The sequence below is a fragment of the Diadema setosum genome, chromosome 1, assembly GCF_964275005.1.
Source record: "Diadema setosum chromosome 1, eeDiaSeto1, whole genome shotgun sequence".
Taxonomy (NCBI): domain Eukaryota; kingdom Metazoa; phylum Echinodermata; class Echinoidea; order Diadematoida; family Diadematidae; genus Diadema; species Diadema setosum.
This window is the reverse complement of record NC_092685.1, coordinates 27,622,017-27,694,105: the sequence shown is the minus strand read 5'-3', so window position 1 is coordinate 27,694,105 and position 72,089 is coordinate 27,622,017. Positions and strand designations below refer to the sequence as shown.

General features: G+C 37.3%; 3 protein-coding genes across 3 annotated transcripts in view; 2 read left to right on the top strand and 1 right to left on the bottom strand.

The window, feature by feature from the left end:
* LOC140228848 (high-affinity choline transporter 1-like) overlaps positions 1-23,014 on the top strand; it is a 29,042-nt gene extending 6,028 nt beyond the window's left edge. Inside the window, exons 2-8 of the mRNA XM_072309151.1 lie at positions 1,249-1,362; positions 1,925-2,080; positions 2,864-3,012; positions 3,867-3,992; positions 18,976-19,129; positions 21,034-21,251; positions 22,505-23,014. Coding sequence (XP_072165252.1) covers positions 1,249-1,362; positions 1,925-2,080; positions 2,864-3,012; positions 3,867-3,992; positions 18,976-19,129; positions 21,034-21,251; positions 22,505-23,014 — 1,427 coding nt within the window. The remainder of the gene's footprint in view (positions 1-1,248; positions 1,363-1,924; positions 2,081-2,863; positions 3,013-3,866; positions 3,993-18,975; positions 19,130-21,033; positions 21,252-22,504) is intronic.
* Positions 23,015-32,421: 9,407 nt separating this feature from the next.
* LOC140228751 (uncharacterized) lies at positions 32,422-32,937 on the top strand. The gene has a single exon (XM_072309055.1). It carries the CDS (start codon positions 32,422-32,424, stop codon positions 32,935-32,937), a length of 516 nt encoding a protein of 171 aa, XP_072165156.1.
* A 5,045-nt stretch (positions 32,938-37,982) lies between these two features.
* LOC140229228 (solute carrier organic anion transporter family member 3A1-like) lies at positions 37,983-67,844 on the bottom strand. Its single transcript, XM_072309505.1, has 12 exons — positions 67,757-67,844; positions 64,934-65,197; positions 64,253-64,435; positions 51,509-51,682; positions 50,549-50,962; positions 48,764-48,928; positions 47,227-47,440; positions 45,615-45,807; positions 45,039-45,238; positions 43,679-43,743; positions 42,411-42,634; positions 37,983-38,317 (listed from the first exon to the last, which is right to left on the bottom strand). The coding sequence occupies exons 1-12, from the start codon at positions 67,842-67,844 to the stop codon at positions 38,225-38,227; spliced, it is 2,277 nt and encodes a 758-aa protein (XP_072165606.1). The 3' UTR covers positions 37,983-38,224.
* Between the last annotated feature and the right edge of the window lie 4,245 nt (positions 67,845-72,089).

Sequence of the window (72,089 nt, the reverse complement as noted above, 5' to 3'; positions counted from 1 at the left end):
AAGTCTGTTTGCGTATCCGTATGACTACTAAAGTACCTTTAAGTTAATCAGAGCTTTGCAAGCGTGAAAAATTGACGTGCAATGCTCCATTGTAATGATACTTTTGATTCTAAGTTAATGAATCATGGAAGTCCTTACCTTCTCGTGCAGAATTAATGTTCAGTAGGTGCCACCGATGCATGGGGCCTCAAAAGAACATAATTTTCTGAGTCTCTTTTGAAAAGACAGGACGTAAAGACAGGAGTAAATTGAGACAGCAACAAAAAAAAAAAAGTCAGCCTGTAGAAAACTTGTAAAGACTACTCATGATAACTTCACGCTTCCGAATTTTCAGTCAGAAAATAGTAACCTTATCGGAAAACAACCCAATAGGTATACGAATTAGGATCAACCGAGGTGATCCAAATGCTGCACAACCACTGGGCGACTTTCAGTGGGTCTCGTGAAAGAGGGTTACGTATAGATGTATTTATGTGTATTAATTGAGCACCGTCAACTGTCAAGACTTTTAAGAAACCTCGCCAAATCCTCATCATCTGGGTATTTACGTATATTTCATGTGATTTAATTATGGAGGATAAGATTGCCAGGTGTGTGTTGGACACCGATACCAATTTTGTGGTCACGAGAGGGAGAGGAAAACAAAAGCCCTCAGTAATCACACACAAACCAACATACAAGTTGGTCCTGTGCAGTACAGTGATATTTTCATGAACATACAGGATCAGTTTACACCTTGAAGTAAAATATCAATCAAGGTTCAAGTTTTGATGCACAGTTCAAAAGAAATATACCAGAACACAAAACAACGTGACCAATATTACTGTGACGTGAAGAGTCCTCTTGGTTAAAAAAAAAAAAAAAAAAAAACTCTCTAAGGAAAAAAAAAACTTTATTTTTTTTCATGTTCGATGCTCATGACACTTCGATCTTAATAATCTTTTTAATTCTCTACCCTTATCAAGGTCCATAAACATGAGGTTGCTAAAAGCTATCCAATTGCCATGCAACGCCTCATTCGAGACGAAAAAACAATGATATGGCTTCAGTGCATGCTTCACAGTGGCTCGCATTCAAACACATTCATCATGTTTTCTGAGAAGGAAACAATGCCTGCATTTTCTTTTGTTGACGTATTTAGTATACACAGTAAAAAAAAAAAAAAAAAAAAAAAAAAAAACACCTGTTATCTGATACGCCGTCGAACTGTGTTCTTTCACTGATCTTCTTGTCTCGTCCTTTTCACAGCCACCTGGGTGGGAGGAGGGTACATCAACGGCACGGCAGAGGTAGTGTTCAAGGAGAGCAAAGGTCTCGTCTGGGCACAGGCGCCCTTGGGCTACAGTCTGAGTTTTTTCATCAGTAAGGAGGAAACTTCATGCATGTCAGTGATGAGTGTATTATGTGTGTGTATGTGTGTGTATCATCTGCATGTGTTTTTGTGTGTGCGGTGTTCTCTTCTCTCTCCATCTCCTTTTCTTCCTCCTCCTCCTTCCTCCTCTTCTTTATAACTATCAGAAGGAGCGCATTTGTAGTGCCTGATATTTTGTACACAGCTATAATATATTTTTTCACAGTTTTGCGGGGGTTTTTTGCCTTGGCGTTTCGGCATTATTTGTTGAAGGTGAAATTATTGTTAAGCAATGTTAACCAAAATAGGGCACTTCTACATAATTATGCTCCGGTTTTTGTGAAATAATGTCACTGGTTATTTAGAGTGGGGAACACTATGACGATGTTATTTAGTTGATGTAATTCAGAAATGTAATATATAGAGTTTCATTAAAGCATATGACATGCGTAGGTGAAATTTCTTGTTTTATTCACATTAAAGTACGGAACATTGTTTCCTGTATCCATCGATTATCGATTTTTTTCTTTTCAACCCCATCTATTTTACTCCCCCCCCCCCCCACCTTCGCAGATGGAATATTCTTCGCGGAAAAGATGCGAGCGGCAAATTACGTCACAATGATAGATCCTTTCCAAGTAAAATATGGCAATCGGATGGGTGGTTTCCTATTCCTTGCGGCTCTGATGGGCGAATTGCTTTGGTGTGCCGCCATCCTGGCAGCGCTCGGTAAGATTTGGTCTGATCACAATTAATCAATTACCCTATCCGAAATCATCCCCTTTGTCTTCCAGTAAACCAGTTTATAATCTCTATTATAGTTCTCTAATTGAGAGTCAAAGTCATCGATCAGAACCCCTCATCCAATTTCTTTGTCGAACATCATCGTTTAGAATGATTATTGATAATTGATTCGTCTACTTTCTTATGCACTTTGTTTTTCTCTCTTATTTCTGATTTTAACATTGATAATAGTAGTGTAATACATAATTATGGAGCGACTCCGTTATGCTGCATAAGCCATATGGGTTACAAATAGTAATTTAATTATCACTTAATAGCAGAATTACATAATAAATATATATGATATATCTTTTACTCTTTGTATCGTCATTATGATACATGCATGAATTCGCACGACTTTCCAGTGAAGTAATAAAGTAACCAGGACCCATACTTACACGGTGTACCTACAAAACGTTGTTACACTACTGAAAAATCGAGTGAAGTAAAGGAAACGCGTAGGAAATTCAAACATCCCGTGTCTTTTAAAGAGGATTCTGTTCGAAAAATCTTCCTGTCGTGTAAACGCTGACTTGCAATCAATAACAACGGTATGCAGTAGATACGGTTTATACCAAGCTATTAATTCAGGGAAACAATCACGGATGATCCAAAAGATTAAAAGGAAGATTCTGTGGCATCATTGTGCTATATTCTGAAAAAAAAAAAACCACACCATACAAACAGACGAAAAAAAAATTGTGATATTTTTCCTTTGTGTGCCTGCAGGATCAACAATCGCTGTGATTATAGACATAGACCAGAATCTTGCTGTGATCATATCGGCTTGCATTGCAGCCGTGTATACTGTGTTCGGGGGTCTATATTCTGTTGCCTACACTGACATAGTACAACTCTGTCTCATAGTGTTTGGTCTGGTAAGTCAAAGTAAGATAAACTTTGTACTATAATATTTATATATATATATTTTTTTTTTTATTGATTGTAACCCTCTGTACAAATGCATGGTAAAATGGCAAGTGGTGATCGACATTTTGACAAACATGATGAGACAAGGAACCAGCGTAAATTGAACCTGCCATCTATACTGCTTTCCGGGCCTGGGTATTTGCTCCAAGTTCATCGCGTCATTGCCTGCAACCAGGGATAGACCGGTTATATTGTCACAACCCGGAAAACAGTATTGTATAGATGACAGGTTCGATTCCCCCTGGTTCCTCTTTCCGAAATGTTTGTACATACAGTATTCACGATAGCACTTGTAATAATGATGACATCGACAACGGTGATCTCTTCATTAGCATTATCAGCGTCGCTTCTGTTTCAAAGTTAAAGGCGGTGGTAAAAATAGATAAATGAAATGATAACTGCAGTCATTCTATCTTCAGGTCAAATGACTTGATTTGGTTTGATTTGATTTGATTTGATTTGATTTGTGCACTTTTCTGAAATAGAAATGACATAGCAAACAAATTTTCCGAAACATATCAGACATTGAACAGAATTGAATATATATATATATATATATAATTATATATATACAGATAATTATATGCATGTACATGCAGACATACATACATACATGTACATACATAATGCGTGTACATGTACTAATCATAAAGTATGCGTTGCTCAATTCTCAATGATATATAAGGTAATAACGATAAGAGTCAAGCTCTTCAAAGAATCCATGACAGACAATCAATTATTCGTTGATTCAATAACTTGGTTTAATGAGACTGTCGTATATATCATGTTTCCCTATCACTAGTGGCTGTGCCTGCCATTTGCTCTAACGAATGACGCCGTGACCCCCCTGAACGAGACTAAGGAGCGATGGTTAGGTCACCTGAGCCCCAGCAAGGTTGGCGTGTGGCTGGACTACATCATGCAGCTGGTGAGCCGTAATCTTTTAATTATTGATATACATGTATATCAATTTTGCAGCCATTCATCTTCAGCATCGCAACAGAGATGGACAGTGTAGATTTTTCGTTTACATGAAGAATCCATTACAATTACTTATGAAATTCAAAGGATAAAAAGATAAAATAAACTTCGGAGCGTACATACTGGAGACAAATCAAGGAGTAGGGCCCATATCAATTCCATTACACTTAACAGTCATGAAATCTCGGTATAAAACAAACGTGTTAGTTCACATTCAATTCAATTCAATTCAAAGTTGGAGCAAAGTAGATTACGTAGTGTATGGCAGAGGCCGCCTAAGATACCGTCAATTCATTGTTCGCCTTTGTACTGTAACTTTTGGTGGGTTGGTGTATGGAGGGTGGATCGTTTCATTTCACTTCATTTTCATCAAAGAGTGTCAAAGATCAACGGGAGCAAAGGAAAGATATATATATATATATATATATATATATATATATAGGCTTTCTATCTTTTTTTTTCTTTTTTTTTTGGTAGCTCAGCAACTTTTTTGCATGGATGGGGATAGGTATTTCTGGCGCTTTTGCTTTTTGTCTTCCGTTCGCCACTCATTCAGCAGCTACTAGCCAAGTTCGAGTGTTTTGCCCCAGCACGCACTGCAAGCGTGGTGCATGAATAGAGAAGTAACAATGAAAGGAAGATAGCACTTGGATAGAGAAGTAACAATGAAAGGAAGGTAGCACTTGGTTCCATGCTCAGAAACTTTCCAAGAAAAAAAAAATCCATGTTTCGATTGGTCTAAAAAAAAAAGTTGAATGTGTAAAGTGACTTTTTATATTTTTCTCATCCAGAAAAGGGAAGAATAACTGCATGCATACACTTCAGTTATATAAATGCTTCGAAAGGGGTTGCCAGATCGCCGCTAGTCTTTACACCATAATATTTTTTTTTCATTGAGGCCAGAGTTCACGACCAAATTTTATAAATATATACAAACTGTAGACGTATGAATGTAGATGTTTGTACCCGTATGCTAAATATGATAATTTAATGAATATGCCGTGTGACGGAAAAATAAAAATAAAAGTCTATAACCCAATTCATTATACTTACAAATTAGACTTAGTGAAATAAGTCACAGTTCGAGGTATTTGAAGAACTTTATCATGCCTCCCAATTTCAACACAATTTTCATGATTTGTAGTTTTAACATTTTAACAAATTTTTCGTTTTCTAATGTCTTTCTTTCAACTATCTAGTCACATTACTTCGTATTTGAAGCCTTCTGTTACGCATGTCAATGTCAATTTTCAGATAAATATCATGATTTATAATTATTTTTCTGATGACTTATTTCAAAGACAGGATTTTTGATGTTTTTCTGTTTTTCGGACCACCAAGTTTCTTTGTCGAACCACCGAAAAAAATGAGCCCTGATTCTTTTTAAACAAATATTGCGTACAAGCACCACCCATGGTGTATATAATCCCTATATAGGGAGAGACTCCGTTATGAATAAGCCATATGAGTTACAAATAGTATTTTCAATCATCTTAGCAGAATTATATCATTGTTTCAAGTTTCAAGTTTATTTCATATTTCCACTTTCTCAGTGATGGGATTACAAAATGATTGACAATAAAACAAAAGTACAAAATATATACAACCATATCTTTTGCTGAAAAAAAAAGACAAACAAACATTACACACAAATATAAATGGTCATTATCATCTGAGGATATCACAAATCAGTGTCAGAAATATGATGGGGCCTACATAAAAGCAGTGATGCTTGTAAAAACTGTAGGTTCCCGAATTTATAGGCATGAAATTATACGGAGAACGGGCATGTTTATCTCGACCAACTTAAATTGTACCAGTGCAAAATCAGTATTAAGAACGAACTATCGAACCACATGAGTACTTTAATATCGCTTAAACGAGACTGTACATATTTCGCCGCGTTTACAAAAAAAAAAAAAAAAGTGCTATAACGGTATCGTTAAATGACTTGGAGCTGCGGACAAAGACAAAAGACTGGGGGTATTAAAAAAAATGTTGCTAAGAGCCGGGTAGTGTGTATCCACTAAGTAATAGCCGTTTTAGTTTGCGTTTGAAGGTGAATAAAGATAAGGAAGAAGTAATATCTTGAGGGAGGTCATTCCAGTATCTGGGTCCAGTAAACATAATTGTTTTCTTTGCAAAAATAGTGCGAGTACGGGGAAGGTGATAAGCGTCACTCTGACGAGTGGGGTAACAATGAATAGAGCGATTTCTTTTGAACATGTGGATAAAAACAGATGGTAATTCATTAGTTGTTAGTTTATACATGAAAATTCCAAGATTATAATAAAATAGGTCTGGAATTTTCAGAATTCTGTTTTGATGAAAAAAACAGTTGGTATGAGCAAAATATCCGGCGTGGTTTATAATTCTTATTGCACGCTTTTGAATACGAAGAAGGGAATCTAATAATAAATTAATTGCATTTCCCCATGCCAAAATTCAAATTCCATAATTAAAGTGTGGAGATATTAAAGAAGAATATATACTCTGCAAAATATAAACAGGGAACAAATGTTTAAGCTTATTTAAAATTCCAATATTTCTGGACAAAATTTTACTTACAAAATTAATATGAGTTTTCCAGGATAATTCTCGGTCAATCCAAAGCCCTAAAAACTTTGCGTTATTGACCTGCGTTAAACATATATCATTTATTTTGATCTCATGTGGAACAACATTCAAAGAATTACTGAATACCATATAATAAGTTTTTTCTATATTCAGGGATAATTTGTTTGCATACATCCAGGATTGCACAGACCTAAGCTCAGTATTCATCATATCAATTAATGTATTGGGGTCTCGATGAGAACAAAACAAACTTGTGTCATCAGCAAAACAAATAAATGATAAAATTGGCGATGATTTTTGAAGGTCGTTTATGTATAAGATAAATAAAAGTGATGATTATATACTTGTAATTATTATGTGTGTATTGCATGTGTGTTTGCCTGTCTGTGTCTGTGTCCGTGTTTTTGTGTCTGTGTCTATGTGTGTGTGTGTGTGTGTGTGTGTGTGTATGTGTTTGTGTGAGTAGTTGTTGTGATAGATGTCTACGATGTGAGCACGCTTCCCTTCCCCCAGGTGCAAACTATGCATTATTAACCCCCCCCCCCCAAAAAAAATAAATAAATAAATAAATAAATAAATAAATAAATAAAAAATAAATAAATAAATAAATAAAAATAAAAATAAAAATAAAAAATAAAAATAAAAAATAAATAAAAAATAAAGAATAGATAAATAAATAAATAAATAAATAAATAAACACCCGGGTTGATAAACCATCCTCTTGACTAGCATGCTGAACATTCTTGAATAATCCAGACCATAATCTATGTGAGAAATAATCTGGAACTGATAGAAAATTTCGTTGACTTTTTTCCCTTTCTTCCTGATCATGAAAACATAGATATCATGGTCCATATGTTCTGAATCAATGAAGTTCATTCCGTTTCAGCTATATACTATAGTATTTATCACTTGTCTATAATATATTTTCTTGCTAAGACCAATGGAGCTACAGACTGTGGTCATGTAAACTTCTTGAGGCCTTCTGAACACCATACTAATAGACAAAAAATTCTAGAAATATTAAAATTTGCCTAATATTAAGTTGCATATTATCAAAATTAGCACCTCTAATGAGAAAAAATCCGTAGATTACGGCTTTCCATAATCTGATTTGAAATATTTCAATGTATAAACTTATATTTTCTAGGTCAATGAACAAGATGGATGCCTTTTCAAATGGGTCATACAAATATAGTTTACATAAAATGCGAAACAATTGTAACTTTAAGAGGAAAGAATTGTTTCACTTATTTCCTTGATTTGTAAAGCAAGTGTCCGTCAGCATTGGACACTCTCAAGCGGTTGCCTTTGAATGCTTACTTTACAGTAGACTGCATTGTTGATATTCCAAAAACAAATTTTATTCGTTTCAATTAATGTACTTTTTTACAGATTGATTTAGTAATTATAGTGTAAGTATTAATGGATTGGCTTTAACTAAAGTGAATTTCACAAGTTTTGTAGAAATTACAATTGACACCAATTTTACTTGACATTCATAATATTCACACAGGGTCATCCCACCAGACCGACACCCACGAGTCATACAGCCCACGAGTTCGAAATTGAAAACAGGTCCATGAGTCACACAGTTTACATGAAGAATCCATTACAATTACTTATGAAATTCAAAGGATAAAAAGATAAAATGAACTTCGGAGCGTACATACTGGAGACAAATCAAGGAGTAGGGCCCATATCAATTCCATTACACTTAACAGTCATGAAATCTCGGTATAAAACAAACGTGTTAGTTCACATTCAATTCAATTCAATTCAAAGTTGGAGCAAAGTAGATTACGATAGTGTATGGCAGAGGCCGCCTAAGATACCGTCAATTCATTGTTCGCCTTTGTACTGTAACTTTTGGTGGGTTGGTGTATGGAGGGTGGATCGTTTCATTTCACTTCATTTTCATCAAAGAGTGTCAAAGATCAACGGGAGCAAAGGAAAGATATATATACATATATATATATATATATATATAGGCTTTCTATCTTTTTTTTTTTTTTTTTTTTTTTTTGGTAGCTCAGCAACTTTTTTGTATGGATGGGGATAGGTATTTCTGGCGCTTTTGCTTTTTGTCTTCCGTTCGCCACTCATTCAGCAGCTACTAGCCAAGTTCGAGTGTTTTGCCCCAGCACGCACTGCAAGCGTGGTGCATGAATAGAGAAGTAACAATGAAAGGAAGATAGCACTTGGATAGAGAAGTAACAATGAAAGGAAGGTAGCACTTGGTTCCATGCTCAGAAACTTTCCAAGAAAAAAAAAAATCCATGTTTCGATTGGTCTAAAAAAAAAAGTTGAATGTGTAAAGTGACTTTTTATATTTTTCTCATCCAGAAAAGGGAAGAATAACTGCATGCATACACTTCAGTTATATAAATGCTTCGAAAGGGGTTGCCAGATCGCCGCTAGTCTTTACACCATAATATTTTTTTTTTCATTGAGGCCAGAGTTCACGACCAAATTTTATAAATATATACAAACTGTAGACGTATGAATGTAGATGTTTGTACCCGTATGCTAAATATAATAATTTAATGAATATGCCGTGTGACGGAAAAATAAAAATAAAAGTCTATAACCCAATTCATTATACTTACAAATTAGACTTAGTGAAATAAGTCACAGTTCGAGGTATTTGAAGAACTTTATCATACCTCCCAATTTCAACACAATTTTCATGATTTGTAGTTTTAACATTTTAACAAATTTTTCGTTTTCTAATGTCTTTCTTTCAACTATCTAGTCACATTACTTCGTATTTGAAGCCTTCTGTTACGCATGTCAATGTCAATTTTCAGATAAATATCATGATTTATAATTATTTTTCTGATGACTTATTTCAAAGACAGGATTTTTGATGTTTTTCTGTTTTTCGGACCACCAAGTTTCTTTGTCGAACCACCGAAAAAAATGAGCCCTGATTCTTTTTAAACAAATATTGCGTACAAGCACCACCCATGGTGTATATAATCCCTATATAGGGAGAGACTCCGTTATGAATAAGCCATATGAGTTACAAATAGTATTTTCAATCATCTTAGCAGAATTATATCATTGTTTCAAGTTTCAAGTTTATTTCATATTTCCACTTTCTCAGTGATGGGATTACAAAATGATTGACAATAAAACAAAAGTACAAAATATATACAACCATATCTTTTGCTGAAAAAAAAAGACAAACAAACATTACACACAAATATAAATGGTCATTATCATCTGAGGATATCACAAATCAGTGTCAGAAATATGATGGGGCCTACATAAAAGCAGTGATGCTTGTAAAAACTGTAGGTTCCCGAATTTATAGGCATGAAATTATACGGAGAACGGGCATGTTTATCTCGACCAACTTAAATTGTACCAGTGCAAAATCAGTATTAAGAACGAACTATCGAACCACATGAGTACTTTAATATCGCTTAAACGAGACTGTACATATTTCGCCGCGTTTACAAAAAAAAAAAAAAAAAAAAGTGCTATAACGGTATCGTTAAATGACTTGGAGCTGCGGACAAAGACAAAAGACTGGGGGTATTAAAAAAAAATGTTGCTAAGAGCCGGGTAGTGTGTATCCACTAAGTAATAGCCGTTTTAGTTTGCGTTTGAAGGTGAATAAAGATAAGGAAGAAGTAATATCTTGAGGGAGGTCATTCCAGTATCTGGGTCCAGTAAACATAATTGTTTTCTTTGCAAAAATAGTGCGAGTACGGGGAAGGTGATAAGCGTCACTCTGACGAGTGGGGTAACAATGAATAGAGCGATTTCTTTTGAACATGTGGATAAAAACAGATGGTAATTCATTAGTTGTTAGTTTATACATGAAAATTCCAAGATTATAATAAAATAGGTCTGGAATTTTCAGAATTCTGTTTTGATGAAAAAAAACAGTTGGTATGAGCAAAATATCCGGCGTGGTTTATAATTCTTATTGCACGCTTTTGAATACGAAGAAGGGAATCTAATAATAAATTAATTGCATTTCCCCATGCCAAAATTCAAATTCCATAATTAAAGTGTGGAGATATTAAAGAAGAATATATACTCTGCAAAATATAAACAGGGAACAAATGTTTAAGCTTATTTAAAATTCCAATATTTCTGGACAAAATTTTACTTACAAAATTAATATGAGTTTTCCAGGATAATTCTCGGTCAATCCAAAGCCCTAAAAACTTTGCGTTATTGACCTGCGTTAAACATATATCATTTATTTTGATCTCATGTGGAACAACATTCAAAGAATTACTGAATACCATATAATAAGTTTTTTCTATATTCAGGGATAATTTGTTTGCATACATCCAGGATTGCACAGACCTAAGCTCAGTATTCATCATATCAATTAATGTATTGGGGTCTCGATGAGAACAAAACAAACTTGTGTCATCAGCAAAACAAATAAATGATAAAATTGGCGATGATTTTTGAAGGTCGTTTATGTATAAGATAAATAAAAGTGATGATTATATACTTGTAATTATTATGTGTGTATTGCATGTGTGTTTGCCTGTCTGTGTCTGTGTCCGTGTTTTTGTGTCTGTGTCTATGTGTGTGTGTGTGTGTGTGTGTGTGTGTGTATGTGTTTGTGTGAGTAGTTGTTGTGATAGATGTCTACGATGTGAGCACGCTTCCCTTCCCCCAGGTGCAAACTATGCATTATTAACCCCCCCCCCCCGCCAAAAAAAAATAAATAAATAAATAAATAAATAAATAAATAAAAAATAAATAAATAAATAAATAAAAATAAAAATAAAAATAAAAAATAAAAATAAAAAATAAATAAAAAATAAAGAATAGATAAATAAATAAATAAATAAATAAATAAACACCCGGGTTGATAAACCATCCTCTTGACTAGCATGCTGAACATTCTTGAATAATCCAGACCATAATCTATGTGAGAAATAATCTGGAACTGATAGAAAATTTCGTTGACTTTTTTCCCTTTCTTCCTGATCATGAAAACATAGATATCATGGTCCATATGTTCTGAATCAATGAAGTTCATTCCGTTTCAGCTATATACTATAGTATTTATCACTTGTCTATAATATATTTTCTTGCTAAGACCAATGGAGCTACAGACTGTGGTCATGTAAACTTCTTGAGGCCTTCTGAACACCATACTAATAGACAAAAAATTCTAGAAATATTAAAATTTGCCTAATATTAAGTTGCATATTATCAAAATTAGCACCTCTAATGAGAAAAAATCCGTAGATTACGGCTTTCCATAATCTGATTTGAAATATTTCAATGTATAAACTTATATTTTCTAGGTCAATGAACAAGATGGATGCCTTTTCAAATGGGTCATACAAATATAGTTTACATAAAATGCGAAACAATTGTAACTTTAAGAGGAAAGAATTGTTTCACTTATTTCCTTGATTTGTAAAGCAAGTGTCCGTCAGCATTGGACACTCTCAAGCGGTTGCCTTTGAATGCTTACTTTACAGTAGACTGCATTGTTGATATTCCAAAAACAAATTTTATTCGTTTCAATTAATGTACTTTTCTACAGATTGATTTAGTAATTATAGTGTAAGTATTAATGGATTGGCTTTAACTAAAGTGAATTTCACAAGTTTTGAAGAAATTACAATTGACACCAATTTTACTTGACATTCATAATATTCACACAGGGTCATCCCACCAGACCGACACCCACGAGTCATACAGCCCACGAGTTCGAAATTGAAAACAGGTCCATGAGTCACACAGTTTACATGAAGAATCCATTACAATTACTTATGAAATTCAAAGGATAAAAAGATAAAATGAACTTCGGAGCGTACATACTGGAGACAAATCAAGGAGTAGGGCCCATATCAATTCCATTACACTTAACAGTCATGAAATCTCGGTATAAAACAAACGTGTTAGTTCACATTCAATTCAATTCAATTCAAAGTTGGAGCAAAGTAGATTACGATAGTGTATGGCAGAGGCCGCCTAAGATACCGTCAATTCATTGTTCGCCTTTGTACTGTAACTTTTGGTGGGTTGGTGTATGGAGGGTGGATCGTTTCATTTCACTTCATTTTCATCAAAGAGTGTCAAAGATCAACGGGAGCAAAGGAAAGATATATATACATATATATATATATATATATATATAGGCTTTCTATCTTTTTTTTTTTTTTTTTTTTTTTTTTTGGTAGCTCAGCAACTTTTTTGTATGGATGGGGATAGGTATTTCTGGCGCTTTTGCTTTTTGTCTTCCGTTCGCCACTCATTCAGCAGCTACTAGCCAAGTTCGAGTGTTTTGCCCCAGCACGCACTGCAAGCGTGGTGCATGAATAGAGAAGTAACAATGAAAGGAAGATAGCACTTGGATAGAGAAGTAACAATGAAAGGAAGGTAGCACTTGGTTCCATGCTCAGAAACTTTCCAAGAAAAAAAAAATCCATGTTTCGATTGGTCTAAAAAAAAAAGTTGAATGTGTAAAGTGACTTTTTATATTTTTCTCATCCAGAAAAGGGAAGAATAACTGCATGCATACACTTCAGTTATATAAATGCTTCAAAAGGGGTTGCCAGATCGCCGCTAGTCTTTACACCATAATATTTTTTTTTCATTGAGGCCAGAGTTCACGACCAAATTTTATAAATATATACAAACTGTAGACGTATGAATGTAGATGTTTGTACCCGTATGCTAAATATAATAATTTAATGAATATGCCGTGTGACGGAAAAATAAAAATAAAAGTCTATAACCCAATTCATTATACTTACAAATTAGACTTAGTGAAATAAGTCACAGTTCGAGGTATTTGAAGAACTTTATCATACCTCCCAATTTCAACACAATTTTCATGATTTGTAGTTTTAACATTTTAACAAATTTTTCGTTTTCTAATGTCTTTCTTTCAACTATCTAGTCACATTACTTCGTATTTGAAGCCTTCTGTTACGCATGTCAATGTCAATTTTCAGATAAATATCATGATTTATAATTATTTTTCTGATGACTTATTTCAAAGACAGGATTTTTGATGTTTTTCTGTTTTTCGGACCACCAAGTTTCTTTGTCGAACCACCGAAAAAAATGAGCCCTGATTCTTTTTAAACAAATATTGCGTACAAGCACCACCCATGGTGTATATAATCCCTATATAGGGAGAGACTCCGTTATGAATAAGCCATATGAGTTACAAATAGTATTTTCAATCATCTTAGCAGAATTATATCATTGTTTCAAGTTTCAAGTTTATTTCATATTTCCACTTTCTCAGTGATGGGATTACAAAATGATTGACAATAAAACAAAAGTACAAAATATATACAACCATATCTTTTGCTGAAAAAAAAAGACAAACAAACATTACACACAAATATAAATGGTCATTATCATCTGAGGATATCACAAATCAGTGTCAGAAATATGATGGGGCCTACATAAAAGCAGTGATGCTTGTAAAAACTGTAGGTTCCCGAATTTATAGGCATGAAATTATACGGAGAACGGGCATGTTTATCTCGACCAACTTAAATTGTACCAGTGCAAAATCAGTATTAAGAACGAACTATCGAACCACATGAGTACTTTAATATCGCTTAAACGAGACTGTACATATTTCGCCGCGTTTACAAAAAAAAAAAAAAAAAAAGTGCTATAACGGTATCGTTAAATGACTTGGAGCTGCGGACAAAGACAAAAGACTGGGGGTATTAAAAAAAATGTTGCTAAGAGCCGGGTAGTGTGTATCCACTAAGTAATAGCCGTTTTAGTTTGCGTTTGAAGGTGAATAAAGATAAGGAAGAAGTAATATCTTGAGGGAGGTCATTCCAGTATCTGGGTCCAGTAAACATAATTGTTTTCTTTGCAAAAATAGTGCGAGTACGGGGAAGGTGATAAGCGTCACTCTGACGAGTGGGGTAACAATGAATAGAGCGATTTCTTTTGAACATGTGGATAAAAACAGATGGTAATTCATTAGTTGTTAGTTTATACATGAAAATTCCAAGATTATAATAAAATAGGTCTGGAATTTTCAGAATTCTGTTTTGATGAAAAAAAACAGTTGGTATGAGCAAAATATCCGGCGTGGTTTATAATTCTTATTGCACGCTTTTGAATACGAAGAAGGGAATCTAATAATAAATTAATTGCATTTCCCCATGCCAAAATTCAAATTCCATAATTAAAGTGTGGAGATATTAAAGAAGAATATATACTCTGCAAAATATAAACAGGGAACAAATGTTTAAGCTTATTTAAAATTCCAATATTTCTGGACAAAATTTTACTTACAAAATTAATATGAGTTTTCCAGGATAATTCTCGGTCAATCCAAAGCCCTAAAAACTTTGCGTTATTGACCTGCGTTAAACATATATCATTTATTTTGATCTCATGTGGAACAACATTCAAAGAATTACTGAATACCATATAATAAGTTTTTTCTATATTCAGGGATAATTTGTTTGCATACATCCAGGATTGCACAGACCTAAGCTCAGTATTCATCATATCAATTAATGTATTGGGGTCTCGATGAGAACAAAACAAACTTGTGTCATCAGCAAAACAAATAAATGATAAAATTGGCGATGATTTTTGAAGGTCGTTTATGTATAAGATAAATAAAAGTGATGATTATATACTTGTAATTATTATGTGTGTATTGCATGTGTGTTTGCCTGTCTGTGTCTGTGTCCGTGTTTTTGTGTCTGTGTCTATGTGTGTGTGTGTGTGTGTGTGTGTGTGTGTGTATGTGTTTGTGTGAGTAGTTGTTGTGATAGATGTCTACGATGTGAGCACGCTTCCCTTCCCCCAGGTGCAAACTATGCATTATTAACCCCCCCCCCAAAAAAAAAATAAAAATAAAAAATAAATAAATAAATAAATAAATAAAAAATAAATAAATAAATAAAAATAAAAATAAAAATAAAAAATAAAAATAAAAAATAAATAAAAAATAAAGAATAGATAAATAAATAAATAAATAAATAAACACCCGGGTTGATAAACCATCCTCTTGACTAGCATGCTGAACATTCTTGAATAATCCAGACCATAATCTATGTGAGAAATAATCTGGAACTGATAGAAAATTTCGTTGACTTTTTTCCCTTTCTTCCTGATCATGAAAACATAGATATCATGGTCCATATGTTCTGAATCAATGAAGTTCATTCCGTTTCAGCTATATACTATAGTATTTATCACTTGTCTATAATATATTTTCTTGCTAAGACCAATGGAGCTACAGACTGTGGTCATGTAAACTTCTTGAGGCCTTCTGAACACCATACTAATAGACAAAAAATTCTAGAAATATTAAAATTTGCCTAATATTAAGTTGCATATTATCAAAATTAGCACCTCTAATGAGAAAAAATCCGTAGATTACGGCTTTCCATAATCTGATTTGAAATATTTCAATGTATAAACTTATATTTTCTAGGTCAATGAACAAGATGGATGCCTTTTCAAATGGGTCATACAAATATAGTTTACATAAAATGCGAAACAATTGTAACTTTAAGAGGAAAGAATTGTTTCACTTATTTCCTTGATTTGTAAAGCAAGTGTCCGTCAGCATTGGACACTCTCAAGCGGTTGCCTTTGAATGCTTACTTTACAGTAGACTGCATTGTTGATATTCCAAAAACAAATTTTATTCGTTTCAATTAATGTACTTTTTTACAGATTGATTTAGTAATTATAGTGTAAGTATTAATGGATTGGCTTTAACTAAAGTGAATTTCACAAGTTTTGTAGAAATTACAATTGACACCAATTTTACTTGACATTCATAATATTCACACAGGGTCATCCCACCAGACCGACACCCACGAGTCATACAGCCCACGAGTTCGAAATTGAAAACAGGTCCATGAGTCACACAGCGCACTAGTCATACAGCCCGTGAGTTCGACACTAGGCAAATAAAGTCCATGGGTTCGACACTATAATAGGTAAAAACAGCCCACGAGTTCAACAGATGTATATACAACACGGGGCTTGATGTGTCTGTCTCGAGGGCCTTGTTAACTAAGTGTCGAACTAATGGAGTGTATCTATGAATCGTGAGCTGTACATGTTATGACTCGTGGGCTGTATGACTCGTAGGTGTCGGTCTCGTGACGAGCACCAATTTACACATCTATGTCTAAAGCTATGGGAATTTTATACCGTGAGAAAACTTATGATTTTTACTATATAAAACATACAGCAACATTTCGTGGGGAAAACTGGGGATTAAGGAGAATAAATTCGATTTTCATTCTTCAGAAACGTATTCTGCGATTGATAACTAATCCCCCCCCCCATTTAACCCCCTCTAATCTGTTATTTGAGCAATTGAATATAACGCAAGTCAATGATATACATACTTTTCAGACTACAATGTTTTTTTGAAAAAAAAAATACACATACGTGTATAATCGCCTTCCTAAAAATTTTGATGTTTTTTTTCACTGCAAACTCTGTATTCCATTCCTACCCAACGCGTCAACCATCAGCTGATTATCATTTCGAAAACGCTAGAATAATTTCTAGAAGCCCCGAATTCATTAAAACGTCACAGACCAGATATCTAGAATGCTTTGCTTCTAGACTTAAAACAGTGTTTATCAGAGAATAATTCTAAAAGAGAATTAAAAGCTTTCATTATATCTCAATATTCCACCTAGATTTCAATAAATTCATCTCATAAGTTTTGTTTTTTATTCATTCTAACATAATTGTCGATGTTCAATACGGGACAGAATTTTTGTGTATAATAACCAAGTTTCTGTATTTTCCCATTACTGAAAAATGAAAATTATTTAAAGAAGACAACAGTATATCAATAGAATCAAATTTGTCATTCATACTATTAGCATTTAAATGAAGCAGACTAAAATGATGTTTGACACTTTCAGTTCTGATACTCCTTTCATCTGAATCATTATGATTAAAACTAGAAATATTGTCAGCATTAGTCTTACATTTTTCATTAAATTCTTCAATCGTATGATGATTAGAGTGACATACAGCTCTGTCAATATCAAAATCAGTATCCATAATTAATGAAGTTCTTTTTTTTTTCAGTAGTAAGTTAGGATCTGTAAGGAACGGTTGCATGAGTTCGTTGTTCATTGATTTGATTTGATTTGATTAGATTTGATTTGGTTTGATTTGATTTGATTTCTGAATTTCTTTTTCATACATAAATGAAATACAAAGTCAACTGAACGAACTAATTGAACACGGTATAATTTGAATCTGACAGTTTAAGCAAATGAATGATTAATTCAAATATCCAACATTTTTTCCTGACACGATGCAAAATGAAAACAAACAGGCATTATCTTATGCATATATTCATGCAAACGTAGGATCCCGTATACCTGTCGTTCACACACAAATCAAGCAGATAGAGCGTGAGTGCCTGTAGCATATCGACGGCTCGGGACAATTTCAGAGACATGTACTCATGGAACATGCATGTGTATTCGCGGAGGTATATACTGCATATGTTTTTCATTGCCTTGGGAGTAGGGGTTATTTTGGGCACCTCCCACAAGGTTGTCTGTGAATATGAACCCTTTTGACTGTATAGATATTGTAGAGCAATGTCTTTTCTATCATATCCATGGTATCATACTATAATTTGAGTAACCTTTGTCTGTTTGTCTGTTTGTTCCTCTACTCCTCCCAGGTCCTTGGTCCGATCTCCATCAAACTTAGTGGGTGGATGCAGGTTGACCGCAAAATTGCCCTTGAGGGGTTCATTTTTGGAAAGGTCAAGGTCACTGGGGTCAAAGGTCAAATAACTGTTTTTCGCTACTCCTTCAATGGGGATCTCCCAGGTGTAGGTCTGCTAATATGGGGATCCCCCCAGAAATATCCTCAATGGGGATTTCCCAGGTGTAGGCCTACTTATGCTTCCAGCAAGTTTGGCCAAGATCGGACCAAGGAGTAGCGCAAAACAGTTATTTGACCCCCATTGACCAAGTGACCTTGACCATTTCCGGGGGAATCCCCATAGAGGATTTCTGGGCACTGGCTGAAGCCAAACAAGCATGATACATGTACATGTACTCTCTGATAGTAGATAATGTTGTATACAGAGAAGTTCTCACTACATACCAAACTACTGCGATAACTTCATCATAGCCCCCCCCCCCCCCCCCCATATGCCCCACTTCGGCTGATTCAGCACTCCACGGGTACATTGACTAGTTTTTTTTATAGAAATGAAAGTGTCTTGAAATGGAAGGGCACACGCACTTTAGGAACGACTGTAATAGCATCTCTGTCAAGTCGATGATGCATGTTCAAAGCTATGTAAGGTATAATTGTGACATGAAGGGACTGACGTGACTTTATGTCCATTTCTTCAGCTGTGTGGTGGCGTGCCGTGGCAGGTGTACTACCAGAGGGCTCTGTCAACGAAGACCCCTAAACAAGCTAAATACACGTCGTTCATGGCAGCCTTTGGATGTCTCGTACTCAGTGTACCTGCTTACATCATGGGTGCCGTGGGGGCCAGCACGGGTAAGTTATTCGTTGTTTCTTCAAACATCGACACATCTAGAGAATGGTCTTCAAGCAAGCTCCGCCTTGCCTGAACAAGCACGAAATGTTGTCAGTAAGGAGTTGAAACACTTTCTCTTTTATAGCGTTAATTGAAAAAAAAAGTAATATTTTTCCAATATAAAAAGAAAATATATTATGCAACATTTCCTATCAAAATTTCTGAAGTGCAATCATCATTGTTGTTACTTTTACCATATCTATCATGATTGCCTTTAAATTACTATAGGTTTTCCCGGCCAATTTCGCACTTTTGTCAGTCCATTTGATAAAAGGTTCATTCAATTTAGCGAAAATCCTCGTCACTGCACATTCTGTCATTCAAAATTACAACTTGTTCATTCAATTTAGCATTTCGATCAATGAAATTTGCACATGTGCCTTTCGAATTCGTAAAACGGGCATTCAAATTGGCACGTGCTCTTCAGTCATTCAAATTCGCCAGCACTGGCGGAAAATGGTATTTCAGTCATTCAATTTCGCGTATGGGCAGTCAAATTCCAAACACGTTCATTCAAATTGGCGTAATGTTATTTCTATTTTGAAAAGGCGAGAACCCTGATTTATACGCATTTAAATGTGAATTTTTGCTTCATCCACACACTGTTAAGTATGTAGCAAAGGTATCTTTGACCTCCTAATTCAAGTTTGTTGTTCTGTAACGCCCCTCTTCTTTTATACATGTCATCAGAACTATACATGTACCAGTACCATATATTCACTTCACTTTATGTCCAGTCATGGCAGTACGAGTTAAATACAGGCGTATCTCTGAAGAAGACAGGGAAAGAATCATAGAAGCATTTGAGGGTAATAACCTTGACGAATTGATGGCTAGAGCTGATCCAAGAACTTTATTCTCAATGATGATTAACGCAATATAGCACCCACCAAATGAAAATAATGAAACATGCAGATGAAATAAATAATCACGATGTAAATTGAAACCCCCTTCTCCCAATAATGTCAAAACAAACGAATGAAATAATGCTATCGAACATTATAAACACATTCACATATTTTGAAAGTACTGTTGCAAAGGTGATATCAGGATAAAGAATGAATACGAATTATGAAATGTTAAGATGTTTGCAAACAATACCTATGATGAATGGAAATGGAAAAAAGGAATAAACGCATTAACGTGTCTGCTAAATTGACTGCAGTAAATGCGAAATTGAATGCCCAAGAATGAATTCGAATGAACGAGCGCAGCGTATACGTGATCACGTGACTATATCATGCTATGATCATGCTATGAATGATCGATTTGCGAAATGGTGCTTGTCTTACGAATTTGAACTGAAAAAGTGCTGATTCGAATGATGTTAAAGGTAATTTGAATGCTCCAAAATGAATTTGAATGAAAAGGTTATAAAATTGAAATACCGAAAATGCCATCTGGCTAAATTGTGCTAAATTGAATGCACAAATTAGGAATTTGACTGAAAAAAGTGCGAAATTGGCCGGGAAAACCTATACTAAAGGCATTATTATCACTTATCAATTTCAGGCAAACAGTAGTTTTGTTATAGCTGTTGTTGCAATTACTGATTTTGTATATCTGACATACAGCAGCTTTTAATAACGTATTCTTCAAATTTTCTTTGCTCCATTGAGAAGTAGTTCATGCCATGATGTAATTTGATATGAAGCTTCAGGTATCTGTCACACTTGAGGAGCCATTTCGAGCTAATATGAACAGCCATTTTTCCCACAAAACCTTACTTTACCAGCCCGCCTTTCATATTTATAAAAACAACCCGTGCTTGTCATATAGGGCGCCACATGAAGGTCACGAATCTCTTTTTATCCTTTGATGTGTCGCGAATGACGTAATTCTCTTTCAATTATTCATTATACAGACTGGAATATGACGAGCATCAACCTCAACACCACCGACCCTTACGAGCAGCCGAACATCATTCTCCCAGCTGTCATTCAGTACCTGACCCCGCCCTTCGTGGCCTTTCTGGCCCTCGGCGCCATCTCGGCCGCCGTCATGTCGTCCACGGACTCGTCTGTTCTATCCACGAGCTCGATGTGGACGCGGAACGTCTATCGTAACATCCTGCGACCAAAGGTCAGTATGTATACAACAAGAATTAAGCCTATGAGAGGCGGCTAGTCACTAAACCAACATGATAATGTTATGAATATATAAATGCCATTATGATGTCATCGGCTGACAACTCACACATTGGTCTACACACATCTCGTCATCAAGTTTCTCTCTTATTTGAACATTCATTCATCAAGAAAAATTTGATGCTTTCGCATCAAATTATTATGCGCGAGTTGCAATGGCTAAGCACGGGAAAGGTATCCAAGAAATCCTATCCTAATAAAAGATAAACACTCACACACTCGAACACACACACACACACACACACACACACAAACACATCAACCAATGTAATCTTCTTACACACATTTATATTTGCACACCACTTGGAGACTTGTGATTTGGTAAACATGTGCTACTTGACAGTCGCTGTCTTACTTCATGAAAAAAATCTAGCATGTGGAGTAACTAAAATGTCTTGAGCATGGATAGGAACACTGAGGAATTTCTCATGAAGTACGATAACCTCGCCACTACAAAAAATAAAACAAAACAAAACAAAACAAAACAAAAACAAAACAGCTCAACGAAATAACAATTTGATCGCCGTTTAATCTTTCAAGGCTTGTGTTTCTACTAGTATATTGCTGATTCCTGTTCATGCTATTACATTGGCACATATTCCAAAGTAATTAATGCATGCTCCTTCCTGAAAACTGTTTTGTCTCTTGATCTGCCATTTTACCAGAGACGAATGACGGCGACGTTTTTGTGTGTGTATGTTTGATTGTTTGTTTGGGTGGTTCTTTTTTTTTTTTTTTTTTTTTCTTGACCGGATAGAATTTGCTCGATGACTATCGGATTTTAGTGATGCTTTCGGGCTGAGATAGCTACTCGGCTGTGAAGGAGCACACACACAAATGCCACAGTTATCAGTACTTTAGGGAAATGGTGAAATTACAATGCGGAAAAATCTGTTATCTGTAGAATGATCGTTAATTGAAATAATGATGACACGTGTAATAATGATGATAATACTAATAATAGTGGCTACTACTACTTGTATAGCGCACAGGTCCACCTTTCAGTGCTCATGACGCTTCAAAAATGGGTTATAGAGAAGTATCCGAGTGTGAGTTGTGAGTAAAAGACTATAAACATGCTTTCAACCAGAATCAGTTGTAACTCTGATGACAGAGTTTGCAGTTTTACATTATGTTTCACTTAGATAATGCGATATACATTTTTTTTTCCTTTCCATCTTTCTTCAGGCCTCTGAGAAGGAACTGGTGTGGCTGATGCGCATTTCCGTAATCGTCGTAACCACGATCGCTACCATCATGGCTCTGACCGTATCCTCCATCTATGCCCTCTTCGTGCTCTGCTCCGACTTCGTCTACGTCATTCTCTTCCCCCAGCTCGTGTGCGTCATCCACGTGGACAAGTCCAATACCTACGGGTCAGCAGTGGCGTTCGTAGTTGGCCTGTTTCTCCGGCTGGCTAGCGGCGTCTCAGCGCTCAGCTTGCCCCCACTCATCCGCTACCCGCTGTACGACGAGGAGTACGGGCAGCAGTTTCCGTTCCGCACGCTGTGTATGATTATTTCGTTGCTCACGTTGCTGATCGTGTCCTATGCCACAGCCTTTGTGTTTGAGAAGAAGTACCTCAGCAAACGGTGGGACGTCTTCAAGTGTTTTGGCAAGAGCAGCTCTGACAAGAATTATGCTACCATTAATCACGCTGACCAAGAACTCGATGAATTTCAGAAAGAGAAAATGTAAAAAGCTTAAAGCAAGTGATCGCAACACAGTGACCTTCCCGATAACACTGTTCTTTTCTTTTCTTTTCTGGGGAGGGGGGCGGGGCTGCTGTTTCAAAGCAGAGAAAGGTTTACACTCATGTAATTTTACTTATGTCCACGTCAAACATATGATTTATATGCATTAGGTCAAGCATACACATTTTAAGTTTGATCTTGACATTGACATCAAACACCACATAAACCGAGGTAACTGAGATACCTATTCATGTTTGCAACGAAATTCAATATCATTACACGCCACGAGGCTAGGACATGGTCAGTACCTGTACTGAAAGGAAAACTGAGAATCGTTCATGTCAGTAAAAAAAATATGAAAAAGGCTAACTTAGATATATACAATATGAAAGGAACAAGGAGTGTTGTTTCAAATGACATTTGAAAATAATTGGAAGACTATATTATGCTGCTGATAGGAAGCATAGACTTTCGTGATGTCTGACAATACAGAGGCTACGATTTTAATTTGGGGGGAGATTCTCGAATAAAAAAATAAAAAAAAAAATCATTCGACGGAAGTTGAAAGTTTTTCCATGATTTGTAAATGTACAAAATTGACTGAAAACGGATGCAAAATAAGGAAGTTATGAAACTTTAAAGTTTTGCTTATTTCTGCAAAACAGTTCTTGTACAGTGGATATGAACATGCAAATGAGTGAGCTGACCATGTCATAACCTCACAATTTTCCATTGATCGTGTACAAAAAAATGACGACAATTCGATGTTTCTGTCACTGAAGTCTGAAACATGATGTTATTCCTGCATAATTAATGCTTGAATAACTTCAGAATAGTGATCAGATATATCAGGATTTGAGTCTCGCGCATAATTGCGTTTGAATGAAAAACTGAAAATTTCAAAATTTCATGTACAAACTATAATTATGGCAAGTTGTGAGAGTATGATATGCCCACTGTGCCATTCGCATATTCATATTGACTGTTCAAGAGCCGTTTCCTCAAAAATTAGCGAAACTTCAACATGTCATAACTTCCTTATTTTTCATCCGATTTCGATCAAAATTTTACTGTTGAACTGACAATTTTACTCTTTCTTATCAGACTAACTTATGTTTGGACTGGATTTCTCCTTTAACCCTATAAAGCCCAAGCTATTTTGACCCCTTCCAGCCCCAAGGGGGGGGGGGCACATTGTGCCCCCTATATAACTTCTTTATTATATGATGTATGACCGTCATATTTGGCAGATGGGTAGAACAACTCGTACTCTACATGACCCAACATTTGAAACTTCTCAAGGTCATCCACTTTACCAAAAATAAAGAAATACATAGGAATTACGCTAAAATCATATTTTTCTGTTTATTTCTTTATCCCCAGTATATATATTTTTTTATTTTATATCAATCATTTTCATATTTACCACAAAGGAAAAGCAAGTCAACCTTCACTATTTGTTATGGTTGAAATTTCTCAAGGTCAACACATGGGGGCGCTATTTATTACAATATAAAGATATATATATAAAACCTATGATGTATTGCTTGGAATGAATATACATATATTGGTATCGCATTTCATATTACCAAAATATTGTAATTTTTAGTTTGCAGATAATATGATAAGCAAATGATATTACAGGCAAAGCGTGTGTGAAAATAACACAAAATAAAAGAGTAGTCTTTGGAAAATGCTGTATTTTCGATTATTTTTATTATATCTATTGTTTGATGCCTTTATGTTATATAGAAAATAAAGGAAATAATAAGAAAACCATTTCAGGGTAATTCACAACCATAATTCCCTCACCCTTTTTCATCCATTATTATATTGTTAATTGAAATTGGAACAGAAAATCATGCAAAATCTAACGAACATGGTTGTCAGTTTATGGTTGCCATGGCAACCAGCAATATCGGACATAACTAATAATACATCAAAATGTGCGCGATAAGATTTTAGGAAAAGTCACGAAATTTGGTTGAAATCGGGTGAAGGGTGTAGGAGCGGCACACGAAAATATGGTAGGGGTACAATGTGCCCCCCCCCCCCTTGGGCTTTATAGGGTTAAAGGGGATGGCTAGTAACTGATCATTTGGAATCAGTGGGAATGCTGGGTGATGATTGTTCCAATCCCTGTGGGATTCATTTAAGAGTACATTGTTGTGTGAAAATTATTTGCTTCAGAATGGTCTCATATTCAAGTTATGTGTAGTTCAACGTTTCAAGGTTAGCATGCCTGAACAGTGACGGGGCGATCGTTAACAGCCCGTTATCGATCGCCCCGTCACTGTACAGGCATGCTAACCTGGAAACATTAAACTGCTCATTACTTGAATATGAGACCATTCTGAAGCAAATAATTTTCACACAGCAATAGATATATAATGTACTCTTAAATGAATCCCACAAGGATTGGAACAATCATTCCCCAGCATTCCCACCGATTCCCACTGATCAGTTACTAGCCATCCCCTTTAAGTTGAGCGATGAAGGTAATTTGGACATTGTTCTGGCTAAACGAGTTGCAGGTGTCAAGCTTTCGAATAGAGGCCGTAAATGAAAGTTACACGAGGTGTGTGTGTTTTTTTTTTCTCGTGTGTAATCTGTGATTTTCTTTTCTTAAATTGTCTGTGTGGGACATTTGCTTTGAGCCCCACGCAGAGTTGCTGCAACATTATATAGTTTGGCAGAACAAGTACATTGTAAGACATATCATGAAGATCCCATTACAACGTGATATAATTACCATGCCGCCGAATGAGTAAAAAAAAAAAAAAAAAAAAAGAGAATCCGAAGACAAATATTTGCTCAAATGATATAGGAGCACTGTGATACGAAGGATAAGATAAGAAAAGAAAAAGAATATGACGTAATGTATCAATATTTCAGTTTCTCAATAATGCATCATGTGCAAGCTTCCAATTTCGTATTTTCCGGCTGAAATATGAAAATGAAAGTTGGAAGTTTAGTAGTAGTAGGGCCTGCAGTACTGTCAGATTGTTTGCTTGTTTGTGTGTGTGTATGTGTGTGTGTTTGCTTGTTTATTTGTTTTTGATTATTCAATGAATTAGCCGCCAGAGAAGTCACATTCATAAGTAAGACAATATCGGAAGCTCTTAATTCATCACTGTGTTGGATTACATAATCAGATAAATCCATTTGTGGAATGAACTCAGTGGAATGTTAGTCTACGAAAACATAATTTCTGAATGAGAATTGACTTTTGGATATCATGTGTAACATACCCATTTTATGTATGTCAGGCAAAACTTTCTTAAGAAAATATCCACCAGCAACAAAATCTGAAACCTCATTGTACGAATTTAGTATTCTGCGGGCTTTGTATTTTGTTGTTGTTGTTGTTCTTACTACAACATGCAATTTTCCGTCTTAATAGAAGCAATATTTATGATATATGATTTGACAATAATGATTATTATGACGAATTATTCAAATGGTACAAGTCAAATACATGAGTATAATGCTTAATTAAGTTATCAGAGAACTTTTGAGCTTAATTTCAGTTGTAAGCTTTGTACCTATACCCAAATATTATCATATTACAGGCTTTCAGAAAGTTTTGGTAAATATTGCGACGTATTATTAGTTACGTATTCTTCCACTTATATTCGCATTATCCGCATGCCCGTAATCTTTTCATTATAACTTTGCTTTTGGTAATGAAGGTAAAACTATAAATGCACACGAAAGAATTCATATAACGGAATGTTTAACCTGTGGCTGTATTTTTCACACATTCCCCAATATCCCGTGTACAATTATATTGGTATTTTCTTTACAGAGAGATCTTCTTTCTCATGAAAATCAAAGCTCAGAAGTGAAATATATGGTTTATTCATAATCTGTCACCACTCTGCATTTTGATTTTGTGCATATCACATAGTGAAATAATCCTGGAACTTTTATACATGTTTCGCGTACAAAGTATGGAGAAAAACAAAAACCGATGTATAAGACTACTCTATGTATATACTAGGTTCAAATCATAGTGCAAGGACTTTGAAATGTGAATTGCTATAAGGAACAGATTACCTCATACACTAGAGAAGTATAGCCCTGCATGTCCTCAACGATGGTCTTTCTATAAATATTCGGAATTAAACAGGATTCGAATGGCTCTCTGACCAAATTCATGTAAGGTATCATTTTTAGTCAACCTGGAAATGTTTGCAAATTATTTGATAGTTTGGAGGTACAGAATGACATACATGGTATATACGTCTGTAAACCGTGGCGTCTGGGATCTTGTTTGGATTTGGACGTTTTGAAATAAAATCTTTTCGTGCCGTATACTTGCGCGTTTGAATAATGCACAGAAATGCACAGAATCGACAGAAATGTGTGAGCCGGACGTGCAATGTAATGTTCAATCCTTTGCAGCTCTTTTCGTCCTGTTTTTTGGAAATGTTTTTGCAGTCCGAGGACTTGTCAAGGAAGAGTGTCTACGCGTTTGTTCCAGATTTCTAAATCACTGATAACAAGATTCGCATCCTGAATCTTGGATTTTTGGCGAGCAAAGTTAAGTCTGAACAGAGCGGATTCTTCAGATGGTGGGCGAAAGGAGTTAGTTACCACTATAGGGTATTTTTGTTTAGCTTCTGTTTGGAACAACGTGATCGGGGATCGCGGATTGATCCTACAATCATGCAGACCGGTCGTATTACCTTGAGACCAGAAGTGTGACGTTACCAGTCTTTCTAGTTTCCAGTCGTGCGACTGGGTCTTAGTGCCAGTCGTAGAGATTTGACATGTTGAATTTTCACGACCGGTCGTGGGCTTTCAGCCAATCACGGTACAGTATTATGCAGAGCGTATACCGTGTGTCTCAAAAAAACAAACAAACAAACAAACAAACAACAACTATACACTTTTGAAATGGCTGCCAAATAAGAAATATATGATTCTTGGGGAAAAGATTTATATGTATGAATAGCTTATGGACTCAACTTTCATATGACACCAAAAAGTCTAAAAATAATTCATGCTTGAATGAGCACTGCTCATTTTTGTAAAGGGTATGAAAATTAGGCTGCGCAGGAATTAGCCTTCCAATTTTGCGAGAGGGTAGTCCGTTGGAGCTTTCAAAACTGAAGTTGATATTATAGGTAGGGATTATGTAACACTGAATATTCAATAATGGATTGTCAAAAAAGAAAAGAATGTCAAAGATGTCAGCTATTTATTCTTCAGGTCAATGGGTAACCTGAATGATAAGTAGCCAGTAGCTGTGACATTCCTTTTTCAACAAAATGTATTTGAATAATGAATTTACATAATACCCATCTATGGTTATACAAATACATTTTGTTGAAAAAGGAATGTCACAGCTACTGGCTACTTATTATTGAATTATTTTTAGACTTTTTGGTGTCATACGAAAGTTGAGTCCATAAGCTATCCATACATATTCCCCCCAGAATCATGTATTTCTTATTCGGTTGCCATTTCAAAAGTGTCTAGGTTTGGGTTTTTTTTTTTCTTCTTTTCTTTTTTTTTTTAGACACACGGTAAAAGCGAACTGCGCGCATTTTTATACTCTTCTGTTTCATCCGGAAGGTGAGCCAGAAAGGTCGTAAGCCGAGCTGTGTAATCTGATAGTATACTAGTAGTGTGCAGTTTCGAGACGTGCGACTGGTTGCACGCCTCCCAGGCGAACAACCGGTCTGATCGTGTAGTGCTCGGCGGGCTTTAGAACTACTTCATTAAATTTTTGTAGTTTGGTTCGACTTCTTAAATTGTAACATCCGTACAGGTCGTGGACACTGAGATGGAGAAGATCTCTCATGGTCTGTCCTTGGTTTCTTGATACATGTACGTTTTATTGGGGCATTTTCTCACTAATGACCCGGATTTAAGAAATTTCAATGAGGTTATACACTGACTGCATTTATCATGGCGTCGACAAGGGGCGGAAAATGAAGTGCTCTTGCTACTCGGTGCATCCTGTATCTCGCGGTTCTCACTTTCGCATCAGCGTCATCTGAATGAGCTGACTATTTGCAAGTGCACTCTGTTTCGTCGCCCATTTCTATCACGTCATCTTACCTATACTGACAGCTTATTATCTTACGTCGCAGCCGTAGGGTGAGGCCCAACTTACCATAGAAGAAAAGGGGCTGTGCAAGAAATAAAGATTTTGCCATAATTTGTCTAAGATTGTAGCACACAAAAAAAAAAGAAAAAAGGGAATAAATAAGTGCAAAGCACGCAATATCCCTTACTGAGACCGTATTGCCGAAAACATTAGTCCTCTCCTCTAAAGTATGTATATTCGTGTATGAAGTAGTGAGGGTTAGATTAAAATGTAAAAGTTTGTTTCAGAGCAATTCTGCTTCTATAAAGGCCGTAACCTATATGGTTAACTACGGAAAATACAAAACAACAATTCCGCGCTTGCTTTTGTGCTGATGAAAGACAAAAGGTTGGTTGGTAATAGTCCCAAACTGATCGCGTCTATTTTTTTTTTTTTTTTTGAGGGGGAGGGGAGGGGGTATTACTTAATTTCCCTTCAAAGTCATTTCGATCAGATACGTTGCAGTCCTCAGACAGGAATCATGTTGAATGACTCTCAAATATAGTTCAATTTGCAAACTGACAAGGCTTTCTCCATTAACATTGATTAAAACCTATATGCACTCAATTATATACTCTGACTTCATCAATGAAGACTTCGGTGTAAACAGACAATTGTTTGGTTTGTTTCCTATCTACGACAGCCACTTTCAATGTACTAGTTAGGATGGTTCAACTCAACTCTTCTATAGATGAGTTGATTATAACCCAGTGGAATTGGTTACGGGGGGACGTTGAAAATAAACCCCTCAAAAATGTCCTGCAATTCCAATTTCATGTATCATATTTTTCTTTAAACTAATCATATTCATTCAAATGTGACATCATAAGAAAGCCTGATCAATTTTCTTTACAACAACAACTCACTTGTTTACATTATGCATGCCTGGAATGCACACTACGACTGAGTATGAGGAAAGGTCAAATGTGAAATGTTGCAAAATAGAGCAAACGTGTTATGTCAAACAAAATAATTCCCATTTGCTTTGTCGTTTCAGGGAAGGAATGTGCTCGAAAAGAATGCATTGTGAGATTATCATTAGATTCCAGGCTTCATCCATGAACAAAAAACTGCAGTAGTATCTGCAAATTAAAATTAAACATAAAGGTTGCCCAAACAGTCATCTAATGTCTAGGAAATGGGAGTTTTTGCAAGTGCTCTCATTTCAGGATTGCTTATTCAAGTAGCCCTTTTCATCAAAACTGTACATCATCAATAGCAGAATGATTGTTGCGACTCGGCTGTTTTGCACATTCCAAGAACACAACCATAGTAAGTGAGGTGTCATTTTAGATATAATTAATCAGGCTTTCTTATCATGATGTCATATTCAATGAAGGTAATGCGGGTATAAGAGAAATATGATATTTCAAACTTTAATTGCAGAACTTATTTTGAGGAGTGTAGATGTATTATACCATGAGAAATGAATCATTTTGTACATGATATAAATGCAATATTTTGATACATGTAAAGTTCTTTTCCATGGTGCTGTAAAGCTCAAAGTGCGTTCCAATATATCATTCATCAATTATGTTCGTCAGGTTGCTAACATACGGGTATAACGGTTATTAAAGGGGCATTCCAGACGATTTTCATAATTTCACATCATGTAGTACATAAATCAACAGCTCCATGTGTAGATTTGTAGAATTTATTGTGGTCCTTGAGCAGAGAAAAAAATACTTTGAAAAACCTTAAACAAATTACACTGAACAATGATGATGACATAGGAGCCTCACATATTTCAGAAATGTAGCAGTGTAATTTCCATTACAATATTGCCAGTTTACAAGTTCACCTGTGGATAATGTATGCATGCCTTCTTCTTTTGTTCTGCTTCCTTGAGCCCCAACTTGTGCATTCCTTTAGTGAGGCTGTCATGTCATCATCCTTGTTCATAGTGATTTGTTATAGATTTTGAAAACATTCTTTTTCCTCATCCCAATCACTATAAATTCTGAAACTCTGTACCCGGTATAACCAATTTATAGTTGTTCATATGTAAAAGTCTGAAAATCATCTGGAGGTCTCCTTTAATTACACAAGTCATTACGCCGCAGTGGGAAAATCAAATTAAACGAATTCAGGGGGAAAGATTTATATTGACTGTACCTGTAACAGAATAATAAGTGCCTCTTCAGTGCCATGTAAGTGTGCGAAATAAAAGCACTGGTGAAAGTCCAAAGCAGATATTGCATCAAGATGAATTTCGGATATCGTCGTAAAATGAGTGTGACGCGTAATATGATTTAAGTCGTTTTGGTTAAATTCTGCTACTCATGAATTGGCAATTGGGTCAGTGCTGCCTTAACTTTGAAGAATGTTTATATGTATAATAAACTCTGCGTGTGTATTTTATTACTCATCTTTTTTTTAAAAAAAAGTATGATTGTTTATGCTGGTTTGCAGTTGGTTTCTGCACAAATAATATTGGTTTTCGATAGGTTGAAATGCGTGTTTGTCCTATTAAAACACATGTTTAATCATACATTGACATTGTGTCAAGGGAAATGTTTATACTCAGTGTGTATAATTAATCACTGACAGATTATTTGCTGTATGGATTTGCATTTTGGCTGAATAAATGCATTATTTCATTTTGCAATTCCGTGTTTCAAGAGGAATCTTTCATTTCACGGGTGTCATACGCGTCCGTTTAAAGTGATGAACTCGCAGAATGTCCAACTTCACGTATCAAGGGTCATTCAAAAACTGGAAACAGAAATAAAAATGTTGCTTATTTCACATCCAATTCCACATCCGTATTTGCGTATCTGTTGACCATTGGCGGAATAACCATATTATGGAAAATGGTAATAAGTAGCACAATTACATTAGTTGTTGTTGTTTTTCCTTGCAATTTAAAGAAGAACACATAAAAAAGATCAGATTGATGGTCTCAACAGGAGAATGATAAGAGAACTCACTACTGGATTCTTAATATGTGACACACTTGTTTTTTCTTATAAATGAAATGAAAATGAGTAGTTTTTCAATATTTCCACTATCAAAAGCATACAAACTGGTAGCCAAAGGTTTAATCTTGCTAGACGGTTGTTTTACCACACATCTATATTGTTTCCTCAGTGCACAAAATCTCTCGCAAAAAGTAGAGGAGAAGGCATCGTTCTCTTGTTATCAATATCTTTACCTTGAAAATATTACTTTTTGGCTACCTGGAGCTGGGATGATGTTAAGTGTAGACCTTATCAGACCTACGTAGAACTGGAGACCCACTGCTAAGGGACTCTCATAATGGCTTCCGACAGATCCTAGCACTTGAAAGAATTCTTGAAGGAGTGAGAGATATGAGCCTTCCTGCAGTGATCACATTCATCGATTTCAAGAAGGCCTGTGACAGCATCCATCGAGGGAAGCATCCCGAGATCCCCAATGCTTATGGCATTCCCGAGAAACTATTTCATGCAATTAATGTCACTTACTGCAAGACGCATGCAAAGGTGTGCTCACCTGATGGAGAGACAGAGTACTTTGAAATACTGGCTGGGGTACTTCAAGGAGACACATTAGCACCCTTTCTGATTATCGTAGCCCTTGACTATGCTTTGAGGATTGCCGTCAATTGCAAGGAGGAGGAGCTTGAATTTACATTGGTCCCTCGTCAAAGCCGTTGCATTCCATCTGTAATGGTTACTGACCTTGAATTTGCTGACGATATTGCCTTAATATCAGATATGACTGAAAAGGCAAGGGAGCTGCTACTTGCAGTGGAAAAGGAGTGCAAGAAGATTGGTCTACGGCTCAATGCCAAGAAGACAAAGGTGATGGCATTTAATATCGACGACGTGTATTCACAACCTTAGGTGGTGCAGTACTCAATGTGAAGAACGACTTCAAGTATTTGGGGGGGGGGGGGGGGAGTATCTACAGGGGAATGAAAAACTGGCCCGTGATCATGACAGTTTCTATACCGCATATTCTTAGCTTCCCGTTGTCCTCTTTCATTTCCATCTGCATTTCGTCCAGATTCTAGTTGTCAACAAGATCAAATATTTGGAGGGATAAATCATTATGTAAGAACTATACTCCCATATAAGAGTTGAGGCGGAAAGTCTGCTGTTACTGCACATTACCTGACATATTATAATTTCGCTCAAATGGATTATATTATGAACGAACAGGGCTTGATGGAAGACATAGATTTGAAGTACGAGATTACTTAGATAGCTCCCTCTCACTATTGCAGGTGAACTCTGATGGAGGTATTCCAGGGTGTTTTTTTTTTCAATATTCAGGAATGCAGGTACTCCACCACCCGTTGTCAAATTTTCATTTAAACGTCTCATCGTGACGTCAAAATGTTATGCTCTATCTATCCTCTCCATAAAGTTTTGATATAAGTTTTTTTAATAGATTTGAGAGTACACATATTTCTTTTTATTTCATTGGCCTTATGTAATGCTTACAGCGAGAGAGAGAAAGAGAGAGAGAGAGAGAGAGAGAGAGATGTCGTGCTCGACATGCTACAGTATTTTCCTTTGATTTATTTTATATTTACATTTTTATGCAGGCATAAAAATCTAATTTGTCACAGACCTCACGAGATGATAGAAGACTAGTTTGGCAACATATCTGTACAAATTGTCCAAGGAGATTTGTAATACACATACAAAATAATTTTTTAAAAAATACGTGAGTAATACAGCATATAGAGACTGTGAAAAGAGAAAGAGATGTAAATATGCGGGGAGGATTAAAATGACACTTTACTGACACAAGGTTTAAAAAAACCCACACATTTTAAATACCTACAGTCTTAAGCTATTTCAGTGATGACTTATTAACAGAAATATATTTCGATGACAAAAAAAAAAAAAAAAAACAACCACACGTTTTCCCTCTCAGGTTTAAACATTTCTGCTTACACTTTACACAAAAAGTCAGCGCTTCTAAAATTAATGGAATTATTACGTATAGGTTGTATTGAACGACTTATGCATTACGTACGACAGATCATTATGAAAATGATATCAAATTAGTGTTCAGCGAAACGAGGGGCGAAGATATGGGGTATGAGTTTTCTTCCATTTGTCTCCCTCTGTATAAACGAAATTTGTCAGATCGCAACTCGTGATATGACATTTTTAATAAACATATCGGGGAAAAAAGGAACCAGCGGGATTCGAACCTGGATACTGCATTCTGAGCAGCGACACTATCACCAGGCTTTCCTTGGTTGCCGGCTGAGACATTATGAACATGGAACAAACAACCAAGCTCCGAAATTCCGACATTATTATGTTTAGTAGTCCAAGGTAGACAAGGCATATTAAACGGAAGCAAGGGGTTACAGGGGCGAAGATATGGGGTATGAGTTTTCTTCAGTTTGTCTCGTTCTTACAGTTCTTACAGACTGTTCCTTTTTTCCGACATATATGTTTGTTAAAAATGTAGGTCAGCAGTTGCGATCTTGCAAATTTCGTTTGTAAAGAGGGGGACAACTTGAAAGAAAACTCTTCACCCAGAACCATTCGTGTTACCAAATATGGCTGGTAAGGGAAGTAATTTTTCTCATTTTTCATACTACATGCATTTTGCACTGGACCGACTTCCAATAACATCTTCAAAGTTTGCGTATAGACTCTCAGACCAAGGTGATTCCTTCCAACAAGAATGGTAATAATATCAGTTTCACTTTAAATTTGTCTATTCATTCGCTTATACAAATAAAATTCATTACGACAAATCAACAACGTTCACATAAAAATACAGATAAGAGTCCTTAAAAGTTAATGAAAAGAAATAGATATGTTTACGTGTATACCCAAACAAACATTTCATAGTATCTTATGGTATATATATATATGGCGATAAGCAGGTTGCTGGAATGGGATTACGGCCTCTGGGAGGTATGATATCTTGTGATTCTCTCTCATTTTTTAACTGAAGGAGCGAAACACACATTTACCAAAATAAATAGGGTCCACAGAAGGACATGCCTGAACAGGGAGAAATTAGGAGAAGAGAAGAGAAAGTAACAGTGTATAGTTTATACATATATATATATATATATATATAGTAATAGTAATGTCAAGATAGAAGAATAATATTCAAAATCCATTTTTTTATTCGGGGGCCTCCCCCTTCGTCAGGGATTATATATAATGTATATATAATTTATGTATGCAATGCGTGAGCAACGTCCGCCTCAAACTTGATTTCTTCCATTTATGAATATATATATATATATATATATATATATATATATATATATATAATTATATTATATAAAACTGAATTTTTGTAAAAGTGAAGAATAATACCATATAGGCGAACAGCTATGATTAAAGCTGACAATGAATCTTTGAGCAAGATTACTAATTCCAGCGTTTTCATACTGGAATTATTTTCTTTTTTTGTTTTATTTCAAACATTGAAGAGAAGGACACTGCGTCTGAGATCATCAGACAATGAGTTCCATAGAAATCAAAGGTCCATGGTGTCTTATAATATTTTGTGCTATGATGGGTTTAGGATTTTCTAAATGATAATCTGTTGCGTGACGGGTAGGGTATAAATGGAATGCTAAAGACTGAAATAAACATGTCTTTAAACTGTACAGGGGACTGGTCATTAGTATAATATAGAATTGATTTCCCCACATACAATTACAATAGGCTGTAGTAGGTAGTAAGAAAGCATTCATAGGAATCTGCAGTGTGTTTATTGTAAGATATTCTCTAACTTTCCAGCAGATTCCGATGTTTATATAATATTGGATGGCCTTGAGGTTAATACAAGGAAATATTGGACGAGCTATGCACAAATATTGGACGAGTCGAAGACGAGTCCAATAATTTGCTTAGCGAGTCCAATATTTCCTTGTAATGACCAAAAATAGGACACCGATATCATTATTATCCTACAGAGGATTTTAGCAAAGAATAATATTTTCATTTACCCTTTCTGTCTCTGAGTGCTGTATGGTCTCCTACTGTACTTGATCCTGACATGGGGTATGGTACACTCTTCAGTGCAAGTTAATCCACTTCATTCCCAGATAAAACAGTGATCTATGTATTTTGATGTACATTCCAAAGGAAACTTAGATCAACGTCGAACTAGGCCAAAACAAATCTTCTGTTCTTGAAACAAGTCTAGTAACACAATATAAACACAGAATTTTAGAAAAAAAAAAACTATATCTTAGTTAATTTGTGATTGACCAATCACAGACGTTTTTACTTCATATTTCGGGTCATCTTGTATATCTCAACCAATCACGGTGCAGTTTATAAAAACTTTGGGGAATCCCCCTCTTTCCGTCCAATATTTTAAATATTGGTCGCCTCGGCAAAAAATATTGGTCGAGTTCAACAAACTTTCTAAGCGGGTCGGAGGTTATGAGGTGCGTCGACAAAATAACACTTGTATTTGGGCTCTGAAAATCCTCTGTATGGATAATGATTCCTGATATTGTTGAATGGACGTTGTGGATATGATCTGACCATGTTGAGTGTGAATCAATGATCACTCCCCAAAAATTAACACACGACTTAAAATCGCATCTTTTACCATCAATGTGAATAATAACATTTTGATTTGGTGTATTTTAGAAAGAACTTGATTCGTTTAACCAATATTTTAATTGTAACAGTTTATTACATTTGAACCATACTGAAACTTTTAATTATCATGGTTAGTGAATGTAAGCTTTTATGAGAAAAAAAGTGATTGTATCATCCGCAAACAAAAGAGAATTGAGCAACAGTAATACTAGTAATAACTAGATCATGTATACAATTCTATAAAAAAAAAATAAGGTCCTAAAACTGTAAACTAATTCAACACAACACAAGCTTAACTCGACACGACATAATATTTAAATCCAATTCATGAAAGGTATTTTATAGGCACAAGTAGACCAGTTAACATGAAATTGAATAGTAAATCAGCATATTAAAAAATGAATAGCAAATCAGCATCTTGAATAATTATCAGCGTATTCAAAAATATAAATCAGCATATTCAAAAATGTAAATCAGCATATTCAAAATTGGTCAGCATATTCAAAATTGGTCTATATTTGTCCAGACTTATTTGAGATAGGCCCAGAAATCTTCAAAATCTTCAAAATATTATGCAGGCCTACCAATCAAGCGGAGAACACAATGGTGCTATATAGAATAAGAAACTATTTCTTTCAAAGGCAATCGTCCTCATTTGCAAATCCTGTTGCAAACATCTGATATAGAACATGGCGTGTTGAATCCTCAAATAATGATAAGTACGATCAACGGAATGTAAAAAAAAAAACAACATATCGACTAGTGATTATAATATTGATGTTCTACATGTACATCTGGCAATTTAGCAAACAAAGTGCAAAATGAAACCGTGTCTTGAGTTGGTCAATGTGGCACGAAACATTAAAAGAAAGAGATTTACAAGTGTCACACCAGTCTGCAAACCAGCGTCTTGGTTTGACATTGAGATTTAGCATTATTTGAAATGTGAGTATATCATACACCTCAAAAAGCAATGATGAATTAAGGCTGGACTTACGTCATCATGCCTTTGCTTTACATATCTACAGAAATCGTTTCTGTTGGTTGAAACAATATTTCTTTGTCAACAGAACATTCAACTCCTGAGACCAATTCATGTCTTGCCATTCTGTCTCCCGGTCGAAATACAAATATCCTTGCACAAGATGACTTTTTTTTGTTAATCCTGCGACAGACACTGGGATATTACCGTCTTTGAATTATTATCCACCTTAGTTATCCTTCTGCCCTATATTTCAAACGTGGACGTCCTTTTCCTGGTGAAAAACTTTTGAAAGCCGAGTTTACTATGAGTCTTCGGAAGGAGAAACACCACAAGATAGACTGTTTTATTGTCTGCCTTTTAACTAAAAACTTAGTTGTTTTCAACGTGACACATCATACAAGCAGAGTAAAACGGTTTATTTGGTCCTCTTGGCGAAAGACACTGTAGAGTCTCAGCGATGATCGTCTTCAGTATTTATAATACTACCTTCCTTGTCGCTCTTCGAGACGAAATTGCTCTAAATATGCCACAACGTCGTGGCAAAGTTTCTTGAGAGCAGATATAAAATGGACCGAATTGTCGTCGAGATGGAGTTTTCTATATCGAGGTGTGTTTGAAGCTCGAACTGCCAGCACCACTCTCCATTTCGGACACGTACCTCGTCGATAGAGGATGGTTCGAAATGTAATCCTGTTTCCAAGGTTTGGATAGAAAGAAAGAAAAACAATACTCAGTAGTTTGAATCCAGTTGATACACTACGAAAGGTATAATAAAACGTAAATAAATCTAAACTTTTACGTCTTGTAACATAACTTGAATTAATCATAGCTTTCATGGTAACAGCCATAAAAAGGGCATAATACTCCCTATAATGCTTACTAAAAGGGGACTGATACCAAAATATACGTGTGGATTGAGTTTATAGAGCAATATTAGTAAAACACAACAGTGAAATTTTAAGGAAAATCGGACAATTCCTTCAAAAGTTATACATTTAAAATTAATGCTTAAAATTAGGGTCAGGTCAGGATAATCTGCTATATATTGGTACCCTGTAGCCCAGTACAACCTGTTTCAGGGTCGGATTGTCAGCGACTAAACCGGCACCCCACCAGTCTCCAAGTGGATAATGGTGAGGAGGGTGGCTGGACACCCTGGTGGAACTAAAAACAAGATCCATCTTAAGGGCGTCGACTCTGGAGAGTCAACGACGGCCATCCAGCAATGCAGAAGGACCCGGCCACCCACTGCATTTTTCTTGGCCACGATAGTTCGTATGAGAGTTCGTAAACATTGTGGAAAACCGGCATCTGATGGTGGGACCCGCAAGCCAGATGATGCGTCAATGGCTACTGGGGAAGAGGAGCGTTTTGCACCGACTAGGCACAGCTGTAAGGACGCAGAATATACTGCCGATAATCCTGCGCATGAAAGGAGCAGCACAAACCTGAGAAAATCTAGAATCATAGGGACGTGGAATGTTCACGGAATGAATGCTGGCATGATGGAGATCATCACAACCCGAATGGGAGAACAAAGTATCAGTGTGCTTGGTATTTCAGAGACTTGGTGGCTCAACCAAGGCCGCTTCACAACCGAAGATGGCTACACAGTAGTGTATTCAGGCAAAGACGGTGGAAAGAGGGAACACGTAGTAGGCTTCATCCTGGACAAAAACTCGGTCTAGTCTTTCTTGGGTTTCAACCCAATAAGCAATAGAATCATTACTCTCAGACTGAAAGGTCACCCATTTAACGTCTCAGTCATCCAGGTCTATGCACCAACATCTACTGCATCTGATGAAACCATGGAAGATTTTTATGGTCAGCTCCAATACACTCTTGACAAGATTCCAAACAAAGATGTTCTTGTGATAATGGAAGATTGGAATGCAAAAATTGGCAAATCAGAGACCAAGTCTAAGATCATCGGAAAATATGGATTGGGAGAAAGAAATGAACGTGGAGATAGTTTGGAAGATTTCTGCCAAGCTAATGATCTGATTGTTGGAAACACTTTCTTCCAGCAGCACCCTCGAAGACTCTGGACGTGGAAGAGCCCCGGGGACAATGCGAGAAACCAGATTGACTATATCCTCATTAAAAGAAGATGGCGCTCTTCACTGCTCAGTGTTCGGACAATACCAGGTGCAGACTGTAGGAGTGACCACCAGCTTCTGGTTGCACAGCTGAAACTAAAGCTCAAAGCAAAGAAGAAAGAGACACCACCATTAAGGTTTGATGTTGACAACATACCGGAACAGTACACTGTTAATGTGGGCAATGGATTTCAGGCACTTCTTCAGATTGATGACGAAGAGTTGTCTCCCAATGAACTATGGGAAGGAATGAAAGAAGCAGTGTTAAGCACAGCCAAGGATATCATCCCAACGAAGAAAAAGAAGAAGAAGAAGCAACCATGGTTATCTAGAACAACATTAGAACTTGCTGACAAGAGACAGGATGCTAGGAAGAGAGGGGATATGGCTGAGTGGCGAAGACAACACAAAGAAGTGTCAAAAGCAGTTAGGAGAGCTGATCAGCGTGCTTTCGTTGAGAGAAAATGTGAGGAGATGGAGAGAGCAGGGAGTGATTCTAAGAGGGTGTATGCTCTGGTCAAAGAAGTTACACAAAAACCATCAGCAAGGTCAGATGTCATCAATGATAGAAATGGTACCACCCTAACAGAGAGCACAGACATAAAGAACAGATGGGCCGAGTACTGCAGTGAGCTCTATGAGCAGAAGACCCAGGAGGACTCCACCAACAGCAACCTAGGGGAACAAGAGTTAGAACCACCCCCGTTATTGGAGGAAGTGCGCCAAGCAATGAGAGAAATTAGGAACGGGAAATCACCAGGCTGTGATGATATCCCAGGCGAGTTATGGAAAGCCTCTGGTGAGGAAGGCATAAACATCAAGTGGAAACTCTGTGACAGAATCTGGAGGAATGTGGAATGGCCCGAGAACTGGGGAAGAGCGGCCTTTATCCCGATACCTAAAAAAGGAAATGTAAAGGAGTGCTCAAACCACCGCACCATTAGCTTGATAAGCCATGCCAGCAAAATACTACTCAAGATCATCAACAACAGAATGAAATAGCAGATGGAAAATGAGATAGCTGAAGAGCAGGCTGGTTTTAGAGCAGGAAGAGGCACTAGAGACCACATCATCAACATCAGAAACATACTTGAGAATTGCCTAGGACACTCTGTACCACTCTACCTGTGCTTTATTGATTACAGCAAAGCCTTTGATTGTGTCTCTCATGCAAAATTATGGAACACCATGAGAGAAATGGGTTTTCCTAACCATATAGTGAAGCTCATCAGCAAGCTGTATGAAGATCAAGAGTCTACAATACGAACAAGCAGAGGTGACACAGAATGGTGCAAGATTGGTAGAGGTGTCAGACAGGGATGCATACTATCGCCCCAGCTTTTCAACATCTATGCTGAACGGATTATGAGAGATGCCCTGGGAGATTTTCTTGGTGGAGTGACAATAGGTGGCCAACGGGTAACAAATCTCAGGTATGCAGATGACACCACCCTGGTTTGCAACAACAGAAGAGAATTGATGGATCTACTGAGAGCGATGAAAATAGCAAGTGAAGAGAGGGGGCTAATGCTGAATACCAGAAAGACTCTAGAATCATGGTTGTAGATGGAGAACGGAGTTTTGCAGATGGCGTCTTTTCTCTAGATGGTAATGTCATTGAAGAGGTGGAAAGCTTCGAGTTCCTGGGTTCCATCATAAACACCAAAGGGGACTGCTCACCGGAGATTAAACGAAGACTAGCAATGGCCCGGAATGTGGTACAAAGTATGACAAAGCATTGGAAAAGTAAACTCCCTTCCTCCCTCAAGGTCCGGCTACTAAGATCTACAGCCTTTGCCGTGGCATCATATGGCTCAGAATCCTGGACAATGAAGTCAGCAGACAAGAAGAGACTGGATTCGTTTGAGATGTGGTGCTATCGTAGGATACTGAGGATACCATGGAAAGAAAGAAGAACAAATGCATGGGTGCTAGAGGAGTTTGAAGTGGAAAAGAAACTACGGGCTGATATTGTCCCCAGAAAATTGACATATTTTGGCCATGCTACCAGACATCACTGCCTTCAGAAAACAATCATCCAGGGAATGGCTGAGGGAAAACGTAAAAGAGGAAGACCTGCAGCAAGCTGGCTTGATGACATCAAACAGGTGACTGGAGCAAGCATTACAGAGGCTACTAGAGCTGCCGATGACCGCAGACGATGGCGTTCTCTCATCCGAACCACACCTGCATATTTGTATGCTACGCGACTAGAAAGAGTTTATGTAGCCATCCCTGAATGAGAAGACTACTACAGTTTGTGACGTCACATATGAAGAACGACACAGAGAAAATTATAAGAAGAAAATTCAACAAGATTTAATTTTCCATAAAAAGTATACATTCTCTCGACATGTTACTGACACATATTACACAGTGTTAATGCTAATGTCATTCCCTTTACATTCTGGAAGAGGTAAAGTTAAGTGTTTTTTTTTTTTTCTTTATGCAAGAAATGATGTGAAAATCTGTTGAATTTTCTTGAAATCATATATACATATATATATATATATATATATATGCCCATGCATAGGGAGAGATAAAAGATATTCGTTTTTATATAGATAATGATGATAATGATAATAATGATAATAATAATAATAATAATAATAATAATAATAATAATAATAATAACGGTTATGATATTGATAATAACATTATTATCTACGGCTCTGGTTCGTTACCTCTTCCTCCTCCTTCTCCTGCTCCCGTCTCCTGACCGAGAAGTAGGCCACGCAGAAGAGGATGAAGGCGACGACGCGCCCGCTGCAAGAGAAGACCGTGAAGACGAGGCGAAAGGCCTTGATGTCATACACCAGACAGTTCCCGGTCTGGCCGCACGCCTCCTGGAAGAGGAGGCAGGTCTTCTCGAGGATCGCCCCGAAGTACACGGGTCCCGGGATGAACGCTGCACCGTGTGATCGGGGATTGTAAAAATAAATGCGGTTATAAACGTCATCGAGGGGGGGGGGGGTAGAAAAGACATAGAGAGAAAAAAAAATGAGGCTAAAAGTGTGCACACATTCATAAATATGAATATCAATACTAGTATATATGAATATAAACATATTAATATATAGGTTTACATACAAATATACGTGTATAATACATATTTACACACATACATGTACATGTTTATATACACATGTGTGTGTGTGTTTTATTGTGTGTGTATGAAGCATGTAGGGTTTTTGATGTAGGATAGTTGTAAAGATCGAAATTGTAAGGGAAGGTAGTTAAGAGAATTGTTTGGGTTATGGTTTGCTAGTATAAGTAATTTTTTAATATACTTACATTTTTGTTGTTTTCATTTTGCTGTAGGATTATAGTATTGTGAAGGTAGAAATATGGGAAGGTAGTTAGGGAGAATTATTTTGGTGATAGTTGGCGGTTATAGATTTATCCATAAAATAGTTCCATTTTTTAAGTTGGTAATTTTGCTGTACAATTTTCATTTCATTTGTTTTGATGAAAAAAAAAAAGTGAAATGCGTGTTTTCAGTCATTACCTTGTAAATCTTTCATTTCCAAGTGAGGAAGTACTACGTACTAATGTAATATCTTTTTTTTTTTCTTACAATGTACAGTGATACCAAATGGACTGTTTCTTTTTTATATTGTTTGAATGGAAATGAGTAGTTAATATGGGGAAAACTATATGTACATAATTGCGGTTGAAGCAGTTGCTCTCTTGATGGGGGAACACAGCTCAGTAAAATGTATAATCAGAAAGTCAGACGCTTAATAGAGTGAAGTATAACATGTATATTGCAGCAGATAAATTACTTATTTCACTGTACTTGAGTTTCCTCTTCTGCAGGCAACTGGTGCAGTATGAACGCTTTCCACAAGTATTTTCAGTATTTCCCGCGTGTTTTCAAATGTGCGGTTTGGCGTGCATTTCATAGATTTTGATAATAGGGTTGAAAACTGCTAATAGTCCATACACTTACCCACCACCTTCATCAAAACGTTGCTGACACCGAGCGCAGTTGAACGATCTTCTTCCCGATGTGACCTGTGATGCAAAAAACAGAAAGAATAGATTTTTTTTTTTCATTATTCGTCATAAAATCTTTGATACAGTGGAAAATTTACCTCGAATCTGCCTCCAAATTGAGATTTCATGGAAGAGGTCTTAAAACCGAAAGATGTTGCATTTGTTTCAATTCTGTTCTGGGCGGCATGAATTTCAATGACAGCATCATGCTAGATCATCAGGTGTCATTACTATTAAAGGGGACTACTATGCAAATGCATGTTGATTTGTATTAATTCAGGCATCCTGATTTAAGTACTATTATGATTAACAAAAGACATCGAAACGAATAGATTGTATGTTTTGATCGTATCAGGGCGATTACCCCCAGAGTGCAATTAACCCCGCCTAAATACTGGCTAGTGATAAGGTTAGAGTGAAGGTTAGGGTCAGGGTTAGGTTCAGGATATAGAGTTTGGGTCAGGGTTAGGATTATGTTCAGGATTAGTGTTAGGGTTAGGGTCAGGGGAAGGGTCCGGGGATATTGCCCAGGGGGTAATTGCCCTAAACCCGTTTCCCTGCTGGTTATGATACTTCAGCAATGATTGGCAGATGATGTCACGGGCAGAATCTTGGCTTGGAAGGTTTTGTTTTTGTTTTGTTTTTGTTTTTGTTTTTGTTTTTTGGTAAGTAGCGAAGTAATCTGATGACAAACTATTATGTAATTTATGGAACGTATTTAAGATGATATAACATTTGGCCGCATAAGTGATGTTTAGGTATCATGAATCAACACGCATCAACATGAATTTGCATTGCATAGTTTCTTTATAATGAGCACGATTATTTTGATTGTGTGGATGTTGTGTTACCCTTTTAATCTAGAAACGTCATCTCTGCACTTTCGTAACGTATGCCTTTTTAATACATTTCTTAGTGGCTTTAGTGTTTCGTGAGACAGACTGAAAAATTCTTTCTCATTTGAGTCCTTTGATGAAGAAAAATTATACCATTATGTGTTTTGGTTAGAGAATTAAGAAAAAAAAAACACCTCTTATTGCCAAGGTCATAAAGGAATCTGAAGTTTCTAACAAGACTGAAATTTCTCTTTCCCTCTTAGATCGGCAATCAATGGTGATTTTGCTGCTATTGTGCATATCTAATGAATTTAACCAATCCCATACAATATTCTTCTCAGACACAGGATATGCAATGAAATTCAGAGGCTCCCGCTTAATGACGACAAGACGAAAACTTCTGCAGCCGGAATTTTCCCAGCATAGAGGGCTCCATCAATTACGGAGTGTAACTACATCTTACCACAACTTTATTACCTGAATTGAAGCATGAACGAAGGGTTGTGCAGCAGTGAACCAAAGAGGGAGCCAAACAGCATCATGCCGAGAAAGTAGTAGAGACGGTCGCAAAGCCATGGACACTCCCCTAGGAAGGCGAATCCGTTCTCCATGGTTTCCAGGCCGACAATCTCCGTCTCGTTGTCGGGTGGAGATATACAGCTGCAGTCCACAAACAGCTAGATTTGGACAGATAAAACTTTGCGTCAGAGCACCAACAAACTGGACCTGGATCTGTGTTCTATTGGCTAAAAGTTATCATGGATCTTATCATGGATCTTATAGACACATCAAGACCAGTACACAACAGCAACTGTTTCCAGGGTTGCATTGAATTCTCAATTTCATTTAATATGTTCTTTTATTGTTGTTTTTCTTTCAGTTTAAATAGAAATAACTGCCCCTACTTAAGGTAGATTTCACACATCTGTAAATCGACATCATCATTATATATCATTTGTGAAAATGTATCGCTTGGAATTTTTATATGTAAAACAATCAGCTGTGTATCTTTCCTCAACGACAGATTGATTCAGCCGGACATGTTGAACTCACCGTTGTGTTGGAGTCGCCCATGTTGACCTTTTCATACCTGCGGCAACCCGCGTGGCATGCGGTGGCATACGTTAGGCCGTCCGAACCGCACACGGGCACGAAGTCCCGCGCGCAACCGCAGTCGGCATTGCAAGGCGCTGTTAGGTCGTCCGCGTACTCCACGGGAGGAGGCAGCGTTGCATAGTACGGCAAGCTAATAGACAGAAATCGGCACGTCGAACTTTTAGATGCAGTGCTTTTTAATTCTCATGGTCCTGGTGATGGATGAAATGCTTAAATCGGACTCTAAAATCGAAACAGTGTTATAACTTATATTGATAATTACGACGATGCCCATGTAAATGGTAAAGACATTATTGATAATGATAATAACGTCATGCTAATGATGATCACAACAATCATGATGACGGTATTAAACATACCATCATAATAATGACCATAAAGATGGAGATAATCATCACACATCTTTCTTACTTTTGAATCCAGAAGTATCACTATACCTTTTGCTCTTTTGTTTGTTTATCACTCCTTTCGCTCTGTTCGTTGGAGTAGAAACCATTTTAAAACGGGCTTTAGAATCCCTGCAATCTGATTGATCAGTTACCATGCATTGATTTTGACTGATCCACACTGAGCCATGCGTCTGGTAAAATCCAAACGCATGGCTCAAACCTTGTATAGTACTGTGGGTATACCGGTCGCATGACGGGGAAAAAAAGAGGTTGAATTTCATGAACTAGGCAATGTACCCGTGGAGTGCTGAATCAGCCGAAGTGGGGCATATGGGGGGGGGGGGGGGGCTATGATGAAGTTATCGCAGTAGTTTGGTATGTACTGAGAACTTCTCTGTATACAACATTGTCTACTATCAGAGAGTACATGTACATGTATCATGCTTGTTTGGCTTCAGCCAGTGCCCAGAAATCCTCTATGGGCATTCTCCCAGAAATGGTCAAGGTCACTGGGTCAATGGGGGTCAAATAACTGTTTTGCGCTACTCCTTTGGTCCGATCTTGGCCAAACTTGCTGGAAGCATAAGTAGGCCTACACCTGGGAAATCCCCATTGAGGATATTTCTGGGGAGATCCCCATATTAGTAGACCTACACCTGGGAGATCCCCATTGAAGGAGTAGCGAAAAACAGTTATTTGACCTTTGACCCCAGTGACCTTGACCTTTCCAAAAATGAACCCCTCAAGGGCAATTTTGCGGTCAACCTGCATCCACCCACTAAGTTTGATGGAGATCGGACCAAGGACCTGGGAGGAGTAGAGGAACAAACAGACAAACAGACAAAGGTTGCTCGAATTATAGTATGATTTACGGCCCATTTCATAAAACGAATGATGCACAGGGCTATATCGTGGATCAGTGAGAACTGGATAATCTCGTTTTCACTTTGGAAACAGTCTAAAATCCAGTCGCTGCGCTCTTCGGTTTTAACAGTTCCATAACTCGCGTATTTAATTCTCACCGATCCACTATGTCCTGTGCATCATTAATACTGAATGTGAAATTTATCCCACACTGTTCAACTATGTTTGGAAAAGAATGTCCCCCCCCCCCTCCCCACACACACACACATGAGTCATTAGATGTCACTCGGACTCACCTGCCACTGTCTCCATAGGGGGCATAGGGCGTGGTGACGCCAGCGTTGGGGGGATTGTCGCACCCCAGCCAGTACAGGGTGGGTGCCAAACACATTAGCAAGCCCTCAATGCATATAACCATCTTGGCACACCCCTTGCTGCTGAGTTTGAACTTGCGCACGATCAAGCCTGCCAGGAGGTTTCCTATGATTGGTCCTGGCAGCATCATCATCCCTTAATTGGCAAAAAGGGAGAGTGAGAAAGACCGTAATGGAGGGAAGGAACCATAATAATAGTGATCATCATGAAGAGTAAATACCGAGTTCGGATCCCGCCTGGTCCGAATGTGTTTTGACAGAATGTTCCACCAACTGCTGTTTTACCCCGATGAAATGGATGCATTAATATATTACAATTCTTCTATTAGTACTTTGCATGGCACAAAGTGCCTATAATAGTTAATACCGCTTGCTGACTTTCGCAAGTCCCTTTGGGCGATTGGAACCACAAGGGGTCGGCATCTCACCCGTATTCCGGCGTGAGTTTGTAGGTGGACCACTTCATCAGGTAAGCACCCTGCTCTTTGGGGCGAATGACTGAAGTGGGATCTTTTTACGTACATTATAGTCAACCGCAAAGAGCTTTACTTGACGCAATGATTCCATGGGGCAGCCAAGCAAATTTGTGCATATTATGCAGAATAGTTTGTTTGTTTTTTTTTTTCCTGTGAACGTCGCGAAAATCTAAAGTTCCCAGTTGACTGTCCTGACGACGGACAGTCAATTTGTGAAACGTTGACTCCTCGTGCAGATGAGCAGTTCCGGGAACTTGGGGTAAGCTTGCTCTTTTCTTGTTGGAGTTACCCAGAGAAAATATTAATAGTCCTAAGCACTCTCACACGGTGACTTGCAGTAAACTCAGAAGCTTTGGTTATTATTCATCATAATTGTTCTTGCCATATTCATGTTATTGTCATTATCATTGGAATTATTATCATTCTTACTACAACTGTTGCTATTATCATCATCATTACTACTTTCCTCCCACTATCATTATTATTGTTGGTGTTTATTTGTAGTTCTGATCATCAATTATTATGATGTCACGAACCAACGATTTCACATTTATTCACTATAAAGGAATATTCTGAATACACAGAGAGCGAAACAGAAAACTTAACGAAAAAATAAAGACACTAAAAATTCAGACGTAATGACCCGGGCAAATAAGAATAACAAAAGTAATGATTAGGTTCTGCTTCCTCATTCTCTTCTTTGCCTATGTCATGTTCTATTTTCGCCTTCAACACAGTTATATTCTTCCTCAATTGTTTTTTTTTTCTTTTCTTGTTTAAGATATGGTTAATATAGATTTGTGGGGTTAGTCTACAGTTCTCATCTGTCAAAGTAATCAAGCATGAATCATTCAGTGTACTTCAAAGAAACAAATTGCAAATCTGGTTACAATTATGTCATATTTTAAATTTCATTACTGTCAAACTATTTAGAATGTGTATAGATATATACATGTGGATACTTGACTTGATGTAAAACTTACCGAACAACATTGATGACTTTGCTGGGGGAAGTCGGTACTGTGTGTACATGAATTTCGGTCCGAATACAAACCAGCCCACATGCCCGGTAATCTCGGCACATATGGCAAAAAACACCGACATGGCTGTAAGGTTAGTTACTATCCGTTTAATAGTCTGGAAAAAATCTGCAAAGAATAATAATAATGATGATTGTTATAATATTTCTTTCTTTCTTTCTTTCTTTCTTTCTTTATTTATTTATTTATTTATTTATTTATTTATTTATTTATTCATTCATTCATTCATTCATTCATTTTTCGATCAGGATAAAGCATAAAGGATACATAATACAAACATGAAACAAAAACCAGAATGAACACAGTACTGTACATGTAACACAAAATGAAAGAGAAATAAATGGTGACAACATTAAAATAATCAGTAGGCCTCGTACTGCAACTACATGTATCAAAACCGACATCTCATCTAAGACGTCAAATTTGTAAAAAAAAAAAAATAATCCACATACATGTGGAACTATATTGACATGATTAGGCTATCGCAACATGCCCACATTCAGTTTATAAGGCAGAAAGACAGTCATAAAAAATACCCATCAAAGATATGACTATTGCCTCCTCTTTACTCGTTCCTGATGGCACTCATTACATTACTTAAAGCAATTCAAGGTTATCGAGTTAATAACCTTATATTTTCTTTCTAAATTTACATAGTGAAATAGATACAATACAGGGAGCCGACTGTCTGCACGGACAGAATAGAAGTCAGAAAATAGTTAATTTATTGCACACCATGTTGGAGGAGTGATGAAATTGTTTTGGCGATGAAAACGGGTTAAAAGCTATGCACATCGACATACAGTTCAACGGATTAAGAAGAAAAATATCGCCTATCATAAGTAGGACATCGATTCAAAAGATAACAGTCTATTAATCAGTGACTCGTTCACATGCAGTCATGTAGATGGCACCGCGCCCTTTACATCCTGCAGAAAACTTATAGTGTTCAAGGGAGTAGAGCGCAAAGTCCGAAGGCCAGCTACAAAAAAACAGAGGAGTGCACTCCGAGCCTTCACGAAACATAATGTACCACACTACATGTAGCATACTACCACTTGATTCTTGCGTCTTGTGATATCTGTTCAGATTTCGGTATTGCTAGACATATAAAAAAGGGAAAATATGTGTGTATGTCGAATTTGTCAATGATAATGTATGCAACTGAATGTGTTGATACGTAGGTGACTACATTGATTATGTAGATAGAAAGTGTTGATAAGTTTAAATCATTGCTTGGAAACTTATTTACGCAATCCTAATTTTTGTTGTTGCGCTAAGAAACGTCAGTATTAAGCTCTATATATAAGTGTTATTCATTTCAGATAGATTATTAAAAAAGAAAGAAGGAAATATAGAATATGATTATATATATATATATATATATATATATATATATATATACATATACATACATACATACATACATATATTATGACATTGAGATTATTATCATGAAGTGTAAGGATGTGCAGACGTAATAAGCCTATATACTTCAACGAGTAGGACACTTAACGAATCAAACAAAACTAGATCATATTCACATTCAGTTTGCTCTTAAAATGGAAAAGATGGAATATCTACTCAGTATAAGGGCATAAACTTTCTGCAACTAGAAAAGCAGACACAGGCTTTCTGTTGCCAAGATGCAATTCACAATAAGGCCAACACTACAGCGATGATATCGTAGCTACTGATGTTCTAACACTGACTGAGCACATCACGAACCTGTCAGAAACGCTACGAAACCCTGGTCGCTCGATCGCGGACTCGGCTTCGACGGGATCATGGCTGATATAGCACCACCGTGGCCGTTCTGGTTGGCTTCCCTCTCCTTCACGTCCATCAGCTCCGTCACCTCCTCCCCTTCGTAGTAGTGGTCGCCGCCGTGGCCGACCGCGCCACCGGCCGCCTCCTTGCGCATGCTCTTGGGGAAGAAGAAGAACGGCACGCTGATGCAGATGAGCAGGAAGCCGTTGATGAGGAAGCCGAGCCACCAGGCTCCGATGTAGTACGGGTGCTCCTGGCTGACAGCCGGCGGCGGGACCGAAGGGTCGTAGAAGAAAGTGGGCCGGATGAGGCACCCAGTGGCCACCATGTAGCCCAGCGTGGGCCCAAATGCGAATGTGCTGAATATGACGGCTGGGAAATGGAATGGTATATGGTATGAAAGCAGGAATTTTGTGCGTGGTTATTTTTTTAACCTCTACATTACTTAGATATCTTTGACAATGTCGGGCACAACACAGCAACTTACTGACTTGTGCAGATATACACATCAGACGAATGAATATTGGATAAACAGCTGAATGAGTTGATACATCGCTGACTACATAGGCCTATCATGTAGACAGATAGATAACTAAGAAAAAAAAAGGAAATATTAAAATGAATAAATAATAACAACGTAGGCCTATCACAACCACATGACAGGATGATATTGCAAATTATGTGTTCAGAGAAACAATGCGAATTTTTGTGAACCATTTTGTCAAAAAAATATATATATTGCCATCTGTGTCAATTCGTCGCACATAACTGCAAACTACTGCATTCTCCTCACATGAAAGATATAGGACATATTTTTTTTTTTTGGGGGGGGGGAGGGGTGAGGAAAGGAGAGAGAGAGAGAGAGAAATAAAGAAAGAATGAAAGAGACGGGCACAGAGAGGGTGAATGATTATATACCGACAAAAATGGTCGTGGTGCGCTTATTCTTCACGTTGTCGTCCAGATAGGTGATGCACAGCGGCTGCGCGCTCGTACCCAGCCCGCACAGAACCTGGCCCGCCAGAATGAACCCAACCTGCCAGAGCAGTGACCCGGATGTTGCCTCCTCCATTACGTCACACGTTTCTTCGTCTTGGTTTGTGACAGACAAAAGAGAGAGGGAGAGAGAGAGAGAGAAATGGAACAGCGAAGAAAAACAAATTAGTAGAGTGGTAAACTAACTTATACATGGATGAATCACTTGACAGAAGAAACCTGCTGCTGAGCCGAAATTCATTAACATTGAACTGTAGGCCTGTATTCTTCCCAAGGTGGCTGCGTATGGTATTCATAGGCGCCGGAAGTGGGGGGGGGGGGGGCGGCCGCCCCCAATCCAAAAAGTGGGGGGGCAAAACGCATTTTTGCCCCCCCCCCCCAAAAAAAAAGCCCCCCTCCCAAAAACAATGAATAAATAAACAAATAAATAAAAATAGATGAAATAAGAAAGATATGTATATAAATGAATAAACGCGAAAAAACATAGCTACAAACGGCAATTTTTGGACTGTAAAATGTCAAAATTTCCAAGCTCGCTCGCTCCGCTCGCTCGCATTCAATCGCTATGCCATTCTCCTGATGTTGCTGCCAGTAATTGCCAGCAGTTGCGCCTGGGCCGCCCCCCCCCCCCCCTTAATTTCCAAAGCGAAAAAACAAATATAGCTACAAACGGCAGTTTAGGGACTGTAAAATGTCAAGATTAATCGTCAAATTTATTCGTTATGCCATTTTCCTAACGTTGCAGCCAGTAATTGCCAGCAGTTGAGGCCGGTGCGCCTCCCCCTTAATTTCCAAAGCGAAAAACATAGCTACAACGGCAGTTTTGGACTGTAGAATGTCAAAATTTTCAAGCTCGCTCGCTTCGCTTGCTCGCATTGAATCATTATGCCATTCTCCTAATGTTGCTGCCAGTAATTGCCGGCAGTTGCGCCCGATGCGCCCCCATTAATTTCCAAAGCGAAAGATATAGCTATAAACGCCAGTTTTGGGACTGTAGAATGTCAAAATTTTCAAGCTCGCTCGCTTCGCTCGCTCGCATTGAATGGTTATGCCATTCTCCTAATGTTGCCGCCAGTAATTGCCAGCAGTTGCGCCCGATACCCCCCCCCCTTAATTTCCAAAGCGAAAGATATAGCTACAAACGGCAGTTTTTGGACTGTAAAATGTCAAAATTTTCAAGCTCTCTCGCTCCGCTCGCTCGCATTTTATTGTTATGCAATTCTCCTGATGTTGCTGACAGTATATAAGTTGTGGTTTCACACCGTCATTCCATAATCCATGTAAGGAAAACTTACAATGTTCCTCAATGACTGCGTTGTTGAATGTATCACATTCTGTAATGTATTGTAGTTCCATTATTGCGCACGCACACACGCACAAGCATACACACCGTCAAAATTACTTTTCCACAAGGTGCCCACCCCCAATGTTTCGACCCATCGTACGCCACTTTATATGCATACACACACACACACACACACACACACACACACACATATATATATATATATATATATATATATATATATATATATACATATATATATATATATATATATATATATATATATATATATAGATGTGTGTATGTGTGTGTGTGTGTGTGTGTGTGTGTATGTGTATACAAGTTGTATTGTGTAACATATGTATGGTCTATAGTGAGCCCCCTCCAATATTTGCCCCCCCAATCCAAAACTGCTTCCGGCGCGCCTGTTTGATACAACATGATATAACACGTTTCAGACATTAAAGGGATGGTATGATTGAGATAGAGATTCGGGTTTAAACTTCTTGTGAGATAACTAGAAACCACTTTGATGAAATATTAAACCCCGGTCACACAGCGCTTTACGGCTTAATCACGGCCAAAACACATCAAAAATTGGTCTCCCGTGAAGCAGACGATGTTGTTCGCGTTGAAGCCCAAGGGGGAGGGGGGGCACATTGTGCCCCCACCATATTTTCGTTTGCCACTCCTACACCCTTTACTCGATTTCAACCAAGTTTGGTGACTTTTCCTAAAAACTTATTGCAAACATTTTGATATAAAATTTAGCTATGTCCGATATTGCTGGTTGCCATGACAACCGTAAACTGACAACCATGTCAGTCAGATTTTGAATGATTTTCTGTTCCAATTTCACTTAACAATAATAATGGATGAAATGGGGGGTTTCTTGGCTGTAATTTGCTGAAGGACCAAAATGTGAAGTAATTATGGTTATGAATTACCCTGAAATGGTGTTCTTATTATTTCCTTTATTTTTTTATATGACATAGGCATCAAACAATAGATATGATAGAAATAATCGAAAATCCAGCATTTTCCAAAGACTACCCTTTTATTTTGTGTTATCTCCACACAAGTTTTGCCTGTAATACCATTTTTTTATCATATTATCAATCTGCAAACTCAAAATTTCAATATTTTTGAAATATGAAATGTGATACCAATATAATGTACCCATTCCAAGCAATACATCATAGGTTTCATATATTTCTTTATATCGTAACGAGTAGCGCCCCCACGTGTTGACCTTGAGAAATTTCAACCATAACAAGGTAAGTGAAGGTTGACTTGCTTTTCCTTTTTGGTAAATATGAAAATGATTGATATGAAATAAAAACATATATACTGGGGATAAAGAAATAAAAAGAGAAACATGATTTTAGGGTATTTCCTATGTATTTCTGTATATTTTGGTAAATAGCGCCCTCAGTGGATGACCTTGAGAAATTTCAAATGTTGGGTCATGCAGAGTATGAGTTGCTCTACCCATGTGCCAAATATGACGGTCATTCATCATATAATAAAGAAGTTATATAGGGGGGCACAATGTGCCCCCCCCCCCCTTGGGCCTGGAAGGGGTCAAAATAGCTTGGGCTTTATAGGGTTAAGACGAGCTACGGTCGATTTATAGACGTGGCAGGACGCGGGGAAAAATCTGAACTGCTCAAAATATTATTTTATTCCGCGGACAACCACGGGCGGCACACGTGGTAAAGACGTTCAACACACGTGAAACACGCGTGATAATCCGTATTCCGGCAGTGATTAAAACTTGGGGAGACGCGGTATAGACGCGAAAGTTTAGCGGTCTGTCATGGGCAGAGCATGGTCATCTGACGCGTGTTACGCGTTGGTATCACGGGAAATAGCGTGTGTTTAGCGGCTTATCGCTGACAAATGGATTTTTCCGCGTACACACACGTGGCTGGACGTGGTTAGCCGTGCTTAGGCAGTGCTTCAGCAGTGGAACAGCCGCCAACGGCCATACCCCGTACAAAGCACGGCCAAACCAAAATTGACCAAAAAATTACCACTTACGACCACGTCCACCAGATTTTCATAACTTTTTGTACGTGATTTGGACGTGAAGTGCTGTGTGACCGGGGCTAACAAAGAGCATGAAATTCAAACAGGAATTCAAAGTTTGTTTGATAAAATAGGTTTTGACAAAACCGAGATATCCAAAAACAAAACAAAACAGAACACTTTAAGATTTTTTTCCAAAGGAAAAGAAAAATAATAATAGCAAAAACAAATTTAAAGAGCTAAGCCGTCAATAACGAATATCATTCAACAAAAATGCTCAGATATGGGAACTTAACAGAGTATAGATGAGGAATTAGCGTCCATAATCTTATGAAGGATATCACGATAGGCGAAGTATCTAAATGGAAAGAATGTAATAGGTTATACTGCTCCCTTGGAAATACTTTAAGTAAGAGCGTTTAATAGTTCTTTCGATTTTCATGTGCCAGAGTAATCGCCAGTTATCTGGGATGTTATTTGCATGTTATTCAGACACACAAGAAAGAAGTGTTTATTCAACAAAAGGACGTTTTTAGTATGTCACAATGACGATGCCTTCTTTTTACAATTTTTTATAGTAATCATTGTAGTTCAAGAAAGTTGTGTCGCCCGATAGCATTTTTGTGAGGCGCCATTCATTTCAAGCTTAATCGCTGAAAAATATTATATATCTTATTGCATGTTTCTGTGTGTATACTGCTCAATACAATTGCTTGTGTTTATCTATTTGTGTAATTTGATATCATTCTAAATCACTACACTTGTCATTCGATTTGTGTTTGATTGAATGCGGAAATAAATGGGGTCAAATTTTTTTTTTTTAAATGGATTATGAGCGCCATTTCAAGCAAATTTTGTTCGATGAGCGGTAAACAAGATTAACATCAATGTAAAGAATGTTGATGAAAAGAGTTATATTTCTGCAGAAGTCAACAATAAAAGAGAGAAGCTTTTTTCACTCTGAATGAGACTCTTAATGGACCAAATTTGCCCACTTTATGTCTCTCCATATTCATTCATGTACCTGTTGACTTCATTATGTATCGGTACATAATCGTACAGATAGATTAAAAGAGATGTGCAGTTATCTCTGCTTCTTTATCTATTCCTCCCGTTACCTCTTTCTTTAGTTCTCGCTCTTATCCCAAATTGAATATACCAAGTAGTAGCCTGAGGTATAACACATTCATATCACTTTTGACAAAGGCTTTTCAGACACTCCCACTAGTAGAATTAAAGATAACTGAAAAAATAAAAAACCTAACAAAGACTGCGAAACCTAGCATTGTGTTAAAAGATAGGTATTTAGTACAGGATGCTAATACTTACGACCCATACCTTATTTTTCTCGTACGGTAATGTTCTTCCCTTTCTTTCTTTCTTTTAGATACAAAACTTCACCCACTTCACCCAAGACTTTCAGCGATTGATTTGCAAAATATTTTCTACTCTTTTAATTTATCTGATGTCGATTTGTTTGTCACCTTGCCTGCAATTACTGCGCTGTGAATCTTTGCTCTCTTTTTTTTTTCTTTTTTGCGAGTATCATTTTCTTGCAAAGAATAAAACCGGATCGAGTGAAACATGTATGCAGTAAAATAAACACCTTGTTGTACAAAATTGCACATTCTTAGTGCCAAAATTATAACTATAGCTCAAAATTGCTAAAAAAATCAATTTAATAGCGCGGAAGGTTTATAATGGTGTATGAGTGAGCAGAGAAAACGATGAGAGACACAGAGGACATTGATTTATGTAATTTTTGGATATTATGGACCACGTCATGAGGGTGGTCTTTTCATATGGCAGATATCTGGGCTTTTGGAGCGCTCTGAGTTCATAGGTCTCATTGCAATCTGTCATGTTTGTCGTGTGCAGTTCTTCTTCTTCTTCTTCTTCTTCTTCTTCTTCTTCTTCTTCTTCTTCTTCTTCTTCTTCTTCTTCTTCTTCTTCTTTGGCATCTGTTGCAGTTTTTGCATCTACCTGTATTTATCACTTTCATTTATTGGTCAACTTCGGCATATCAATCATTTCTGACGACTGTAGGAAATGGAGGGAAAATTTTAAAAGGATCTATGCGGTCCAAATGCATGTTGACTTATGTTGATTCATGATACCCTCCAACATCACTTAATATGTGGCGAAACGAATATCTAAATACGTTCCATGTATTTTATAATATTTTACTACTTATTCGGATTACTTGGATACTCTCAAAACAACAACAACAATAACAACAACAACAACAACAACAAACTTTCTAAATGATGATTCTTCTCGTCACCTCATCTGTCAATCTTGGCTAATGTACTAACATTATAAACAAAAGACATTTGAATAAACCTTCCACTACACTACGGATAGCTTGCATGCTCTCCTGCACTGGATTTTGTTAAGAATGGAAACATGCAAGCTATGCTTAGTCGAGTGGAAGGTGCATTCCAATGTCTTTTGTTACACATGCTTGTACTTTAGCAATGACAGATGACGTCACAGACAGAATCTGAAATTGGAAGGTTTTTGTTTTGCCCGCGTATCCAAGTAGTATGGAAAAAATGAAAAAAAAAATATTAGAAAATACATGGATTGTATAACTAGATATTCGTTCCGCTACATAAGTACTGTTGAGGGTATTATGAATCAATAAAAGTTAATATGCATTTGCATTACATAGTTCCTTTAATATTCCGCCACATTCTCGTCCCTTTGTGCATTTGGCAGTCGCATAATGTTCTACGATATAGCTGATGACATATACACAAGTATGATGATGCGTTAAGTGTGCTGTTCTATGTAAAGCTTCATGTTATACTCCGTTTGCCAACTGCGCAGCATCGCCATGCTTTAGAACAAGATGTATAAGTGAATCGCTCTTTCGTCGACTTTGGATATTTCCAATAATACCAGAAAGTGCTATGTAGTGCACATGACACTATCGGGTGATCTGAGTCGTGGAGCCGTAGAGTTGCAATTGATATACATTACAGTTACCTGAAAAACAGAACAAAACAAAACAAAACAAAACAAAACAAAACAAAACAGATAACATCGTCCCGCCTGTAAGTAATGCCATTACATTGCATGACGAAATACCTTGGCATGCTGTTTGCGCAGAGAAGAAAGACTGAACAATATAAGATGATTAATACATTGGTAAACTTCGATTCAGATATTATTGTCGTTTTATTTTCCCGTGCTCCTTCGATATGATTTCGCAGGAGACTTCAAAGTTCAAATACATTTAGCTATTTGTGATAAGCATTGTTTGAAGTTGTTATATGAATTGATCCGAGGGGAAGGAGATAACCAGGTCGCTTGTTGATTCCAGGTAAACACACCACTTTTGAGTGCATGCTCGAAAGCTTTTGTCCCGAAACAATGAAGCAGCTTACCCCATTATTCCATGTATTTCATAAGTCGCAATGAGCGCAATAACGGGGAACAGTTGCGATGCACAGGTTAAGAAGGTTTCTGTGAATGATATAGGACACAGAATCCCAGTCAGAGACCAGCAATTATACTCAGGGTAGTCAAACCTTAGTGGAGTTTAACATATAGACGGTATCCTGTTTTAAAATTCCCTGTGTTTTTTAAATCTTAAAATGTGACACTATATGGGGAATTGTTCTTTTACTCCTTGTCCTGGAGGTTTGAATAACATTGTCTGTTATAAAACAAAGCGATCTGTTATACTGTTTGGAATGAAGAACTTAGCATGATTTGGTGATTTCTTTAACCAACTGAAATTAGCTGTCGCCAAGTCGAGTCTAAGTTGCCTTAGTTAAAAAAAAACTATGTATATATATTTTTCTGTTTAGTGCATGACTTGAAAAATGCCACTACATTTCTCTCCTGTGTTTACTATTGTCGATGACCTTTCAAAAGTTCTATCATTATCGTACTAACACTGCGGATGTTACCCCCGAATACAAGACATTGCATTGGGTAAGACTCAATTAACACTCCACTGAATACAACTTCTATCATGCTCGTGGTGAAGCCTGTAAGGAGTGGTGTAGGAACCTCTACGACTTGAATGAAAGTCTTCTCTGGGTTTCCCCTGAGGTTTGCACCCCAATGTGCGAATGAAGACCCCCACCGTCATTGTCTCTTTCTGTGTTCTTTCTTTGTCTTTGGTGTTTATCAAATATACATGTCCGTCTATTTTGTTTTAACTGATCTTTTTTTTTCTGCCTCCTGTCCATGACTCTATTATACTTGTCGATCTAATTATCTGTTGATCAGTCTATGTATCTATCCTAAATTAATGAAAAATCATTATTAGTACGCCATCAATATTCATTTCTGGTTATATATATTTTAATGGATTGGATGTTCAAATGCAAATAGATGTTTAAAAAAATTAGCATGCTGATTATTTATATAATTCACGAAATCTGATATTGATCATATATACATACATATATATATATATATATATATATATATATATATATATATATATATATACATATATATATATATTTGGTCAAAATCTTTGTTCCACCTGGTGTATCATTTCAGATCTATTTCGTAACAATTAGAAGAAAAAAAGCAAATAGTTCTCAAATAAATTAGGACAATGCTAACGAACAAATCGCGAGAATGATCCTCTCCTGAAGTCTGTATTCATTCCATGTTAACAGACTCGACACACTGTCAATATTTGGACGCATTGATAGCGCCTGCAACAAGGATCTCGATAGAGTTATTTAAAAGATTATATATGAAATGTATATACGTTTATTTATATGTGTCTATATATATATATCATTTTTGCACATTTTCTGTTTTTACTTACCATCAACAAGTCATTTCAAATTTTCCAGAATGAAAGGTTATGTCTTTTTCATTCTTAATCTGTTTTCGATTACTCTTTCATCTTTTATTTGTCCTACATACGGAACTGCTATGGCATGCCGGAATCACGACACGGTGCGAATCAGGTCTGCCGACAAACAGAATCCTCGAATAGTTTGCGTAAAGTTTATATTATTGTTGAAATGCGATGGCAGATCATGGCACAGGTATGTTATGCAATAAATCTAGGTTACATTGCTCATGAGTTATTTCTTTTTTATTGTTTAACGACAAAAAATGAGTGTTTTAAAGTGGGTTTAATACTTGAAAGCAAAATAGCAGAGAAATAGACAACGACTCAGCAATTCAACATCACGCCCCTGCACAGATCAAATCATTTTCTTGTGAACTCTTTGTGCCCCTACGCCACTTGACATGGATACTGCATGGTCTCCAAAGTGTCTAATGCCACTGATAGTAGCACCCACTTCTACTCTTGTCAGATACAGTGGCCGATTGAAGCTGACGGGCGTACAAACATTCATATTTGTCTTGCTCCACCGCTTGAATTTGTCTGCCTTCGGGAATAATCCAGCTTCTTGAAATTCAACAAAAGAAATGGATTCTTGATTCGTCGGGAAGCCTTTTGCTGACACTCTTTGCATTAAGAGAGAGAGAGAGAGAGAAAAAAAACACCGACCCCTCGACTATGTAAAATGGCAAGAAAAATGCGGCCTACCACCCCCTCCCCCGTCTTTCTGTGTTCAAAAGCCGACAACGTACAAGTGATAGCCCGTACGTGTCGACAACACACGTGAAACAGCTTTATTACTAGCGTGAGTAAACATGACGCAGCAGGATCCACCGCTCCCGATGCTCAACAGAAAAATGACTTGAATTGTTGTTTGGTGCTCATTTCCGTATCGAAATATATCATCAGATAGGAACACAGTGTTCATGAGATGAAAACAACAGAAGTTTTCTACTTTAAAATCAGGCAAGTAGCCGAACATCAGAAGTGATTGTACTTCTGGGCCCCACTTCATTAAAAAAGAAAAGTTGATACGATAGCAACTCGTGATGGAATGGCAATGGTCATGGTAATGACAAAAATCCAGCTTCCCGATTGACTGTTGCTATTGGAAAATTGCCTTTCCAGCAAGAGTTGCTATTTTAAATCTTTTATGAAATGGGGCCCAGTCGGTCTTCCAAGGGGATTCCTCTTGTCTGGACTAGGACACTAACACCAAGGAGATTATGATATGTATCACCTGGCTCCTGCACTTTGAACGAGAACTCAAATCTTGTTTATTCTATGATATAGTGATGTTACTAGTAAGTTTGCTCACTAATAGCCCCCATGAACTGTGGAAGGTAATAAGCTTACCAGCGTATACCACAATGACTTCTGTAAAGTAAACTGAGTCTCTCCGAGATTCGGTTTTGATGTACCAGTTGAACCTCTTGTATCCGGACAAGTCGGGACCGGGGCTCATCCGGATAAGGGATTTGGCCGGATACGGGAGACTCAATGCTTTATACATGTACATATACATACACATGTACTGATGTAGCCCATTGTAGTACCACATGTAGTAATGTGTATACTGCAACCTTTTCATTGTTACATTTGGGGATGTTTGGGGATGTTGAAATGTCTGGAGGTAAGCAATTTGGAAGGAAATTTGATGTAATGTATGTTAATCATGTTGGAAGTAATATGTAATTCATGTGTGTTTGGGTAGGAGTTGTCAAGGAGTTGGGAATCCCTCTTTCCTCCCGTAATTATTAAAAAAAAATCACGGCGAGATTGCGTCCGTATAATAGAGAGATCCGGATAAAGGGAGGCCGGATAAGAGAGGTTCAACTGTAATTGTAAATAGGTGAGTTTATCAAGGATGGACATACACACAAGTCGAGTAACTAGATTTTGTTTTTGCTGTTGAAGCATGTAACGGCACGACACTCGTGTCAATTGTCCTTTAGGCCGACATGTTGAGTGTAAGGTGGTGGCTCTCAGGTGCAATTAGCGAACGCGTGGGAAGATTGGGCCTCTCAAGAGTTCACCCTCTGGGTCCACATATGGTATGATTACAACATCAATATTTGCGCAGGTCTTTGGTATACATGAGATATTATGAAGAACAACGAAGACGGACGCTGGCGGGAACTGTCAAAAGGCCTAAGTCCAGAATTCTCGACGTACAGGCCATTACCTATGTCATATAGTAATATTTGCCCTGTGTATATCAACGCTAGCTGTCATGCAGTAGAAGGTCGTAGCAAGGTCCTGCCATTTCCTTCAATCGGCAAGGGGAATTTATTTAACTCTTCTTCCACGTCCTCTTCTTCTTTTTCTTCTTCTTCCTTTTCTCTTCTTCTTCTGCTCCATCTTCTGGTTCTTCTTATTATAAATTTTCCTTCCTCGTTTTGTTCTTCTTCTTTTTCATGTTGATCTGCCTCATTTTATCCTGAAGATTCTTGCAGATCACAGAAAATGTCAGTCTTTTTTGTGTGTCTTACCGCTCCACCGGGATTTCACCATGCTCTTTGCGAGAAAAGTTAATTGGATTCTTTTACTAGCATTTAGAGTAAAGCTCTCGTATACACGGGACCGACAACTTCAAGTTTCCTCCGAAAGACGTGGCAGAGCGGATAACAGTGCCTTGCAAAAGGGCACTACTGTCCCAAATCATTTGGTGCTTTAGACTATCAATGGCTGATCGATCGATTGACTTTGCTCCCACGAACCGGTAGGAAATCTCCACTTCGTATCCAAGTTGACTTAGATTGAAAGAATTGTGTCAAACAGAGCTACATACAAACTCCATTAAAATCGGATAAAAATAAACAAGATAGTTGTGGATGTTTACGCTACGGAAGCCTGGAGATTCACACGGTATTATGACAGTGATATACAGCACACCCAAATGCAAAGTATTTGAAATTGATATTAAGTACTTTGTCATCAGTTTACGAGCTTGTCCCCTTTAATAGTTTGTGATTGCGAAATTATGACAACTCTAGAATTTGGAAGATGCAACTTCCTCCGTTTGAAATCGTAATCAAGAAAGATTAGTGAAGACTATTCCGTCAAGCTTCCGTAGAAGACTCGTAAGCCGATCATTACATCACTTCGCATGACAATTTCTTGCTAAGAGTCTTACTCCTCTGCGTGTCACGTTAATCGTCTGACCATATGTGTGTAATACATGCACATTCAATACATTGGTGCAGAAAAGGTTAATTGTCACTCTTGGTCTCTGCTTTATTTGTTCTATATGTTTATTAAACTACGACCAAATATTAGTATAGTGACTTCGTCTGACATAGACCAGACACCAAGTTAAAATGACTCACTTTTCACGAATTCCCATTTGATTTCATATCTGTGATATTACGTGCATGTGATATGAATAATATCATACTCAGGAAGTACAGATACTTTTGAATCACACAACGTATGGACTGTTCCGGAATTATCCATGGATGTGTCGATTAAGTTTCTTCTATAAAAAACAAACAAAAACAAACAAACGAAAATATTGAGGGATTGCATGCAAAACTGTGCTCATGGTGCAATATTATACTTTTGGATGAAAGAAATACCAAATACCGACTGGCCGTTAGTTTTACTACGATCGTTTTGCTGTATCCTTTTCTCTAATCCTATTGTCTTGCTGTCACCATAGCCACAACTGAAGCAATCACATGACAACCTTCCTCATCCCCGTCGTTATGATCGTGGTTTGCAACTCCATATCCTGAGCATGATGATCATCTTCATAATAATCTTCAACGTCTTCACCATTGCCCTCATCATCATCTTTATATCTATCATCATCACCATCGCCGTCAATAGCGTCGTCATCATCATCATATCCAACATCATCGCCACCACCAACGTCACCGTAGACATCGTGATCACCATAAATTTCGTCATCAGTTCTATCAAATCACCATATTGCAACAATTACCATTATCAGGATCATTATCAGGATTATTATCAGATTATCATTATCAGGATCTACTATACATAACATCAACAATCTTAGCCGTCACAGGAGATCATATGGGTGGAGAAGACAGGCAGGATGATGTGTGAGAGGGCAAAAGTGTTTAGGGGAATTATTCATTATTCATTATCTTATGTATTTTCTGAGGGTCCCATCATATCGTACAAGCTTTGCTTTTTGTGGGACCCTCCATTTCCATTCCCATCCTTATTCAGTTTGTACTATGCGTACGTATTAAAATACAATTATGTTTTCTTCATTTTGTTACTCATTATCACATGTATTTTGTTAATTTACGTTTGTACAATTATTTCAAATATGTTCTGTTTATGCATTACATTTAATTTTCTCTGTTTATTTGATGGAAATGAAAATAACTGTGAACTTTGAAGGGGAGGAATGATCCAATGCCACACCCACCCTCAAAGCACTCCTTGATTTCATTGCTCATAAACAAAAACAAAAAAAGAAACAAAAAAGAAAAGAAACAAAGGAAGAAACAAGCAAACAAACAAACAAACACAAGCAACTTACTAGGATCGCCGGAGTCACCGGGTCGACAGGTGTCCTGGCCTGCTCCACGCCCTCCCCCAGAGCCCGTTAGGTTTCCCGACCACATTCCCGTCATCTTCGCCATCATGGCCTGTGGCGGGTCGTAGATGAAGTGCGGCAAGGCGCACATAATGGTTCCCAGGCCGACTGCAGCCAGCGCCGCACCTGCGCGGAGACAACGAGACAATGTCGGTGCTTTCAATCCATTCTTGTCATCAGCGTCGCAGTCATCATCGCCGCCACCAGTGTAAGAATCAAATTGCCACTTGCAGAAGTGTTTGTGGCATTATCAATACTTACGCTATGACGATTATGTTAATGTTAAAAACAATGATGGTGACTGTGATTCAATTATGACTGAGGTAAAAAGAATCAACAGAAGAGTGCTGCAATCACCACAGCACTCGTATCAGTCAGCATCTCCGTCAACGTAGTTATAATAATCTTCAGCTAATTAATGATCGAAATATACTTGGAATAGGATAATCTGATTTAAAAAGAAATACTAGTGTGCGTGTATCGTTTAGGACAAGGAACATATCCCAGTGAATATGACTGTTTTGATTCAAGTTAATGGCGTAGATTGGGAAACGATGAATCTATGTAACTGTTCTTTCAGCAAAAGTCATTAGTCTAAATGAACGATATTATCAGCAACCTTACCAACGATCCTCGGCCGATGACGAGAGTGTCCGAAGTGCGTGACGAAGAGCACGGCCAGCATCCCGGCGACGTCGTTAATGATCGTTATCGCACCGGACTCCGAGCTCTTGAGCTGGAATCGACGTTCGATGGTGCTCAGCGAGGCGCTGACGTAGCCACCGATGGCCGAGATGTAGGCGACATTGCCGACACAAGTGAGAATGAGGTAGACCCAGGGGTTAAAGAACCAGTGACGCTCGAGCTCGATGTCATCCGAAGCTGTCACTGATAGAGATCGAAGAGAGGAAGCGATCATGGTCGTATAGGTAGCACAATGATGCACTTCATATTGGGCGCCAGTCCCTTCCACCTCCACTATTAACTGGGCCCACACAATATTAGGGCCTACAAGTTCATTCATTTCATTCATTCCTTTTTCATTTTTATTTCCAAACAATATACATGGATAATACAAACGTCAAACGTCAAACTGAATGTGTAAAATTTTGAGTGTAAAAATGTCAGATGGAAAAATGTCGGAAGCGAAGTAAATGCTTTACGCCAGAGCCAGAGATTAAACAACAACAACAACAACAACAACAACAACAACAACAACAACAACAACAACAACAACAACAACAACAACAAAGCATCCTTGCTGGAAAGAACAGTGTTCCATAGAGTGAAACACAATGTGAAACACAGCTAGTGTGAACACAGCGTGAAATCTATTCACACTGTTAAATTCGAGCGTTTTAACATTGTAAGCACTCTGTGAATCATCAATTCACAGTGTGGAAAAAAAAAAACACGACAACATTACTATATGTGAACACTCTGTGAAAAACTACTCCACAGCGCGAAATCATCTTCACACTGTTAAATTCGAGCGTTTTCAGATAGGCGACTGTGTGAACAAATTGCGAACACACTATGGGCAAATGGGACACTGTGTTTTTTTCCGGCAGGGATATCCGAGATGAAACACTAGTAAAAAAAAAAAAAAAAAAAACGAACAGAACAGCAACACTTTCATCAAAGTAAACATGAAAATAAAGTTATGGAATTCCAGCTTTTTCACAAATCTTCTTAATCTTCTTAATCTTCTTCAGTGATATCGGTCAAACACGAATGCAAGTGCATGGTGTCATCGTTATACAAGTCTTCCATTGATTGGAAAACATATATATCGCATACGTCATTTTGGTAATTAGTTTCCTTTTGAAGTCAGCATTTCTAAATAATAGCAATAAACTGTTTGATTGATCCAGCAATCCTTTTGATTATGCTAATTAACTGCAAACGGAATATGCAATGTGCTGACGATTTCCGTGGGATTCCTCTGATATAATGCACTTTTTGTGTGAAAAGCGTGGGAAACTTTAATTATCTTTCGTTTATATTTGTAACTTGTAACTCCCAACTAACACACAAAAGCTGTTATACATAATGCTCTTCTGTACATTCTTTACAAGGTTGAGTCATTGTACCTATAATAGTCGCAATGACTGAGGGCAAACATTGCTGCTCCAATCGAATTTACGATTTTATTTTTTTTTTTTATACAAAGGTAACGGCGACCTGATCGTGCGTGGCGGAATTTAACTTGATGGGTGATCATGTTAAGCTCCATTCACATACTGACTTATTCTTCCTTTTATCTCGACAGGTAACTCAAGGTAGCTTGGGTGGGCTTTGTACCATTCTTGCCAAAATTTCTCCGAATATCCAATTTGCAAGACCCATAATTTTGCTCCTGTATTGTCAACATTGGCGTGTACAGGAAACCCACTGTACCCTTCACACAATAGACGCTACTGAATTGTTCTATTGCGCGCTTTGAAAGTCTGCATGCATGCATGTGATGACAACTTTAGTACTAAAAAAAAACTGTGATGTGCCTAATGTGCTTTGGTATATTTAGTCCTCTATTGCATTCCAGCAGTGGGACCATGTTTTTTACCCTGTTCTTGCCAAGTTTCTTTAAATGCACCATGGTGGATCCACAACCGCCCCTCCCCGTATTATCGACTCCCTTTATGACCCCTTCTTGTCTTCTGTACTTTTACAGTCAACATATAAATACCATCTTTTTTTTTCACTCGAAACAGTTAGTATGTTAATTCTTTGTCGTGATTTTTACATGACTTAATTATGTCTCTGTATTTGTCCCTTTCGACCTTTACTGCTCCCACGTTTTTCGATGTTTTTGATCATGTATGTAATAAAAAAAAAAAATGTTTTGAATTGAATCCTAGTTGTCATTCAAGCAGCCATACAATGCTTTCTGGAATGTTAAAGTTTGATTCTGTTATTCGTGGCGTCTCCTTCATGTGGTTGTATGATGTGTGTGTGTGTGTCTGTTTCTTCCTTGACATTCTTGTCACCCACGCCCAAACCTATTTTGAGGCAAAGGATCACTATGTACGAGTGTAACAAAACGTACACGACACATCGCTGATTTCAAGACATGAAATTCATCAACGGCCCGTCTTTCTTACAGACCTAAGACGAGGTACAGTACGTCAGTGTTTCTCCTTTCATTGCAAGTAGTTAATGCAGAAGAGACTTTAAAACATATTGCCCATGCTGTTCTTTTCAATGAACATGAGAACACAAACGAAAGAGGAAGTGCGTTGGAAAACGCACTGATAATTGGACAGATTGTTTACAACCACTGGAGCAACTTGCAGAAACTTCACAAACAAAAGTATATAAACAGTGTATAGTGTATGGAAAGCCGTGATTTAAGAAACCTCACACGAATGTCATAAATACTACCATAACCATTGTCTGCACAGTTTTTGAGGTTTAAAGGGTTGATTGTATAGCACTACATCTCACCTTTCTCCGATTTCCTCTTCTTCTTCGGGGTGGTCTTTCCTCGCCCTTCCCCCATAGCGAAGTCGTATTCGTCCATGCTGTCTTCCATGGCTGCTGAATATCGGCGGTGTGAGGTGTAAGTCCGAGCACTGCTGGTGGTGTAGCCCCCAGATGGACCCCACCCAAACGGGTTGTGCTTCGAACACGAGTTGTGATTTCAATATCAGCTGCCGAATCCCACTCAACACGTGGTCACACCAATTAAATTTTAGATACCCGAATGCAAATCAGCGGTGTATAATGACATTTCGTGGTATCGAGCTAATCAAAACGTTAAAGTGGCCTTTCTCCGTCGCAACGGAGACAGGAGTTAAGCAAAAGATGAAATTAAATGTTAAATGTCCTACATTAAATGTAGAGGGCATGACCCAAAGTATATTTGGTGAAAGATTTTCAGATCTTTACGGTTCGTTCCTTTCTGTTTTTAATAATTCAGTTCAGTGTAATAGACAAGGACTCTACTTGGAACATCCCAATTAGTAAGCTGCACTTAGATGATACCAATCATTGAAAACTGCTGCTTACATGTCCTCCTAAAGTAAATGCGATCACTCAGGCTTGATTAAATAAGCCGTTCCAGACAAATAACAGTACACAAAAGAAGCGACAACCTTTGACTTGCTAAGGAAAGTGCGACCAACTGCTTTCCCAGTAAAGGTAAGATCCGCGTATCTACGAGGAATCTTCGCAGTAGACGTGGTAATAACCTATGAATCGGCCCGTTGGGCCGTACCGGTCTGTTTCACGAATAATCAGAACTCTTCCCTTTCTTGTCTATAACTCAGCCTTTCAACACGTCTTGTACAAAGAAAATCCGTGCGCATGACGTCAATCATTTAACAATCCTTACTATCCTCTTGGCTGGCTGTCGATCGATTGACATGAGGCAAGTACACCTTTGATGAGCTGTTCAGTCAGTCTGCGTGACTCCTGCAAAAGTCTGCGCGCAACGGATCAGCTCTCCACCTGTAGACGAGACTGGTATAGCAACAGTGCGTGGAAGCAGGGATGTGGTATTATAAGAGTGTTTTTAATTAGTTTGCTGCTTACGCCGTACAGATCTCGCTTCTTTTGTTCTCCAGCAAAGTACCGGTCTACTGCTCGCACCCAAGGGTGTGTGCCTGTCCCCTTCTTGACTTTGTTCCGTCGCGAAATCGCATTGGTCTTACCATACTAAAAGTCTCTGGGTTGTTAATTTAAACGATATATCAACCGCTCTTAAGTCAGTCGTTGAAGGTAATCAGAAGAAACCTACAAGACACCCGCTACCAACCTTTTTATTTTCACCTGCAGTTGAATCCAGTTTCGACGCCTCTCTCAATATGATAACGTGATATTATGTATGGTCCGTGTTATTTTCACACTGACGCATAGAAGCAGAACAACACAGGTCCAAAGTCTGTCTTGCACTCGGGATTTTTCCGTCGACGGGGTAGATTAGCGTCCTTCAAAAGAAGAAATATTCAGAAAAATAGTTCAAAGGACATCTGAAGTTGAATATTAACGATAAGCTCGCAACCAAAATCTCCCATCAGTGATTTCTGGTGATGAAAATTGCGTCACTTCTCTATATTTTTTTTGTCATGGCATATATTGTAAAGGCAAAACAAACACAAAAACAAACAAACAAGAAAGAAAACACAGCGATGAAGTTTCACGTCAAGAGAATGCTTTGCTTTTTTATGTCAGATCTGCTTCTTGAAATGGTCTTTATCACATTTTTAAAATTCAGATTAAAATGCAATTTCACCATGTTTTTCCGAGTCTGAATGACAATGAAAAAGAGGTATGCCCTAAAAGGTAAATCTGAATGCTGCATGGTGAGTGAACGTTATACCTCTAAAAACTGAAGTATGCTTGCAGTGTTGAAGCTATATGTCACGGACATCCTCGTATGTATATCCTTAATTATGTAGACAATTTCAAATATGAATATTGCCAAAATATGTCATTCTTCAGTGTACATATATATCTATCTATCTATATATATATATATATATATATATATATATATATATATATATATGTATATATATATATATATATATATATATTCATAATTATATTCTTGAGGCATTTCAGAAGTATTTGTCTCATGCAAGCAAACTGGAATCAGAGTTTGATAGTAGTATGCTGTTGAGATATTTGAATGATCTAATAGTTCAACTTTCTTTGTATCGGTCCTTAAGAAGGAGTCACAATCCCTCTCCCCCCCCCCCCCCCTTCCCCGAAATCTCTCTGAATTAGTTGGTACTTGTTTTGATGAATTGAAATAGGCGAGTCAGTGCTTTAGCTTCTTTGGTTTCCATCTTACAGACTGAAGCTCTTGAATTTAAAGTCAAAGAGGGAATTTGTCTTATGTTATTTGTTATTTATTTATTTATTTATTTATTTATTTATTTATTTATCTATTTATTTATTGGTTTGTTTATTTATTTATCTATCTATTTATTTATTTATTTACTTATTTAGTTAGTTAGTTAGTTAGTTAGTTATTTGTTAGGGATAGACAGAAACATCTTAACGGAAATCACAGGAGACATCGAAAGAGAATAGTCAATGCGACAGAAAGGTAGAAATATAGAGAACAAGAAAAGAAATTAATTGAGATTAAAATAAATACTCGTAAAAAAGTTAAGTGAAAGACAGTAGTTCAGTTATCAGTTATTGTCCACGAAGAGACTCCAAATTGCAAGCTTTGCTTTTCACTTCCAACAATTCTGATTTTGATTCGGTAAAATGAGAAACGCCATATTATTCAATGTCAATTCACAGTATTTTTCTTTGTTACAACATTGTACTGAGTTTGTGTCACTGTGTGTATGTGAATATTTTGTTGTGTTGTTGGAAATGAAATGAAATGAAAATGGAAGGAATGAGACATAGCAAGACGGAGACGGTGTGATAAGGCAGGTTAAAAAGAAAAGAGAGACGGAGAGTGGGATGGAAAGATAGATAGATTAATTGATAGATAGACAGATAGATAGATAGATAGATAGATATAGATAGATGGATAGATAGATAGATATAGATAGATAGATACAGATAGATAGAGAGATAGATAGATAGATAGATAGATAGATAGATAGAAAAATAGAGATATAGATAGATAGATAGATAGATAGAAAAATAGAGATAGAAAGAGATAGATAGATAGATAGATAGATCGATAGATAGATAGATAGATAGATAGATGGATAGAGAGAGAGAGGGCGAGGGTGATAGAGAATTGAGAGTTTACACGTTCAAAACGTTTCCTCGGGCGTCCGAGGATAGATATTGACAAGTAATTTTGGGAGCATTCCGAGACATTCCGCATTATATGACAGTGGCATTGTTATCACCGGTTCACTGTGTCTTTCTTTCTTTCTTTTTATCTGATTCAACAAGCAGCCTTCTAAGACGTGTACAAGTCTTAAAGCGTGAGTCTACATTTACATCGTTGTTTAAGCTTATGATTTAATGTCTTTATTTCGAAGAAATTCCGAACATCTGTTAGTTATCACTCTCCCACGAAGGTCAAAGCGAAAGAATGTTTTACTTTGGAATAATGGTAAGGACTGTCGTACATGTCATGTTTACGCTGTCTTGACGACACAGTGTCATTTCGAGAAAAAGAAAGAGTAAATGTAAATGCTTCGATAAGCCGCACATAATAAGGATTATCGAACCAATGTTTTTCTGTAAACTTGTTTCTATGTTTTGTTTTTATTTGATTTTTCTTGTGTGTGTGTGTGTGTGTGCGTGCGTGTGTGAATTTTTCTTTTCCATTGTATGGTTTCATCAAGGCAAGTCAAAAGGTCTTGAATTCGTACAAGGTTTGCTTTGTGGCCGAATTATGTGCATTTGAAAGAAAATGAAGGGCGTTCGAAGAGCACCAAACAATAAAGTCATTTCTGGTGGCTGAAAAGAAAGCTTGCGCGGTATAGATAGAAAGAACATAATGAAATCAGAAAAGTGGCATTTGAAAAGATTGGAAATTGTCTCTACAGCGTATCTTACAAAGTCACATCAGCCTATAGAATGAGAGCAGGCTGAATGTATCATCTAGTTTCCTTCACTGTCACTCGATTGTTGTTTTGTTGTTTTTTTTTTTCACATGTTATGACCGCGGTTACAGCGGTCACAAACTAAGTACATAATAGGGACAGTTTGTATTTAGTTTCAGCATGAGTGCGACCTCGATCTGCGCTCCATCTTTGAACTTTTGGTCACTTCCTTTTTTAGTTGGTCATGGTTTTGTGTGTGTGTGTGTGTGTTTGGAAAACACACGTTCTTTCCGGTGCGTTACCAG

Bases quoted from the DNA above. Each gene is read 5' to 3' on its own strand.
- LOC140228751 (XM_072309055.1), top strand. From the start codon at position 32,422: ATGAGCCTTCCTGCAGTGATCACATTCATCGATTTCAAGAAGGCCTGT.
- LOC140229228 (XM_072309505.1), bottom strand. From the start codon at position 67,844: ATGGAAGACAGCATGGACGAATACGACTTCGCTATGGGGGAAGGGCGA. The intron at 45,239-45,614 runs GTGAGTTCAACA...GTCCAAATCTAG, and splicing joins TGGGCGACTCCAACACAACG to CTGTTTGTGGACTGCAGCTG. The intron at 38,318-42,410 runs GTAACGAACCAG...CCTTGGAAACAG, and splicing joins AGGAGAAGGAGGAGGAAGAG to GATTACATTTCGAACCATCC.